This window comes from Nicotiana tomentosiformis, chromosome 12, assembly GCF_000390325.3.
Source record: "Nicotiana tomentosiformis chromosome 12, ASM39032v3, whole genome shotgun sequence".
NCBI classification, from domain to species: domain Eukaryota; kingdom Viridiplantae; phylum Streptophyta; class Magnoliopsida; order Solanales; family Solanaceae; genus Nicotiana; species Nicotiana tomentosiformis.
The window spans coordinates 28,840,544-28,912,632 of NC_090823.1; the positions used below are offsets into that span (position 1 = coordinate 28,840,544).

The 72,089-nt window shown below is 37.9% G+C and overlaps 1 protein-coding gene and 1 long non-coding RNA gene across 2 annotated transcripts; one reads left to right on the plus strand and one right to left on the minus strand.

Moving 5' to 3' along the window:
• Positions 1-11,006: 11,006 nt before the first annotated feature.
• On the minus strand, positions 11,007-19,139 carry LOC138903644 (uncharacterized). Its single transcript, XR_011412984.1, has 3 exons — positions 19,022-19,139; positions 11,233-11,331; positions 11,007-11,142 (listed from the first exon to the last, which is right to left on the minus strand). It is a non-coding gene; the product is annotated as an uncharacterized lncRNA (long non-coding RNA).
• Positions 19,140-45,047: 25,908 nt separating this feature from the next.
• LOC104120563 (nuclear localization sequence-binding protein-like) lies at positions 45,048-45,827 on the plus strand. Its single transcript, XM_009632357.2, has 2 exons — positions 45,048-45,452; positions 45,597-45,827. The coding sequence occupies exons 1-2, from the start codon at positions 45,048-45,050 to the stop codon at positions 45,825-45,827; spliced, it is 636 nt and encodes a 211-aa protein (XP_009630652.2).
• Positions 45,828-72,089: the final 26,262 nt, after the last annotated feature.

Sequence of the window (72,089 nt, forward strand, 5' to 3'; positions counted from 1 at the left end):
GATCGGTGGTTCACATTTGCGAACATCGCAATTACGAACAAGAGTTCGCAATTGCGATACCTGCACCTCACTAAAAGTTTGGAATTTCAGGACTTAACTCATTTTACACCATTTTTCAACCCTAAACTCTCTAGAGGTAATTTTTGAAGAGGATTTTCTTTGAAAATTCATTGGCAAGCATTTTAACTAGTTTTCAATTAATTTCAACTACTTTTTCATGAATTTTAACATCAAATCTATGAATTTCATAGTACAAATAAATCACATATCCGGGCTCTATGGCACAGTCTTCGTTGTTGGAGCGTATCAAGGCTCGCTAGTTTGATGATCCTCACTTATTGGTGTTGAAGGATACGGTGCAGCAGGGGTGGTGCCAAGGATGTTGTGATTGGAGATGTGTCACGACCCCAAATTCCCTCCGTAGGATGTCGTGATGGCACCTAGTCTCTAAGACTAGGTAAGCCTATCAATGCAGAATAATAATAAATATCTGAAATAAATAAACTACAATTCAAACGATTTCAACTCCCAAAACCCAGTAGAAATAAGTCACAAGCTTCTAAGAATTTATTCTCAATGTCTCTATATGTCAAGGTCTAAATAAAATATAAGGAAGCAACATAAAATGATAGAAGGGGACTCCGGAGTCTGCGGACGCTGGCAGATATACCTCGAAGTCTCCGTGCGCAGGTAACTCACTGACGTCTAGGCTGGTAAAAATGTACCTGGATCTGCACAAAAAGATGTACAGAAGCGTAGTATGAGTACACCACAGCGGTACCCAGTAAGTGCCAAGCCTAACCTCGGTAGAGTAGTGACGAGGTCAGGTGAGGCCCTACTGGAATATAATAATGGCATGGTAAAATGTTTATCAATGTAGTAAAATAAAATGACATTGAAAATGAATCAAATAGTATGTCACATTTAATGACACCAAATAATTGCAAATAATATCTCGTGGAATCAAAACAGAATTTCCTTCAACTTTATGAAAATCACAACAATTAATCGAAAGCAACTATGGCCATAAATCAATATCAACAAGGGCACTACCGAGGTACCGCCTCGTAGTCCCAAGTTATAAATAATTTCACAATATCTCATTTTCTTATATCACCGCGGGAGCCTTCATAATTTATTTAAAGAAAATATTTTTTTCCGAAATAGCATCCCGCATTTTAGCCACCCTTATTACACCGCATGACTTCTAGTAGTCATCCCTACTAGCCACGCGTATCAAGCCACCCTTATCTCACCGCATGTGTTTCAACACCCAGACCTTATACCACCGCATGCGTATCAATATCACAATATATCATAATTTGTACCTCAAGTGCTCAAATAATTTAACTTGCCAAAATAATTCAACCATAATATTTTTTCACAATAAAGAGCTCACGGCTCATTCCAAAATAAATCATCAATAATATTTTTCTACAATAAAGAGCTCACGGCTCATGTCAAAATAATTCAACAATAATATTTTTCCACAATAAAGAGCTCACGGCTCATGTCAAAATAATTCAACAATAATATTTTTCCACAATAAAGAGCTCACTGCTCCATCACAATGAGTACGAAAATCATACAAAAATATTCAGGAGTAAATAATTCAGGAAAATAATATTTCAAAATCTTTAATATGTTGCTTCAATATCAGGTTTAAAAAATGTCAAATACTTCATATTAATAATATTTAATTTAAAGAAAATCAACCTTCAAATAATGCACAGAATAAAAGAAACCAAGTTCCAACTAAACAAAAAAAACAATTAGCCGGAAAAGGTCAAACAAATTTAAAATATAAACATTAAATCAATAATGAAGAATATAATAAAATAAAATAATTTAATTAATGCATAACAGTGATCTACACAATTTAAAATATAATCATTCACATTTAGCACGTGTACACACTCATCACCTCGTATACACGACTTTCCACACATTACAATTATCAATCCTAGGGGGAATTTCCCTCACACAAGGTTAGACAAGTCACTTACCTCGACTTGCTCCAATTTAACCAAATATTATATTTTTTCCTCGATTTTCCGACTCCGATCGACTAGTATCTAGTCATAATTAATTTGATACAGTCAACGAAAAATATAGTAATCAATTTCATAAGAAAATATTACATTTTCTATAAAATCCGAAATTAGCTCAAAATTTGCCCGTGGGGCCCACATCTCGGAATCCGGCAAAACTTACAAAATCCGACAACTCATTCAATTACGAGTCCACCCATACCAATTTTACCAAATTCCGATAACAACTCGACCTCCAAATCTTAAATTTTCGTTTTTAGAAGATTTTGCAAAAATCTTGATTTTTCTTCCATAAATTCACGGATTCATGATGTAAATGAGTATGGAATCATGAAATATAATCAATATAGGATAAGGAACACTTACCCGAATGTTTTTTCGTGAAAATCACCCAAAAATCGCCCAAGAACCGTGCTTCAAAAATCCAAAATGAAATGAATGAAATGACCATTTTTGGTCCTTAAGTTTCTGTCAATCCGTCACTAAAAGTCCATTTTTCGTCACTAAAAGTCCACCAGAAATTGCTCTACTAGCCTTCCTTCAATCGATCATAACTTTATGTACAAATGTCCAAATGATGAATGGTGTAACTTTCTGGAAACTAGAATCCAAAAACTACAACTTTCATGTTTTGAACATTTTCTGATTCCTTATTAATTTCGAGATATAAGCTTCCAAAATTGACTCCACACATCAGAAATTTCTGGCGAAATTTCTGGCAAAACTGCTCTACCAGCCTTTATTCAATCCATCATAACGTTCTGTACAAATGTCCAAATGATGAATGGTTTAACTTTCTGGAAATTACAATCAAAGGGCTACAACTTTTATGTTTTGAAAATTTTCTGATTCCATATAGATTGCGCGATATAAGCTTCCACATTTGGCTCCACGCACCAGAAAGTTGCAACAGAAATTTCAGCAGCCTTCTTTGTCCGAAATCCATTCCGTTTACCTTCCGAAATCCACCCGAGACCCTCGGGACCTTAACCAATTATACCAACATGTCCCAAAATACAATACAAACTTAGTCGAGCCTTCAAACCACATCAAACAACATCAAAACGACGAATCGCACCTCAAATCAAATTCTATGAACTTTGAACTTTCAAATTCTATATCTTGTGCCGAAACACATCAAATCAATTCGGATTGACTTCAAATTTTGCACACAAGTCATAAATGATATAACAGACCTATTCCAATTTCCAGAATCGGATTCTGACCTCGATATCAAAAAGTCAACCCCCCCGGTCAAATTTTCCAAAAATTCAACTTTTGGCATTTCAAGCCTAATTCCACTACGGACTTCCAAATAAAATTCCGATCATGCTCCTAAGTCCAAAATCTCACAAGTTTCGTTGATCATATACAGAGTTAACATAACAATTTTAGGTGTCCTAAAACTTTAATCAACCTTTTAGAATGTCATCTATTGTGTTCTGCTTTAACCGGTATAAAATAGAATGCAACACATACCCCTGCATATATCGTATTTGAGATATTCAATAAATTGACATTAAAATTAAAATAAATTTTGATAGAATCATCTAACACTCTAAATTTGTATACGCACTAATAAATTTCGCTTTAACATATTATAAGAGATGTTTCAAAATGACAATGACAAATTAATAAGTATAAGAAATTAAAGAGAGAAAGCACCATGTTATTTCAGAATTACTGTCAGCTACAAACATAAAATGTTACTAGACTTGCTGAAAAAGCACTTTGGATATGTGAAAGCTGATTATTTCCTCACTAACGTGTGCACAGTAATAGAAAGTCTTAACAACTGCAAAAAATGTTTGCTTAATGTCTTGGTTGATGTTGCTTGAGGTGTTACCAAACACTAACTTTACAAGAGCTTGCATGTCGAGTTCAATGTTGGTGTTCTTTGAGCTGCCAGTCACCTAACATTTGTTTAGATTTAAATAGAGGAATTAGAAAGCTGAAATAAAAAGAATTGTTCAATTTAATCATAGAATTAATTTTTTAAATGGAGAAATAACTCCATCCTGCTTATATATCACAAATATTAGAAAAATACAAGAAAATACTAAATTTGGTCCCATAAAAAATAAGTAAGCTGCCACTTAGGCACACCTTAAAATATCAACGTTACACCATCTAATATTTTATAAAAACCATTTGCAAATCCAACTTAGGCCTCATTTATTTTTTTTAAGATTAAGACGTCTGAATCTGAATACACATCTGAATATCAAGATGTGTATTAAGATTAAGATATATGAATCTGAATACACATCTGAATATTAAAATGTGTATTAAGATCTGAATATTAAATGATTAAGACCGTTTGACTTTTAACATCTGAATATATGCAATTTATCTTTATTTGAAAATTAATAAACATAAAATTCAATTATAATACGAATCAATCTAATATTCTATGGTAGTTGCTGATAATGATGGCTAACAGTGATACTTGTGAATCCCGACTAGAGGCGGCGGTTGGTGGTAGTTTTGGTTGATAATGGTGGTTCAGGGTAGTAGCTAGTAGTAATTGGTAGTGGTGGCTATTATGATTGAGGATAGTGGTGGTGGGTGGTGATAGTTAGTAATGGCGGGTGATGGTGGTAGTTGTGATTGAGGAAGGTGGTGGTAGTTTATAGTGATAGGCAGTGCCGGTTATGATTGTTGATGGTGATGGGATGGTTAATTGTGGTAGTTGAGGTGGATGAGTGTTGGTTGTGGTTGAAAATGATGGTGGTGGGGATGGTGGGTGATGGTAGTCGATAACGGTGGCTATGATTGAAAATGATGGTGGTGGTAGTGGTGGTGGTGGTGGTAGTGGTGGTGGTGGTGGTGGTGGTTGAGTATGGTGGTGTTGGGTGACATGGTGGTAGTTGATAATGCTTGGCGGTGGCGGCAGTTAATAATGAATGTAGATGATAGCATCTTAATGAAATTAAGTCTCTGTTATAGATCTTAATCATATAGACCTATTCAGACTCATTAAGTGGTTGTGAAGTAAAAAAAAATAAACACACTTAATGATTAAGATCTGAATAATTAAGATTCCGACTTTAAAAACAAACGCACTTAATGTCTGAGATCTGAATAATTAAGATTCAGACCTCCATTAAGTGCAAACAAATGAGGCCTTAAAACCCATTGTTTTACACCATGAGACACATCACGACTTCTTTAGATGGGTAAAAAATATTTTAGTTTTGATTTTTAATTTTAAGCGGTGTATTGATAGATATTATGCTAGGTATGTTTTTGAAGTTGCAACCTACTTATGTTTTTGGGACCGAATTTGAAGTAATTTTTCTAACATTTTTTATTTTTGTGATACATTGACATTGGATGTGTTTGGTATGAATACAAATATTTTCCAGCAGAAAAATTTTCATGAAAATAAATCTCTCAAAAAATAAGTGGTCCTTCTTATTTTTTTTTTGATGTTTGGTAAATAAGCAGAAAATATCGCCCAAAAGTATTTGTCTACAATCTTGGCAAACAATAAAGAGGTAGGAGGTGATGGGCGGCGTGGTAGGATGTGTTGAATTTTTACAAGATTAATGTGAACTAGTGTGAACATTTGAAGCCTCCTTTTAGGAAGAAATTGGTAGATGCATTTTTCATGCATTTACATTGTATCTTCACATTTAATATGATGTCATGCATGACATTATTAAGGTCATTTCTCTTCTATAAATAGCAAGGGTTTTGTACATTTGTAAACATCTCTCACTTGCCTTCTTATCTCCTAAGGCATTTGAATCTTCTTTCTCTCTTGTAGTATTTCACTTGTATTTTTGGAGTGAAATAAATTTGAGTTGATTGTGTCCGAGGACTAGGCAAAAATTAAATTTTGCCGAACCTCGTTAATTTCTGGTGTTCATTTTATTATTGTCTCATTTACTATTTATTAGCTACCTTTAGATATAGTAGTTGTGATTTTATCACTCTCTATATATTTGGCTTCCGCAACAATTGGTATCAGAACCAAGGTTCTATCTTAGTATGCTCTGTGGTTGCAGCAAAGTCTGAACTTCCACATCAGAAAAGAAGTACTTTGATGTTCTGTACTGTTAGCAAATAAATAGTATCTATAGCAAAATGGGAGATAATAAAAATGAAGAGTCCACATCGGGTGTCAGTAATACGTCGTTGGCATCTTCGCTTATGACAAGAATTATGTCAAATGCGAAATTTGCAGTTGAAATTTTTGACGGGTCAGGACATTTCGGGATGTGGCAAGCTGAGGTTCTTGATGTCCTTTTTCAACAAGGGCTAGATATTGCCATAGAAGAAAATAAACCAGACAATATCGGAGAAGGAGATTGGAAGATTATCAACCGTGTTGCTTGTGGTACCATTCGATCTTACCTCGCAAGAGAACAGAAGTATCCATACATAAAAGAAACTTCTGCAAGTAAATTGTGGAATGCGTTGGAGGATAAATTCTTGAAAAAAAACAGTCAAAATAAACTTTACATAAAAAAAAGACTGTTACGCTTCACATATGTTCCTGGTACTACAATGAATGATCATGCCACCAGCTTTAATAAGTTGGCGACAGATTTGCAGAATATGGACGTGACTTTTAGTGATGGAGATATGGCCTTAATGTTGTTAAGTTCACTTCCCGATGAGTACGAGCACCTAGAAACTACTCTACTTCATGGGAATGATGAAGTGTCTCTCAAAAAAGTTTGTTCTGCCTTGTACAGCTATGAACAAATAAAGAGAGAAAAACAAAATAGTGGAGAAGGAGAAGCACTGGTCGTGATAGGTCGTTCTCAAAATCATATGAGAACGAAGAAAGGAAGATCCAAGATCTAGACCCAGCAAAGATGAATGTGCCTTTTGCCGAGAAAAAAGGCATTGGAAGAAAGACTGTCCAAAGTTGAAAAACAAGGCCAAACCTAACAATGGAAAGGCTGTCATGGATTCAAATGTAGCTGATTATGACGACTCTGATTTTTTCGCTAGTTACAACTGAGCCATTCAAACCATCTGACATATGACTGATGGATTCAGCTTGTAGCTATCATATGTGTCCCAACAAGGACTGGTTCATTGATTTTCAAGAAGGAGAATGTGGAGTTATTCACACAGCAAATAACAATCCTCTTACTGCATATGGTATTGGTTCAATCCTATTAAGGAACCATGATGGATTGATCAGAACATTAACAGATGTTCGATACGTACCGGAATTGAAGAAAAATCTCATTTCTGTAGGAGCCCTAGAGTCAAAGGGGCTAAAAGTCGTTGCAAAAAATGGGGTAATGAGAATATGCTCTGTTGTACTAGTGGTAATGAAGGGAATCCGGCGAAATAATAACATGTACCACTATCGCACTAGTACAGTTATTGGGACAGCAACGGTAACATCCAGTGATAACAAGGAGGCAGAAGCAACCAAGCTATGGCACATGTGCTTGGGACATGCTGGAGGAAAATCCTTAAAGATTTTATCAGATCAAGGATTATTAAAAGGAGTAAAGACTTGCAATTTGGAGTTTTGTGAGGATTGTGTCAAGGGGAAACAAACAAGGGTTAAATTTGGAACAGCAATCCGTAATACTAAAAGTATTTTGGATTATGTTCACTCTGATATTTGGGGTGCTTCCAAAACACCTGCATTAGGTGGGAAACACTATTTTGTAACCTTTATTGATGACTTTTCTCGGAGAGTGTGGTTGTATACTATGAAAATCAAAGATGAGGTGCTGAGAATTTTTCTCAAATAGAAGGCGATGATAGAGACTCAAACAGGCAGAAAGATAAAGTGTCTTCGCACAGATAATGGTGGAGAATACAAAAATAATCTTTACAATAAGATTTGTGAAGATGATGGAATTTTGAGATATTTCACCATCAGAAATACACCATAACAGAATGGAGTAGCAGAACGCATGAACCGGACTTTGCTGGAGAAGGTTCGATGTATGTTGTCCAATGCTGTCTTGGGCAAAGAATTTTGGGCTGGGGCAATAACATATGTATGCCACCTTATTAATCGTCTACCATATACCGCTATTGGAGGCAAGACACCATTCGAAAAATGGTACGAAAAACCTGCTGAAGATTACAATTTTTTACATTTGTTTGGCTCAATTGCATATTATCATGTGAAAGAGTCAAAATTGGATCCAAGGGAAAAGAAGGCTATATTTATAGGGATTACTTCTGGCTTCAAAGGATACCGATTATGGTGTCCAGAGACAAGAAAAGCTATATTCAGCAGAGATGTTACCTTTGATGAATCTGCCATAATAGATTAGGTGACATTTGAAGATGCCAAACAAACTGATGGTGCTTCAAAGCAGGTGGAGTTTGAGGGAAAATTAATTTTTCCAACACAGGGAGAAAACGAGGAAACAATAGAAGATTTTTCCCTGGAAGAAGAGTCAGTAGAAGGGGAGATTCCAACTCAGGAACCCCAACAACAACTTGAATCAATAGCAACCAGCAAGCCAAAAAGAACAATAAAGAAATTTGTTCACCTCATAGAGACAGTGGCTTGTGCAGCCTCAATTGTAGCTGATGGTGTTCCTACCACTTATAAAAACACAGTCCAAAGTTCAGAAGAAGATAAGTGAAGGATTTCCATGAATAAAGAAATGCAGTCCCTTCATCAGAATTGCACATGGAAATTGGCCAATCTCCCGAAGGGCAAGAAAGCAATTGGGTGCAAATGGGTATTTGCAAAGAAAGAAAGATTTCCTAACCAAGAAGATGTTCGCTACAAAGCAAGATTGGTGGCCAAAGGGTACGCTCAAAAGGAGGGAATTGATTACAATGAGGTGTTTTCTCTAGTTGTGAAACACTCCTCCATTAGAGTTTTGTTGGCTTTGGTAGCACAGTTGAATTTGGAACTAGTTCAGTTAGATGTAAAAACTGCATTTTTACATGGAGACTTGGAAGAGGAAATCTATATGACTCAGCCAGAAGGATTCAAAGTTGCTGAAAAGGAAAATATGGTGTGCAAACTTGAAAAATCGTTGTACGGATTGAAACAATCTTTTAGACAATGGTACAAACGATTTGATAAGTTTATGTTGCGACAGGAGTACAAAAGAAGCAAATATGATCATTGTGTGTATTTGCACAAGCTTGAAGATGGATCCTTCATATATCTTCTCCTATACGTTGATGATATGTTGATAGCTTCCAAAAGTCAAGAGGAAATTGAGAAGTTGAAGATTCAACTAAGAAAAGAGTTTGATATGAAGGATTTAGGTGAGGCGAAGAAAATTCTTGGCATGGAGATAAAAAGGGATAGACATTCAAAGAAACTCTATCTATCTCAGAAAGAATACTTGAAGAAAGTAATAGATCGATTTGGCATAAATGAGAACACGAAGTTGGTTAGCACTCTTCTTGCTCCTCACTTTAAGCTTATTGCTGCTATGTCGCCAAAGAATGAAGGAGAACAAGAGTATATGTCAAGAGTTGCCATATGCGAATGCCGTTGGTAGCTTGATGTATGCAATGGTTTGCACAAGACCTGATATTTCACATGCTATCGGAGTTGTAAGCAGGTATATGCATGATCCAGGAAAGGAGCATTGGCAAGCTGTGAAATAGATTCTACGGTATATTTGTAATACTGTAGATGTTGGATTGATTTTTGAGCAGGAAGATAGTCAATATCTGGTTGGATATTGTGATTCGGATTATGCGGGTGATTTGGACAAGCGTAGATCAACTACTGGTTATGTTTTCACTATTGCAAATGCACCAGTTAGTTGGAAGTCTACTTTGCAGTCAACGGTTGCTTTGTCTACTACTGAGGCAGAGTACATGGCAATTACGGAGGCTGTAAAGGAGGCAATTTGGCTTCAAGGGTTGCTTAGAGATCTTGGTATTGGTCAAGAAAATATCACACTATTTTGTGATAGTCAGAGTGCTATTCAATTAGCAAAGAATCAAGTTTATCATGCAAGGACGAAGCACATTGATATTTTGTACGAGATATTATAGAAGAAGGTGGAGTCATGGTGCAGAAAATTCGGACTGCAGACAACCCTGCCGATATGCTAACAAAAGTAGTGAATGCGATCAAGTTTCAACATTGTTTGAACTTGATCAACATTGTTGAACTTTGAGGATTGGAGTTGAAGACACAATCAAAATTTATCAGTAAGAGAAAATTACAAAAGTGGAATCTTGCCAAGGTGGAGATTTGTTGAATTTTGACAAGATTAATGTGAACTAGTGTGAACATTTAAAGCCTCCTTTTAGGAAGAAATTGGTAGATGCATTTTTCATGCATTTACATTGCATGTTCACACTTAATATGATGTCATGCATGACATTATTAAGGCCATTTCTCTTCTATAAATAGCAAGGGTTTTGTTCATTTGTAAACATCTCTCACTTGCCTTCTTATCTCCTAAGGCATTTGAATCTTCTTTCTCTCTTGTAGTATTTCACTTGTATTTTTGGAGTAAAATAAATTTGAGTTGATTGTGTCCAAGGACTAGGCAAAAATTAAATTTTGCCTAACCTCGTTAATTTCTGGTGTTCATTTTATTATTGTCTCATTTACTATTTATTAGCTACCTTTAGATATAGTAGTTGTGATTTAATCACTCTCTATATATTTGGCTTCCGCAACATGATGGAGAGTTCTTGGGGGTAGGGGAGAGGGCATCCCAAGCTTAGGGGGAGGGGTCAAGGGTGGGGGCAAAGGGAGGTGAGGCAGGGGATAGGGTTCGGGGATAGAGTTCGGGGAGGGGTGGGGGGAGGCAATCAACATAGAGTGCCACTTATCTAACTTGTTTTCCCTACTCGCATCAAGGAAATCATTTTCTTTATTTTTAAGAAATTGTTTTTCCTAGACAAAATATTTTTCAAAATATTTTGAACAACAAAACATGTCCATACCAAACACACCCATAATTGGTTTATATTTCAATTAAAAAAAATTATGACTTTGGTACAATAAGATGTAATCATCTTACGTATTATACGAGATTTAGCCCATGCAAGTCGTTCTCTGGACTTTTCGACTTCAAATATACTTGCAGAAGCTAAGAAATAAGAAACTAGGAGGTACTTTTTGCTTATTCCAAATTGTTGAAAGTTGCACTTCTCAAACCACCTATTCATGTTATGAACGCAAATTAATAAAGAAGATAAAAAGCTTGACGCTTTATTGTTTATAAACATTAAAAAAAAATCAAGTACATACTCTTGCATAATCAGCCATTCAAATCGATGTTGACTTTGGCATCTATTGTAATCCAACTTTGCAGCTTGTAAATAAACATTGTTGTTGATATCGGGCATTCTGCATGGGCAAAAGATTAACAAATTTCCAATTAGGCAACCATATACTTTGGGCTTTTTGAACTTAATTATGTGTAACCTAGGATTGCTCCTAAAACCTTAAATTCTAGCTAGGAATGTCAAATTTGGCCCAAGCCTAAATGACCCGCTCAAGGTTACTGGGCGGATTATTGACCCATCCATTTATTGAACTCAGTTCATCTTGACTTAACTCATCTCAACCCATTTTAAAGTTGGGTTGAATTTTAGTTCAAATTGATTCATGAGTAACTTTGTCAAAGTATCTTAGAAATAATTCTTTTTTGTTTGATATGTTATAATATGACTATATATAACAAAAGAAAAAAAAGTTTTATTTAGTAATTATACAATTCATAAGAAAACACTGCATATTAATTAAAGCTTGGTAAAAGTTGGGCGGGTTGGGCTATGACCCAGATTTTAGCCAATCTTGACCTAACTCATCTCAGCTCAATTAACTTTTCGACGGGTCAATGACCCGTCCATTTATTGACTCAGCTCATTTTGATCCACCCAAAATTGGCCCAACCCACCCATTTAACACCCGTAAATGCTAGCAGATCTTTGGATGTAAAATATAAATTTTGTGTAAGAATTTACTAAAATTGCTACAAATAGTAAATATGATCCTATAATCTGCAATATAAAATTAGTTCAATGCTCTTGTTGTGTGTAAATAGGTGACTGCCGTGTGTAGTAGTTATATAGAATATGGTCTCTAAGAGATAACAGCTGCATAAGTTGTATATACAGTATGCACAGTGACCTTGAGATAGAGATAAGATAGCCAAGAGTGAGTAGGGGTATCGGTTATCGGGTGGATAATTACGCTTAACGATTCAACTTATCAGTTATCGAATTATAAATGTAGTAATCCGTTTGCCATCCAATAAGAAAACGGACGGATTGGTATTAGATTAACGATTATCGGGTGATTTTCGAGCGTATCAAATAGAAATGTTTACCAAACGGCCAAATGCAAAGTTCAAACTGTTTAGATTTTGAACAATCAACATTAGCATTGTTATCCCACAAAACAATTAGAAAACCCCACTTACAGACAAACTTCAAACTCTAATTGTAAGTGAAGTAATGAAGCAAACGCCACTTAAGTAAAATTGGCCAGAGAGGAATTCAATTCATGTTCAGTCATAATTTATGAGAAGCTAGAGACGACTGCCATTAGCTATAGACAATTCTATCATTCTAAGTACAACTACTTATGCAATAATGTAGTAACAAATTTATATACCTAGGGGTAAAAGTATAAATATAAAAATTCTTAACGGGTTAACGGTTTACCCGATAAGAAAATTGAGTAAATCGCCTCCAAACTTTTAAGTCGTTAATTATAAAATCTCAATCCGCCCGATAATCCGATACTAATAAGTCAATATAAGCCATCGGTTCGATTCGATTAACGGTTTCGGTTCGTTTTTGAACAGTCGTAAGAGTGAGCTTGGAGGGACTCTTTACACAGAGTATTAATACACATTGTACCGTAGGAATTCAAGGAAACACTTTATATTTAAAAACAGAAAATCTTCATTTATTCTTAAATATCTTCATTTACCATAGAGCTTTGTCATAAATATATATTGGCACTGAAGGCATGATTAAATAAATATGAGTTTGTTATGTCTGTTCACTTGAATTTTTAGATGGTCATACAATTAAACATAGCATCATAACATGTAAAGATCCTAAATTCGAATCTCACTATTAAAAATCTGCTAAAAACCGACCAACTATTTCCGATCAACGTTGATCGGTAAAAAAAACGACCAAAAACTGTCCAGGTTGGACGGAAACTGGGGAAAAAAAAATTTACATTTTTTTTAAACTATATACCGACCACGTTGGTCGGTAAATTGGTCAATGAATTGACCCAGCTGGTCAGACAAGAAAATTTTGGATTACCGACCAACGTTGGTCGGTAATCTGGATCCAATTTTTTAAATTTTAATAATTATTTTATTATTTAAAATATTTTATAATATTTAAGAATTTATATTTAAAATTACCGACCAACGTTGGTCGGTTAATGTAGGGGAAGTATTTACCGACCAACTTTGGTCGGTAATTGTTATTTTCTGCAAAATAACCGACCAAAGTTGGTCGGTTATTACGTCAACATTGATCAAACTTTCGAATTACTTTTATATTTACTATCTAAATAATATAAATGTAATTCGTTAACACTTTTGTAATACAAATAATGAATACACTAACATATACTATATATAACATGCTATTTGTAAATTGATTCATCGACTTATAACTTACTTAGATGCATCGATGAATATTAAAAACAAAACGTTTGACCTATATCGACTAATAGTAAAAACAAAACGTCTCGACTTATATCTATTAATCTAGCTATGCCATGCATTATTAGTGATGAATGAATGAAAAATAAAAGAATTAATACTAAACATCTTTGACATATATATATATATATATATATATATATATATATATATATATATATATATATATATATATATATATGGATCACAAATTAAATAAACGAAAGAAACTATTAGTATTAAGTATACGAGTTAAATTAATAGGTCAAACATGGTCAAACTTTAACAAGCTATATATATACACACTAACATATACTATAACAAGCTATATATATAGTTAAAGTATTACAGTGAAGTGTGTTTGTGTGTGTGTGTATATATATATATATATATATATATATATAAGAACACGAAGCGCTAGGACCACAGGGTCGGGTTCTTTTAGGGATAGACTTGGGAAGATACTAATTAGTATATATACTTTATCATCAAATATATCTATTTGTAAATTGATTCATCGATTTATAACTTACTTAGATGTATCGATGAATATTAATCGATGATTCATCAAAACGTCTCGACCTATATATCGATTAATCTATGTCATGCATTATTAGTGATGAACGAATGAAAAAAGAAGTTATTAGCATCAATTACAATATAGTGTATGTGTGTGTGTGAGAAATTACTCACATACTTAATTATAACTTAGAAAATTTACTTAGATAGATGCTATTATAATTTATTAAAATTAAATAGTTAATATAATTATTTATAAAGATTATGCTTATAGTTTATAATTATTTATAATAATTGCATAGTTAAATAAAATAAATGCTTGTAGTTTATAATATTTTTTTGTAGTTTATAATATTTTAAGAAAAAAAACACAAAAAAAAAAAAAATTTAATTTTTTTTTTAAAAAACCGACCAAAGTTGGTCGGTTTTTGGTCAAACGGTCAACACTTAATGTACCGACCAAAATTACCGACCAACTTTGGTCGGTAATTCTGAAATCAGAGAATTGAAAAACGGGGGAAACCCCCATTTCTCTGAAATTTCCCCCTCTCTTCACTCAAAACCTTCCCCTCTCCTTCTCCCAGCCCTCGCCCTCGCCGTCCAACCCTCGCCCTCGCCCTCGCCGCGCCGTTGCCGTCGTCGTCGCCGCTGCCACTGCCACTGCCGCCCCTCTCCTTCTCCATCTCCTAAAAATTCTAGGTTTGAATTACAACCCATTTATTTATTATTTCTAGGTTTTGTTAATTAGTTATGAATTAGTTTCAATTGATTAGTGTTTCAATTATTTAAACATTATATTTTATTGAGGATTAGGGTTTAGGTCTTGTTTTAATTAGTTTTGTTAATTAGATTTATTAACTAATTAGTTTTATTAATTAGTCAATTAGTTATGAATTAGTTTAGTTTAGGGTATGGGTTCAAGGTGGTGATGGCAACCAAGTTGGAGATATTGATTATTATGGTGTGGTCAAAGAAATATTACAACTAGAATATATAGGTTGGCCATATAAGAAATTGATACTCTTTAGATGCAAGTGGTTTGACCCAAATCCAACAAGAGGTACAAGAGTACACAACCAATACAACATAATTGAGGTTAATCATACGAGGGAGTATGATCGCTATGATCCTTTCATAATTGCACATAACGTTAGGCAAGTGTATTATGCTCCTTATCCATTGCGGCGGAATAAGTCCGATTGGTGGGTTGTAATAAAAACTAAGCCTGTAGGTAGGGTGGAAGTCGAGAATGTGTTAGATGTTGCATATCAAAACGATATCTCCAATGTTCACCAAATAGTGGACGATCAGTTAGAAAATGATTTGGAACATCCTGAACGCATATTGGAAGAAGTTGATATAAATGAAGTAACAATTATAGAAAATGAGGACGAAGAATCAACTGATGAAGCTCAAACAAGTGAGGACGAAGAATTCTCGGACGAGGAACAATACGTCGATGAGGATTAAAAAGTTGGTTTTTTAAAGCACTCTCGTTTTATAGCTAGTTTCTTATATGTTTCAATCTAAATGTGTATTATATTATGCAGATGGCAGGCAAGGGTCAAGGTAACAATGACCCTACTAGTTCTCGGGGTCGAGAAAAGGGTAGGAAGGGAAAGAGGAGGGTAGAAAATAATACTCCCTCTTGTCCACCCTTTTCAGAGATGCCTATGTCTTATCCTCCACCACACGGCTATACTGAGCTGCCACAGCATCACGAGCCGTACACCTTCATTCAGACACCCAGTCTTCCATCACAGGGCCACAGGACTATACGTCCGACATACAGTCCAGCTGCCTCACAGCCATCTGCATCACATCCACATGGATCACATCCCTACATATCACAGCCACATGGATCGCATCCACCCATGTCACAGCCACTCGGGTCACAGCCACTCGGGTCACAGCCATCGGTATCACATCCACTTGGGTCGCATCCAGCTATGTCGCAGTCACAGGGATCACAACCATCTTCATCATCGACTCCATCTATTGCAGGCCTTCGCCTGCGAGGCATTAGCTCTGACCCACTTACACCGTCTTCACATGCCTCTCATACACATGCTTCGGATGGTGATGATGAGGTAGTGCATTATGATCGATATGGCAGGATCATCATAGTCCCTGAGGGTGATGGGTAAGTGTTATTCATTATTTTTGCGTTTATTGATTTGTAACATTTTTACTAAGATATTAATGTATTTTTATTGTTAAATTGCAGGTTCAGGCCGGGTAATAAGACTACGAGGATAATCACCAATGCCATCAGAAAGCTTTATGATAGCCCTTATGCGACTTGGACTGATTGCCCATTCTCACTGAAGGAGCAAATTTTCAATCAATTTAAGGTATAAATATTATTTTAAACAGTTTAACAATTTATATTTATGATATTTTCATCTAATATTTAACTTTTGAAATACAGAGCTAGTGTGTATGGGAAGACCGCTATAGCGCGGAAGTGGCTACAAATTTTCATCATAAAGCTCGCAAGAGATTGGCGGATGCTTTCTCGGATGCTAGAAAGAAGAACAAGAGGCCTGGCTGGTTACTTGAGAATTTGTGGAATGATTTGCAAAGGCAATGGCTTACCGCAGAGTTCTTAGAGAGGAGCGAAAAAGGAAAGAAAGCTCGCGCATCCGAGAAGGGAGGCTCCTTGCACACTGGAGGTGCGATCAGCCTAGGGACAATAAAAAGAAGATTGGTACGTAATTGCTTAAATTATTTTACTTTTCTAAGTATATCTATTCTGTTTATTAACTAAATTAATTTATTTTCAGGAAAAGAAGTATGGGCGTCCAATGAGTCATGATGAGCTATTCAAGGAAGACACATATTGTGAAGAAGAAGAAAGAGGGGGATCAAGATAGGTGGGTCGAGGACCGGGCCTCGACTGCATATGTAAGCTTTCAATTTTCTTTAAGTATTATAATTTACTTTTATAAAAATTTTGAAATACTGATTTAATTTAAAATAATATAGGGTCGCTACCAAAGTAACGTGGAGGAATTCATCCGTAGTCATCCAGCTGGTGAATCGGGTGAGCCAACCCAACCTTTGGACGAGGATGCTGAAAGAATATGGTTGGAGTCTGTTGGCGGTCCAAAATGGGGAAAGGTATACGGGCTTCCTACTAAAAACTTTCATCGCTATAAGTGTGTAATGCGAGGAATAGGGACTTCCTCGCAAGGCAAGCAACTTAATAGGGAGAGCCTCTCCGCTATGCGGGAGACAGTGACAAAGCTCACATCAGAGCTAGAAGCGGCCAAGGAAAGAGAAAGGCTTAGAGATGCTCAATTCCTTGGCATGCAAGCTCAGATCAGAACTCTCCTATCTAGTGGAGCTTTTCCGTTGCCCCGATCTCGTGAGTCATCTCCAGAGGGTCGACCTCCACGTGATCGTTCCTCCCGTCCTGCTCGTGATCGTTCCTCCCGTCCTCCCCGTGATCGTGCTTCCCGTCCTCCACAAGACTGTTCTCTATATCGTCTTGTAAATGAAAGTTCATCAGACGGTGATGATGATGTTGTAGAAAATACCCCTTGACTTTTATATACTTTGAACTAGACAAATAGAATCAGTTTTGAACTAGTTGTAATTAGTTTTAACTTGGTTTTGAATTTTTATGTTCAATTGAACTTTAATTTGTTAGTTTTAAAGTATTTATTGAATGTTTTGGTTGTTATTGTTGTGTTGTTGTTGTTGTGTTGTTGTTGTTGTTGTTGTTGTTGTTGTTGTTGTGTTGTTGTTGTTGTTGTTGTTGTTGTTGTTGTGTTGTTATTGTTGTTGTTGTTGTTGTGTTGTTGTTGTTGTGTTGCTGTATTGGTATGCTGGCAGGTGGTGTAGCTGCCAAAACAGGCATTTTATGCCAAAATTAAACCCAGAAAAACCGACCAAAGTTGGTCGGTTTTTAATAAAAAATATAAATTATTCCAAAATACCGACCAAAGTTGGTCGGTTAATGAACATTGAATTCCCAGAATTCAACATTTATCGACCAACTTTGGTCGGTATTTTGCTTGCACTGTTGAGATTACCGACCATAGTTGGTCGGTAATGTTTAATTTTAATTATTTTTAAAAAATATATATTTTCAATTACCGACCAAAGTTGGTCGGTTTTTTTTAATTTTAATAATTAATAAAAAAACATAATTTAGTTAAACCGACCAACTTTGGTCGGTAAAATTAAATTAATAAAATATATTTCCGATCAAAGTTGGTCGGTAAGTAATTAATCTTGTCAGATGGTCGTTTTAATCTACCGACCAAAGTTGGTCGGTAATTTCCGACCAACTTTGGTCAGTAAGCCATTCCGACCATCAAAACACCGTCCACACTGTAATGGTCACATTTTGATCGGTAATTTGCCATAACCGACCAACGTTGGTCGATTTTTTTGGTCGATTTTTAGCGAATTTCTAGTAGTGTCTCATCGTCACCCGTTATTGAAGAAAACTTTCTATGTACTTGGCCATAAAAAATAATCATGTCCGCTAGTGAGGTGACCATGAGTGTTGAATTAAGGCAAATTAAGTAAATAAAATTGTGATCTCTAGCAAACTAAAATATTAGATGAGATAATCACCCTCTAATTTAAGTCTTCCTAAGGCAGTTATGATAATATTTATTTGTTTGAAGTACCAAGAGACAAGAGTTGGTTAGACTATAATTCTATAGTTTTACCAAGTTAAATGCTCTCTTAATTTTAACTTTTGTGTAACTACTTATGTACGCTAAACCTAAATGAAAACTAACATAGAACTGTTTATTGACAAGAAAATAAAAATGTTATTAACACCAGAGAAAATAAAATTCCAGAACATATTTAAAGAGCTACCTGAATAACGTCTTGCCAATCCAAATATCATCTGCTCCACCATACTGTTCTATGTAAAGCCTAGCTTCCACCGGAGGTAAGCTGGCATCCCATGGGAATTCTAGTGCATACCTTATCTATAAATAAATGTTTTACAACATATTTAGCAAATTATGCAAAGTAAAACATAAAGAGTATTATATGTTACAGCTGTGGAACCCATTTAAATAAAAGAAAAAAGAAACAAAAAGGTGACAACAAGTTGCAAATGCAATAAGTTGTAATAACAGCAATAAAAAAAAAAAAAACAAATAGCAAAACTAATTTGCAAATTGGTTTTGGACGGTGCAACAAGTTCAGGAATCTGCAATGCAAATTGTAAATCCAATCCTTTGATTGGTTGGAGGAACGATTCCTCACTGCTATAAAAGGAGGCTTCAGCTCTTCCGATCAAACACACAGAATCGAGACAAGCAACAGAGAGTTAGAGTTTGTAATTCACGTATTGTAGTCCGTGAGATAAATAGTGACTGTGAATAATATCGTAGTGAGGTATTTAAAATAAAGAGTGTTATTTCTTTCGAAGTTGTAGTACTCTTGATACTACCAAGTTGTAATATTTTAGTGGTATTATATTGCGCCGCTCGGGTATTGTATTTTACCCGTTAAAAGATTTGGTATTGTTTTTACTCTCTTGTGTTATTGTTATTTATCGTGGATATTATTCCTAGGCGGGATATTATTTTTCCCCAACAACAACATCTATAGTTTTTCAAAATGAGTATTCTCTCCGTTCATTTATAGTTGTCCACTTTTGACATTGCACTGCCCTAATAAAAAAATATAAATGAAGTATATATTTTATAATTTTACTCATAATAGTGAGAGCATTTTAAAAACTCTTGGAAAACGATTTGGAGAATAAGTAGTTAATGATAAGGGTAAAATAGGAAAAAAGATTCTTTTTCTCTAGATTTAATATAGTGGACAAGTAAAAATAAAAATATATTTTTAGTATAGTGAACAAGTAAAAGTGAATGGAGAGAATGATTTATTTATCATGGATATATCTTATATATACTATGTAAAGAATTTTACTATTAATGTGTTTTAAGCTATTGTAACATGTAATTATTTTTCCATATTTTCCAAGTTGCTAATTGCATTTTCTATGGACGATTACATGTATATAACTTATAAATTTTCTTTTACACGGCAGTGTGTAAATACTAAAATCTTTGGTCATTCTTTACCTCCCCGAGGATGTCCTTAGCTATGACCCATTTGTCTAAGCATTGTTTGTTTGCAAGACATTGCTGTAAGAGGTTAAAAGTAAAATTCTTTGCTTCTTCAAGAATCCTTTCTCCTGGGAATAAAACTTGGGAACATCTATAGAGATTAAACATATGTGTTGGTGACCCGTCCACTTCACCTCTTTGGCAAAAGAATTGATCACCATCTTTGAAATTGTTTAGCGCATCTGTGACAGATAATAAAAAATTAGATCATTTATTGTATGTGGCGAAATTCGAATTTCGTGAGTCAAACGAGTTTTTCTTTGACCATGATTTTTTCATATGCTTTTTAGATATTTTGAATTGTTAATTATTATAACTTATAGTATTTTTTACATAGTTTTCAAATATATAAATTTTGTTTCAAAAAACTAAATTATTCTATGTCCTAATTCACGGTTAAAATCTAAATTCGAGCTCCCCCAAATAAATTGGGACATGGAGTAAGTAAATTTTGCGAAATCAGTGAGGAACTCATTTTCCATTGACTTGCCTGGACTAACATCATACCCATGTAACCTTAGCAACCTAATAGCCATACATGTATCATCAACGTCACAAACGTTTGAATTTCTTCCACTGAAAATTCCATTCTCCTCGCCCCAATATCTGTAGTTCAACAATAAATTAGACTAGTCACATAAATTGCTCAAAATTGCTCTTTGTTTACCTGAACACATGATTCAAAAGTTCCTTGAACTCTTCCGCAAAATAATAAGAGATTCCAAGGCGTTGTAATCGATCAATTGCCCAAAGTCGTGTTACCAAGTCGAGTGGGTATTGTCGCGCTAAACATATTGCATGTATCATCATTTGAAACTTGTGATTTTAATCATGTTATAATATTTATGTTGCTACAAAACTTGTCATTAAGTGTGAATGAAACGGAAGTAAGGAGTACAATATTTTGGAATTGTTCATGGTATGTAACTAGAGGTAGCAATTTGAGCCCAAACCCATTTGACCCACCCAAGGTTGGGCTGGTCATTGACCCACCAATTTGTTAAACTCAACCCATCTTAACCCAGCATATCTCAGTCCATCTAGAATTGGGCTGATTTTTAGTCCAAATTGATCAACGAGTAACTTTGTTAAAATATCTTTAAAATAATTCTTTTAAATTTGATATGTTATATATGGCCATAAAAGGAAAAAAAGTTTTATTTGAAAATTAAACAATTCATAAGAAAATAACACATATTAGTTAAAGCTTGATAAGAGTTGGGTGGGTTGGGCTATGACTCAAATTTTAGCCCATTTTGACTCATCACGTCTCAGTTCAAGTAACTTTTGAATTACCCGTCCATTTATTGACTAATCCCATTTGACCAGTTCAAAATAAGCCCGACCCGCCCATTTGGCACCCGTATATATAACATCATTGGACAAAGGAAGATTCTAGGTACCTCCTCCATTACACTTTTCAACAACGTTCGGAAGATATGCCAAACACTTTTCATCATTAGTTTCCATGAATGCAAAGGCAGGGGATGTTAATAATGATGAAAAGTGTTTGGCATATCTTCCGAACGTTGGATGTTAAGAATGAACCATCAGGCATTTGAAGCTTCAAAAGCCTTTGCCAGTCCAAGTTGTCCCTTAATCCTTCTAATGAATACAATACTGTTGTCGGAATCGTATGGATAACATCTTTAGGAATTCTGCAAAATAGAAATATATGAATAAATCACAGGAGGAAAGAACCGTTGACGTTAGAGACGACCCTGCTTAAGAAACTTGTAAAATTTTATAAGTACTCAAGACATTTATAACATAATAGATCATTTGATTTGGTGTAAATACTGAGTGCAAATTAGTATTTAAGAAGTTATTTTAGATATTCAATCGGCCTTTACCATTTTTATACAGTTGCCGGCAAATTAATGCTTATCATGAAAATTTCCTTATAAAAACCTAAGCGATCTGATAGTATTTATAAATATGTTGGACAAATTGTATACATATAACTTAAACTCGAAGATAATAACATAAAAATCATGTTTAATACTGAGTAATATATAGCAACACATTCCACACCTTTGTTTCTCTTAGGAAGGCATGTGTTCCATAGTGTTAATGAGACAACACATGCTAGTGTGTTCAAGAGTCGATCATATATGCAGAATACAATCTCCTCTCCCCATGAACCATCAGAAAGTTGATTGTCTATAATCCATTCAAGACAAGATGGAAACATAGGTCTTTGATTATTTCCATTATTAGTAATATTTTGAATAAAGGAAACCCAAGCTGTTTCATAGGCTAAGACACTTGAGCTTCCATCCTCCATCGAATTCAACATATGTTTAATCTCTTCTGTCAAACTTTTAATCTGTATTGTTCTGCTTACCTATTGAGACAAACAATTCAGCTATGATTTCATTTAACAAAAAAGAAATGTACTAGCTTGTTTTAATTTATGTGGTATAGTTTGAGTAGGTATGAAATATAAGAAAAAAATAACACTTTTCAAATATGTGATTAAGGGTAAATGAGAAGTTTAAAGTTATTTTCAAATATAAAATGGTATCATTCTTTTTATTCAAATATATTTTTTTAAAATAATATTTTCACTCACCAATCAAAACACCAGAAAACATTTTCTGTAAATAATAATATTTTTCAAAAATATATTTTTCATGTAAAATAACAATTTTATCACAAATTTGCGAGAAGTCAAGCTAAGGGAAATAATTTTCTTATCACCTGAATATCCTTTTCTCCGGAGTTGTTTGAGTGATCAGATTCTAAGTACTCATTCACGTTACCTGCAAAAAGTGTAGCTCATTTATCAAAACTTGCTTTGTGGTTGTAAACAATTCCTTAGGCAATATAATTGTTTAATGTATCATCTATCTAGCACAGTCGAAATGATCATACCAAGATAACATGCCTCACTAGGTGCACAATTGAGACGAACTGGTTTATATAGAAGTGAGCCATCAGTTTGGAACAACCAATTTCCTGTGAATATATTAAATAAAAATGAAACGGCACAGTAATTAGTTATACTACTATTCGGTCCTAATTCTTATGATTTTATATGTGCTACTGAGAGTGCAAGTGAGGCGAATAGATAACTTGTTTTTGGTCCATTCCAAAAAGAATGACCCCCTATTAATTCTAAATGAGAAACTTTTATAGCCACACAAATATTCTGACATGTTTAACACCACAAGTTTTAAAAGATTGTTGCCTTTGTTTAGGATCACAAGTTTTAAAAGTCTTCATTTTTTTTTCTTAAAGACGATGCCCAATTAAATAGGTTCAAATAAATTGGAACGGATGAAGTAATAATTTTCCTTTAAGCTCTACGAATTATGTAAACATTTCTTTGCACTGTTAGTAGATATAAGTTAAATCCCGTATGAAAAAAGTAACTTACCGGGTCCATGTTTTTTAAACTCAGCTTGCTGTGGAGACAATGATGTATGGCTCTTGAGTTGATGAAGATGGCAGAAAAGTCTGTGACTGGACGTAATTATAACTTGCATTTTCTAATTTAATTTTTAATCTTTTATTCTTCTTATGAGAATTGGGGGAAGGGCGATAAAGATAATGAACATTTGAAAGAGGAAAGGCACTACTGACTTGTGAGGCAATATTGGAAATGGTTTGAGTTGTTGCAATGGCGCAGGCTTATTTATATATTGCCTCTTGATGAAGGGCAAATATTAAATTCTCTTCGACTCTTCGGCCTAATTCTGTGTTGATTGTTCTCGAATCTTTGCATGAAATAAATTGTCAAACGCCCACTAAAACTTTTGTTAGGTTTTGTGAAAGTAGTAACCTTTAGAACGGCCGATTCTTGTATTTTTACCGGAAACGAGTTGCGCTCTTGTTTCAGCAGCAATTGCATTATATTTTCTTGTTGACTTCACTTAACTTGCACACGTAAGGCAACGTTTTGTTAATGATCCAGTTATTAATACAACTGTTACATAACAGTTAATATTATTTTTATAAGTAATATAAGTATTTGAAAAAGAATCAAGTCTTTTTATCTGATATAGTATATTACAATAATCTTCTAATAACCTAGTGATACAATTTTTTTGCCACCAAAAAGAAAACTAAAAATATTTTTCACGTTTCGATTCAAATCCATTTGAAATTTTCTTTTTCCTTTTATAAAGAATATTATGTTCAAATTTGTAAAGACAAATTAAATCATAAATGTCCACTATTATCGACAAGAGGGGTCCTCAAAAGTTTTGGGCCTAAGGGTGGCTAGGGTCCGAAGGGGTTCGTGAAGGTTTTGGAGCGCTACCTGGCCATCTGGAAGGTTTAAAGACTAAAATGACAACCTAACCCCTCGATTCTAATAATAACGCTTTGGTTCAAATTTCGAAGCTTCAAACATGTTTATATGATGTGTTAGAACTTGTAAAAATATTCGGATTAAGAGGGGCTCGGGAGCACTTTGATATTATTGCATGAAAGTTGGAAGTTTAAGGATTCTTAAGTTGATTTGATTTATAACATTTTGCTTCGTGTTTCAAGATTTTACATAAGTTCATATAGCGTATTTGAAATAGTCTGAATCGTTGGATGGGTTCCGTGGGGTTCGAGATGTTTTGGAGGGGGAGGGAGGGTTGGAATGAAAAGTTTAGCAGCATATACCAGACAGTATAGGCCACAACGTACTTACCATCGCACCCAAGCCAGGTGTGATGCCAGGCATGACGTACTAGCCATCACGCCTAGTCTAGGTGCGTTGCAAGGTGAGGCGCGCCCGTCCCCGACGGGTGTGCAATTTTTTTTCTTTGTATAAATAGTCCCAGTTTGTGATTTTGGTTCATTCTCACACATTTTGGAGACTTTGGAAGCTCGGATTGAAGGGTTTTCAGCTAGATCTACATCTATAACATTGAGGTAAGTGATTCTAACTTGAATCAACAAAATATATCATAAATCTATCATCTAGTATACCTTAGAAATAATGATTAAAGGTGAAATCAAGAGATATTTTTGGAGAAAATCTAGAATCGATAAAAAAGATGATTTGAGTGCCTAAATGATCTTAGATTGAAAATCTGAGCACAGATTTAGACTCGTAAGGTGTACAGACGTCTCTGTACCGATCCTTCAGACTCTACTAGGCTTGCTCGTGACTCGTGAGACCTATGCAACCAAGTGCTCTGATACCAACTGTCATGACCCGAAATTTCCACCAACGGGACCGTGATGGCGCCTAACATTTCACTTGCTAGGCAAGCCAACGTTAGAGAATCATCAAACCAATTCCTTATTTTCATTCAGTAAATAACATTAATTAACTAAGATTAAATATAATAAGTGCGAAATATTATGAAACTGTATTAATCACTACCACCCGGATCTAGAGTGACAATTCACGAGCATTCTAGAATTTACTACAAGTAATAGTCTGAAAGAAACACAATTGTCTGAATGAAAGAAAACAGTAGGAGATAAAAGATAGACGGGGACTTCAAGGTCTGTGAATGCTGACAGATCTACCTTGAGTTTCCGGACAGCGGATCAATAGCAAAATTCTCGATCAACCTAAGCTGGTATCAAAATCTGTACAGAAACTGCAGAGTGCAGTATTAATACAACCGACCCCATGTACTGGTAAGTGTCGAGCCTAACCTCGACGAAGTAGTGACGAGGCTAAGGCAAGGCACCTACAAATTAACCTGTATAATTTAACAGTGTATATACGAATAACAGAAATGAAGAACTAAACAGGAAAAGTCGGGAGGGAAACATACTGAGGGGAATACAAGATAAAGAACTACAATAGAATGATCACCGGAGCAGTCAATATACCATGAATCAACAAGAATAGTGAATACAGTAAGGAAAATGCACGGCATCACCCTTCGTGCTTTTACTCTCAATCTCACCATAAAATTAATAGAAACGGCACGGCATCACCCTTCGTGCATTAACTCTTATATCATGGCACGACATCACCCTTCGTGCTTTTACACTCATAATATGGCACGACATCACCCTTTGTGCTTTTACACTCACAATATGGCATGGCATCACCCTTCGTGCATTAACACTCACAATATGGCACGGTATCACCCTTTGTGCATTAACACTCACAATATGGTACGACATCACCCTTCGTGCATTAACACTCTCACTTATCATTATGCAATGCATAAATGAAAACAAGAAGATAGAATAACAAGTACAAACCTTAATTCAACATTTGGTTCCATAATATCAATCTCAACTTTGAAATAAAAACTCAATTATCACCAGAAAATCCGTAAATATGATAAGGACGACAAATTAAACAACACTAGTATAACACGTAGCAATTTGGCATAGGAAAGGGACAATATAAGAAAAATAGAGAAAACATGAAAAACAGGCAAATTGGTGGCGCATAAGTACTCGTCACCTCACATATACGCCGCTCACATGGATTTCACTTAGCACAATACTTACCTCGCTCCGAAGGCCACTTAATTCTCAATCACAGCTTTTCCTTTTGAATTCACCTCCAAACCACTAGTATCTATTCAAAAATGACTCAATAATATCAAATATTGCTAAAGGAATCAATTATATTGCATAGATTAAGTTTTCCAAATTTTCTCCAAAAAGTCGAAAAAACGACCCCGGGCCCGCTTGGTCAAAATCTGAGGTTCGGACCAAAATCCTTTTACCCATTCACCCCCGAGCCCGAATATGTAATTAGTTTTGGAATCCGACCTCAAGTTGAGGTCTAAATCCGCAAATTCCCGAAATCCCTAGTTTCTAACCTAACCCCTAATTCTATCATGAAAACTCTAGATTTTAGGTTGAAAATTCAAGAAATATAATGGGCAATTGAAAGAAAATGGTTTAGAATCACTTACCAATAATTTGGGGAAGAAATGACTCTTGAAAAATCGTCTCTCACCGTTTGGTATATAAAAAATTTGAAGAAGGTAGTATGTGAATTGGACTAGTTTGAAGTTTGTAGTTGAAATTGAGTTGAAAATTTTCTTTGCAACATATGTATCTCACACACAGTTGTACATGGATATATATGGGATACATATGAAATATATAAGAGACATACAGAAGATACACAATTATACCTGCAGAAATTTTATCTTCTTCCTTCGAACCGTAACTCAAAATTCAACTCAAATTTTCACAAAATCACCAAAAATTGAGATTCAAATTCTTTAAGATACATACAGTTTACTCCAACAATACCCACTTGAAATGAGTTTTGTAAAAGAAATTATTACCATGAAACACGACCTTTCATCCTCTTAATTAGATCATGCAATCATTTGTAATTGTTCGTTGGCGTTCCTGACCTATTTTCCAATTGAGTTAAGGTTATCGTCAAGCTACATTTTTAACTATCATAAATTATATACGAGTACAGGCCTGACCCTTTAAAGTAAGAAGCTTTGTTTTGCTATAATCACAAAAATGACTATTGCTGTTGGTGACAATTTGGGTGTTGCAAAGTCAATTACTTCCATTATTTGCGGGAACATTATTGAGCTAATATTCTGGTTTAAATGCTGTTGTATTAATGTTAATTGACTTCAATTAGTGTTCTATATTTGTATCTATAGACAGATCTATTTATAGAAATTGTGACAATTAAATTGTTTAGATTAGTGTAGCTGGTTCACTGTAAATGTGAGTCATAATGAAAAGTAAGGACCAGAAGCCACGAAATAAAGAGAAAGAAGCTTTAGCCACTTGTAATAAAAAGAGGATTTACGGCTAATAATAACAACATTTTATGAGTTAGGTTAATGTTGATAGTGTTTTGCTTTGAGCTGTCAAACTAGATAGGTTTTTCATGCAATAATATGCTATGTCTGCGTTAGACCATTCAAATTAATGCGAACCTCTCTTACAATATTTATTTCGTCAAAAAGGATATGAGAAGCACATTAACTACTCTATTAAAGTAGAGTTAACCATTCCTCTCTCTCTTTTTTTTTTAAAAAAAAAACCATTCCTATCTTGTATATGAGTTCTTTAAATTTTTTCTTATCATTTGTCAACAGAGAATGCCAGTAAGTGGCAGCTGTTGCAAGCATGCCAATTGTTCTTGAATCAATCTTCTTAGATATAATTAAAAATTTCAAAAGTAGTACTAGTATTTACACTAATTTGTTATCATCGTTACTTATAGACGATGTTTTAAAATATTTTTTTGGATTTGCTCGAGGCTCGCCCAACGTTCAATGTTCAGGACTCGCCCAGTTATTCCTAAACAGATCATGGTCAAATTTTCTAGCTAACATTGTTGACCCTTAAATTTTTTAACCAATGAATAATGAATTCATCTATAAAAATATGAAGACTGAACGCAACTCAAATAACAGACCATAATATTATACATTTATCAGTAAATGAGAACATCGTAAGGGTGAATATCATTTGAATATTTCTTCTTCAAATAGATATGTTAAAGTTTTATCTTCACTAGTTATTAGTCTTGATGTCCTAGGTCTATAAGATTATCATACTTTTATTCTTATGCTATTTGAAAGCAACTTTATATTTGAGGTCAAAGAACATTGCTTCAGTAAATATTCAATGGAGGGGTCAACCAGTCAAGGAGGCGACTTGGGAGATCGAGCATGATATGCGTAGCCATTATCCTCACCTTTTTAGCACTTCAAGTATGTCTCTATACGCCTTCGAGGATGAATGCTAGTTTTAAGAGGGGGAGAATGTAACGATCTGGCAATTTGTTATGATTATTTGAGCCATGTTCCCCTTTTATTGCCTCCTCTATGTTCAATTGTAGTTATGTATTTCCGGGGTGGTTGGTTTGGTTTTGAGTGAGTTTCGGAGTGAATTGGGACACTTAGTCTCAAGGTTAAAAGTATAAGTTGAAAGAGTTGACCGGAGTTTGACTTTTGTGTAGACTACTTTGGAATGGTGTTTTGATGGATCTGATAGCTTCGTATGGTGATTTTGGACGTAGGCGTATGTCCGGATGTTGATTTGGAGGTCCGTAAGTTGATTTGGTGCCTTTTGGCAAAAATTGAAATATTGAAGGTTTGGAAGGTTGAGAGGTTTATCGAGAGTTGACTTTATTGATATCGGGCTTGGATTGTGATTCCGCGTCCGTTGTTTCATTTGTGACTTGCATGCAATATTTCATCTCATTCGGAGTTGGTTTGATATGATTCAGTATTAGTTTAAGAAGTTGAATATTCATTGATTCAATAGGCTTGAATTGGTATGCAATTCGTAGATTTTAAGTTGTTTGATGTGATTTAAGACCTAGAGTAGGTTCGTGTTGTATTTTGGGACTTGATAGTATGTTCGAACGGGGTCACGGGGGCCTTGGGTGTGATTCGGGTTGAGTTCGGACTCATTTGGAGACGAGAAGGATTTTTGGATGCCTGCTGAGTTCTGATGCAATCACACCTGCGAGGGTATGGCCGTAGGTGAGGCACTGCAGTAGTGGCCCCTTGGCCGCAGATGCAAGATGAGGCTGGGCGAGCTGAGTCCGTAGGTGCATAGGTCCTTGCGTAGGTGCGCAACCGCAGATGCGGATTCCTTCCGCGAAAGTAGAGTCTTGTCTATTGACTTGGTACCGCATGTGCGGTCTCTCTCTGCAAAAGCGGACGTACAGGACTAACTTTGGGTTGAAAGCAATGACAAGCTCAGAAAGATACAGTCAGAATCAAATAATGACAACAAAAATATAACAAGATAATGACAGTAATAACTCATAGAACTTCAATATTCAGCTCGTACATAGTACATAAATTTTGGCATGCTTTCAAATACAACAATTTAAGCTCAACACTGATAAAATATGCCAAGTACTGCTAGCACAAGGAATGTTACATCTTTATGCCTACATGTCAAACATGCATGTCAAATGTAATGCATCACAATGATAATCCCAGGTACTCACACTCTCAGAGTACTCAATATGTCTATCTCAATGTACCACTCATCACACACAATCACTCAGCATTGTACGGATGCCTGCGCTCACTGCTGGTATGTCAGACTCTGGAGGGGCGGATCCTGCCCAAGCGCTAATATAAAACCAATATGGCTTGTTGCAGCATGCAGCCCGATCCCATAATAATAAATAATCCAATAAGGCATGCTGCGGCGTGCACCCCCATCGCCAATATCACTCACAATTCGGCTCCTAGGCCCCAACTCAGTCATCAATCTCTCTAGTCTCACATGCTCTCAAATGTCATACCACTCAGCCCAAACAATAATAAAATGATGTAACAGTAAATGATAACAGAGTCCGATATATGATATGCAAATGAATAAATATGTCTGAGTACATAATTGCAACTTAAGCAAATAACTCAACAACAAAAATGACCTCAGTGGGTTCTAATAGAATAAGCACATAGCCTAAACATGATTTCTAACATGGATCACAGCTCATTATTCTAACACGTAGGAATTACACGGATAGAAACAAGACTAGATAACTACACAGTACTATAGAATCAACCAAGTCATAATTACCATGGTGCACGCCCATACACCTGTTACCTAGCATGTCCGTCACCCCAACACCAACAATATTACACGTATTCCAGGGATTCATACCCTCAGTACCAATTTTAGAAGTGTTACTTACCTCAAAGTGCTCAACTCAATACACCAACAAGCCCTTGCCTCGTGAATCGACCTCCGAACTACTCGAATCTAGTCACAAACAACTTAATATGATCAGTACAAGCTATAGGAATCGATTACATACGATAAAGCAAAGTTCTTTAACAAAATTCAAAAAGTCAATCCGGGCCCACAACTTCGAACCCGACAAAATTTACAAAATCCAAACACCCATTCAATAAGGATTCCAACCATACCAAAATCATCCAATTCTGACCATAAATCGACCCTTAAATCTCCAAATCTTACTCTCCAATCCCTAGTCCAAAATGCCCCAAATTTCACCTCAAAACACATAATCTAGGTGGGAAAATCAATGGGTATTCAATATTAATGGATAAAATTGATCAAAAGTAGCTTACCTCTTCATTTGTAGTGAAATCCCTCACAAATATTGCCCCTAGCCGAGCTCCCCAAGTCAAAATATGAAATAATTATCTAACCCACGATTTGGAGTTTTCAAATCTTCCCAAGTATGCCTTCTTCGCGAACGCGGAAAATGCCTCGCATTCGCGAAGCACAAAACTTCTCAGCTGAAAATTCCTCTTACCCGAACGCGACATCCCAGTCGCGAACGCGATGACCTCTGACCCCAAGCCTAAGCAAACACGACCCCATTCTCGCGAACGTGAAGGCTAAATATCTGATGCCCAAGCCGACCTAACCCTTATACGCGAATGCAGAATCCCTCTCGCGATCGTGTTGAACAGAACCACTAAACCTTCGTGAACGCGAAGAAAAAAATCCTCCTGCCCCTGAACAACTCTACGCGAATGCGATCTCTTCATCCCGAACACAATGAAGACTGTACCCAACACCAGATCAGCAGTTCTATAAGGCCAAAACACAATCTGAATCAATCTGAATCTCACCCGAGTCCCCAAGGACCCCATCCAAATATACCAACACATCCTAAAATATCATACAAACTTAGTCGAAGCCTCAAATCACGTCAAACAAACTCAAAAACATGAATCGCACCCCAATTCAAGCCTATTGAAACTATTGGATTACCAACTTCTACAATCGAGGCCGAAACCTATCAAGGCAACTCCGATTTACCTCAAATTTTGCACACAAGTTATAAATCATACAACAGACCTATTCCAACTTCCAAAACAAAAATCCAAGCCCAGTATCAACAAAGTCAACTCGCGGTCAAACTTCTCAACTTTCTAACTTTCGTCAATTCAAGACAAAATGACCTACGGATCTCCAAATCAATATCCGGACATACGCCTATGTCCAAAATCACCATACGAACCTAAAAGAACCATCAAAACTCCATTCCGGAGTCATTTACTCATAAGTCAATATTCGGGTAACTCTTTCAACTTAAGCTTCCAACCTTGGGACTAAGTGTCCTAATTCATTCCGAAATATCCTCGGAATCAAACCAACTACCCCGAAAAATCACATGACCACAAATGAATTTAGAATAAGCAATAAATAGGGGAACGAGGCTAAAATACTCAAAGTGACCGGTCTGGTCATTGCATTCTCCATCGCTTAAACAAATGTTCTTTCTCGAACGGGTCTAGAATCATACGTGGAGTCTCAAATAGGTGTCTCCGCATCTCCCCCTCGTCTCCCAAGAAGACTCCTCGACTGGCTGACCTCTCCTCTGTACTTTCACTAAAGCTATATCCTTTAATCTCAACTTTCAAACCCGCCGATCCAAAATAGCTACCGGCTCTACATCATAAGTCAAATATCCATCTAATTGAACCATGCTGAAGTCCAAAACATGAGACGCATCACCGTTATACTTTCGGAGCACGGAAACATGAAACACTGGGTGAACACTCGATATACTAGGTGGTAATGCAATCTTATAGGCCACATCTCTAATTCTCTCAAGCACCTCAAAAGGGCCAATATACCGAAGGCTCAACACACCCTTCTTCCCGAACCTCATCATACCCTTCATGGGTGAAACTCTAAGCAATACCTTCTCTCCCGCCATATATGAAACATCACGAACCTTCCGATCGACGTAAATCTTCTGTCTAGACTATTCCATGCGAAGCCGATCCTGAATCAACTTGACCTTTTCCAAGGCATCTTGAACCAGATCCATTCCCAACAACCTAGCCTCCCCTAGCTCAAACCACCCAACTGGAGATCGACACCGCCTCCCTTATAAGGCCTCATAAGGAGCCATCTGAATACTCGATTGGTAGTTGTTGTTGTAGGCGAACTCTGCAAGTAATAGAAACTGGTCCTAAGAACCTCCGAAATCTATAACACAAGCGCGTAGCATATCTTCAAATATCTGAATGGTGTGCTCAGAGTGTCCGTCCTTTTGAGGGTAGAATTTTGTACTCAACTCAAATCGTGTGCCTAGCTCTCGCTGCACTGCTCTTCAAAACTGCGATGTGAACTGCGTGCCATGATAAGAAATAATGGACACCATCACACCATGAAGACGAAAAATCTCGTAGATATAAATCTCAGCCAACTGCTCCGAAGAATAGGTTGTCACCACCGGAATAAAATGTGCGGACTTAGTCAACTGGTCCACAATCACCCAAATAGCATCGAATTTCTTCAAGGTCCGTGGTAGCCCAACACTGATGTCCATGGTAATACACTCCCATTTCCCTTTAGGAATCTCAAGCCTCTGAAGCAAACCGCCCAGCCTCTGATGCTCGTACTTCACCTACTGGTAGTTCAAGAACCGAGCTACACTCTCCACTATATCATTCTTCATTCTTCTCTACCAATAGTGCTGCCACAAGTCATGATACATCTTCATAGCACCAGGATGAATGGAATACCACAAACTATGGGCCTCCTCAAGAATCAACTCACGTAACCCATCCACATTGGGCGAACAAAAATCCGACCATGCATCCACAACACCCCATCATCTCCAATAGAAACCTCCTTGGCATCACAGTCTGAACCATGTCTTTAAGGACAAGCAAATAGGGGTCGTCATACTGACATTCTCTGATGCGATCATATAAAGAAGACCGCGAAACAACGTAATCTAGAACTCGTCTACGCTCCAAAACTTCTAACCTCACGAACTGACTGGCCAAGGCCTGAACATATGATGCAAGCGGTCTCTCACCAACAAGAATATATGCAAGGCTACCCATACTCACCGCCTTTCTACTCAAGGCATCAGCCACCATATTGGCCTTCCCGGGATGATACAAAATGGTAATATCATAGTCGTTTAATAGCTCCAATCATCTCCGCTGTCTCAAATTTAGATTCTTGTGCTTGAACAAGTGCTGTAGGCTCCGATAATATGTAAATACCTCACAAGACACACCGTAGAGATAATGCCTCTGAATCTTCAATGCATGAATAATGGTTGCCAACTCTAAATCATGAAGGGGTAGTTCTTATCATGTAGCTTGAACTGGTATGAAGCATATGGAATCACCCTACCCTCCTGCATCAAGACATACCCAATACCAATCTGAGAAGTATCACAATACACTATATATGAACCCGATGCTGAAGGCAAAACTAGGACTGTAGTTGTGGTCAAGGCAGTCTTGAGCTTCTGGAGGCTCTCCTCACACTCATCAGACCACCTGAATGGGGCACCCTTCTAGGTTAATCAAGTCAAAGGTTCTACAATGGACGAGAAACCCTCCATGAAGCAACGATAATATCCGGCCAAGCTAAGAAAACTCTGAATATCATTAGCTGAGGACGGTCTGGGCCAATTCTGAACTGCCTCATTCTTCTTCGAATCTACCTTGATACCCTCACCGGACACCACGTGTCCCAAGAATGCCACAGAATCAAGTTAGAACTCACACTTAGAGAATTTAGCATAAAGTTTCTTCTCCCTCAATGTCTATAATACAATCCTCAATTATTGCACATGCTCCTCCTGGCTACGTGAGTACATTAGGAAATCATCAATAAATACTGTGATAAACTAATCAATATATGGTTGGAATACACTTTTCATCAGATGCATGAATGCTGCTGGGGCATTGGTCAGCCCAAAAGACATCACAAAGAATTCGTAGTGACCATAGCGGGTCCTGAATTCCATCTTTAGAATATTAGAGTCCTTAATCTTCAACTGGTGATACCCAGACCTCAAATCAATCTTAGAGAACACTCTAGCTCCCTGAAGCTGATCAAATAAGTCATCAATGTGCGGTAAAGGATATTTGTTCTTTATTGTAACCTTGTTCAAGTGCCTATAATAATTGCACATCTGCATAGTACCATCCTTCTTCTTCACAAATAGAACCGTTGCACCCCAAGGTGACACACTAGGCCTAATGAACCCCTTATCAAGAAGCTCCTGAAGCTGCTCGTTCAATTCCTTCAACTCTGATGGTGCCATACGATATGGAGGAATAGAAATAGGCTGAGTGCCTGACACTAAGTCAATACCAAAATCAATGTCCCTGTCGGGTAGCATCCCCGATAGGTCTGCAAGAAACACATCTAGAAAGTCTCTCTCTATCGGAACAGACTCTATGGTAGGAGTATCAGTACCAACATCCCTCACAAAGGTCAAATATGCCAAACATCCCTTCCCAACCATTTGTTGGGCCTTCAAATATGAAATCAACCTACTGAGGACATAGTCCAAAGAATCTCTCCACTCAATCCTAGGCAATCCCTGCATCACCAACGCCACATTTTTAGTGTGACAATCCAGAATAGCATAACATGGGGCAACTAATCCATGCCTAGAATCACATCAAAATTAACCATACTAAGTAGTAAAAGATCAACTCTCATCTCCAATCCTCCCATGGTCACCACACATGACTGATACACACGGTCCACAATAATAGAATCGCCCACCAATGTAGATACTTGAACATGCGTAACTAAGGACTCACGAGGCATATCCAAATAACTATAAAAATATGATGATACATATGAATAAGTGGAACCAGGGTCAAATAATATGGAAGCATCTTTGTGGCACACTAAACCAATACCTATGATCACTGCATCTAAAGCAACGGCCTATGGCCTGGCGGGAAAAGCATAACATCGAGCCTGACCACCACGTGATAGGCCTCCCCCTCTAGGGCGACCTCTAGCTGCCTGAGCCACACCTCAAGCTGGCTGAGCGGGCAGTGAAGTAACTAGTGCGGAAGTCATAGCCTGACCCCTTTGCTGAACTGGACCTCCCTAAAGATGAGGATAATACCTCCACATATGTACAAACTCTCCACACTCAAAGCAAATCTGATTCATCAATGGAAGCGGGGACTGAATCAGACCGCAAGAAGTAGAAAAACAACTAGAAGGACCTGGTACAGACGAACCCTAAACTGATAGAGCACGGGATAAACTCTGAGCTGGGAGGGCACTAAGAGATTATTGACTCGGATAATCATTGTATGAACCATGGCTAGCGGATGCACCGCGATGAACCGGATAAGACATCTGAGCGGGCCTATAAGAATGACCTCTGTTGTGGTGGGTTGCGAGAGGCCGGGGCTGAAGTAGGGGCCGAGGTAGGGCTCGCGCTACAGCTAGGGAAGTACCTGTGGAGCCACCAGTTGATCTAGTGGAGGAGCAGGTTCTGGATATTGTTGAACCCTTGGGACAAGCTCAGACACCAGCAGTACCTATTGCTATACCTGGTCTTTAGGATACTATGGCCCAGATCTTGAGTGTGTATACGAACTTGGCTCAGGCAGATATGATAATAGTTGCACTGACTACCTCACATGATGGGGGAAGAGCTCTCACCACCCGTACTCAAAAGAAGGTAGCTCAGGTTTATCAGATATCGGGGGATTTTCCAGTGCAACTAGTTTTTGCGGTACAGGCCAGAGTTGGACAATTTTTGACTGACGAAGAGCAGAAGGGGTTAGAGCGATTTCAGAGGCTTCGTCCTCCCTAATTCAGTGGAGGAGAGTTAGAGGATGCCCGGGGTTTTCTTGATTAGTGTCATCGGATTCTTTACACAATGGGTCTTATGGGCTCCAATAAGGTTGACTTTACTACTTTTCAGCTAATGGGCCCAGCTATCAGGTGGTGGCAGACCTATGAGTCAGGCAGACTAGTTGGCACTGCACCACTCACAAGGCATTAGTTCTCAGTTCTCTTCTTAGAGAAGTCTATTCCATAGACTCGCAGAGAGGAGTTGTGTAGGGAGTTTGAGTATCTACGCCAGGAGGGCATGATTGTGACCCAGTACAAGATGAGATTTACGGAGTTGGCACGTCATGCAGTATTTTTGGTTCCTACTTAGAGTGAGAAGATCAAGAGCTTTATTGATAGCCTTAACTACGGTCTACGATATGGTTTAGCCTAAGAGGTCGATATAGATGATAGGTTTGACCAGGTGGTTGAGATTGCCAGGCATTTTGAGAATTTTCGTAGGCTTGAACGAGAGGAGCGGGAGGCCAAAATGCCCCGTGGTTTAGGTGGTATTGGTGGTGCCTTGTCGGGAGGCCAGTCACAACACAACTGAGGATGACCTTATAGGGCCACTCAGGCATCTTGTCAGATTCCTCGTGGTTCTTTAGTTAGTCACAGTTCATATAGTGCTTTCCCAGTTCAATAATCATCCAGACCTCTGACTAAAGTCCCACAGTAGAGCACACAACCTATGGTTTTAGCACCAGTAGCTACACCGACCACACAACTATCTAGGGGTGGGGCTCAGCCAGTTTGAGGCCACTCTAGAGGGACAGATTAGTCAGGTGGAAGATAGGACCATTGCTATGCATTTCCAACTAGGCTAGAGGTAGTTGCTTCTGACACTGTGATCGTAAGTATTGTTTGAGTGTTCCACAAGGATGCTTCAGCATTATTTGACCCTGATTCCACTTATTCTTATATGTCATCATATTTTGCTTGTTATTGGGATATTCCTCGTGATTCTTTTGATGTTCATGTTCATGTATCTACACCGGTGGGTGATTATATGATGGTGGATTGTGTATATCGATCATGTATGGTTACTATTCGGGGGTTATGAGACTAGAGTTGATCTTTTATTGCTTAGTATGGTTGATTTTGAGGTGAATTTGGGTATGGATTGGTTATCTCTGTACCACACTATTCTTGATTGTCACTCTAAGATTTTGATGTAGGCTATGCTAGGGTTTCTAGGTTAGAGTAGAGAGGTTCACTTGGTCACAATCCTAGTAGAGTGAATTCATTTTTAAAGGCTCAACGGATGGTTGAGAAGGGCTATTTGGCGTATTTGGACTTTGTGAGAGATGTTAGTGTTGATACTCCTACTGTTGAGTCAGTTCCATTAGTAAGGGGTTCTCAGATGTGTTTCCTACAGACCTGCAGGGTATGCCACCCGGCAGGGATATTGATTTTAGTATTGATCTGGTGCAAGGCACTCAGCCCATCTCTATTCCACCATATTGCATGTCACTTGTAGATTTGAAAGAATTGAATGAACATTTACAAGAATTGTTTGATAAGGGTTTAATCAAGACTAGTATGTCAGCTTAGGGTGCATCAGTACTATTTGTGAAGAAGAAAGATGGTTATTTGAGGATGTGCATTGACTACATACAGTTGAAAAATGTTACCATTAAGAAAAGGTATCCACTACTGCGTATTGATGATTCATTTGATGAGCTTCAGGGTAATAGGGTATTCTCGAAGATTGACTTAAGATCGAGTTACCATCAGTTGAACGTCAGGTCTTCAGATATTCCTAAGACAACTTTCAAGACCCGTTATAGGCATTATGAGTTCTTAGTGATGTCGTGTTGAGAATTGGGGTTTCGATGATTAACAAAGTGTGTCTAGTGAACATGTGCTAAGAACCAAGTCCTCAAGGTGGCTGCTAATGTGTGCTAAGAACCAGGTCCGCAAGGTAGTTGTTGAATGTTCTTACATGGCAGTAACATTTATACAAAGTTACTATAGTCCGAGATTGCTGGACATGACTATTTGATGCGATAAAGACTGTTGTCCAAGAATATCTGTTCGTGTAAGTGATAGACAGGAGTCACAAAATTCATGGAGTCCTTGGAGCTTTAGGATTGCTATCAAACAAGAAGTTGACTGTGTGTAGGACTCCCAAAGATCTCGTAGTACTAGTTAGTTTAATACTTTCCCTGTGAATTGAGAAGATTATCCTTTTTCACATCAACTAAGGAACAACATAGTGTATCTCGAGTTCAACACTCAAGTCATTCATCAATGTCAGTGTTCTTCGTGAGTCTGTTAGTTCATGTGTATTAGGAAATCGAGTTGTAATCAAGATGTCATTCATAACCTATTAGTTGGACTAATTGTTTGAGTGTTCAAGTTAGAGTAACTTGTAATTTATTCAAATAGTTGAAGTAGGAGAATTGTGTGGATATTGGTTTATAGGTCTTGTAATCAGTACATTTGGATCATTTGTTCTATTGAAGTTGAAGTTAAAATCCTATGTGGTAGGCTATGGTTTTTGCACCTTTGATCAGGGTGATTTTCCAAATAAAAAATTGATGTCTTTGTTATTTATTATTTCTTTCATTTATGCGTAAGGAGTAAGGCTAAGAACCACGTTCTTTAGTAATTTAGGAAGGCACTCAAATTAATAATTGGTATCAGAGTGATTCTTTCAATCGTGGTTAAAACCTAGAGAGAACTTGGAAGCAAAATGAGTGCTCCACCAGGAATTAATGAAGGACAGGCAACTACTAGACCACCTATGTTCAACGAAAAATACTACAGTTGGTGGAAGGCAAGAATTGAGGATTTCCTAATGGTTGAGGACTATGAACTATGGATAATAGTGAATTGAGGACCACTAGCTCCCACAAAACAAAATGGGCAAAATGAAATTGTTCCAAAAGACCCTTATGAATTTGTAGCAGCAGATTTCAGGATGATGGAAAAGAATGCAAAGGCCAAGAAGATCCTCATCTGTAGACTTGGTCCTGATGAGTACAATAGAATATTTGCATGCTCCAATTCAAAGGAGATCTAGGATGCATGATAAACTGCTCATGAAGGAACAAATCAAGTGAAGAGATCAAGGATAGAGTTGCTCATGAGGAATTATGAGCTTTTCTCTATGAAGGAGTCTGAACCTATTCGAGAAATGATGACTAGGTTTACTATAATAACAAATGAACTGAAGTCACTTGGAAAGGTATTCACTTCTGAAGAATTAGTTAGCAATGTTCTAAGGATTCTCCCTGCTTCATGGGAATCAAAAGTCACGGCCATCCAGGAAGCAAAAGAGTTGGATAAAATTTCACTAGATGAGTTGATTGTAAACTTAAAGACCCATATGATGAGAAAGTTGGAATTGCGCAAGGAGTAACCAAAGAGGGATAAGGCCTTGGTTCTTTAGGCATCCAAAGAAGATGAGTCTAACAATGACGAATTGGACCTAGAAATGTTTGCTAAGTTCAAAAAGTTCATGAAGAACTCCAAGAATGCATCTAAGAGAGAAAACACTAGCAAACGTAAGCAGATTGACAAGTCTTCATATGATGGGTGTTACAAGTGCAACAAGATAGACCACATGGTCAAAAATGTCCAATGTGTGAAATTGAATGGAAGAAAGAAATAGCTGAAAAAGAGAAAAGGGAAAAAGTTGAAAGAGCGGGGCCTAAACAAAGGCAAAATCCTAGGCAAAGGATTCACTAAGGCCAAGAAACAAGCCTTTCTAGCAGCATATAAAGATAGTGGAATTGATAAAGAGGAGGAGAAGGAGGAAGAGGCTATAAGTCTTTATGTTGTGATAGATTCACACAAGGCAGTTGAAACTGAACCCCCTGTAGAGACTAGGAATGCACATCGGAAGACCCCCTCCATCTGATGGACATCACTATGATGAATGGAAGATGCGTATGGAAGTGTTCCTTAGGTATACTGATTTTGATCTATTGATAATCGTTAATCATAAATCAATTACACCTACCAAAGTGGATAGTGATGGAAACAAGAGTATCAAGAGAGAGGAGGAATATGATGCTGAGGATCGTCAGATGATCCAGTAAAATTCAAAGGCAAAGGATCTACTCTATAAAAGTCTACCAAGGAGTGTTCTCTATAAAGTGTCCTCTTGCATCTCTGCTCATGATATATGGAGGACGTTGGAGTCTAATTTTTGAAATGAAAACATTGAAGTTGCGCTAATGTCAATTGAAGAAAGCCATTAATGAACATAAAACTCAGAGGCTAAAGATGAAGCAAATCAGGTAAGTATCTCTAACTTGAAAGAAAATATTCATGCTCTGTTTAAAAAGCAGTTAATGACCATAATAGTTACCATGATGAGTGAGATGGATAGGTTGAGTGCTATAAATGATCGGTTAATAAGCAACATTTCATGTGTTAAGCTTGATCTTAAAAAGCTTGAATCTGACAAAGATGATTTTGAAGGATATGTCAAAAATCTTAAGAACCAAGTTCTTGAGCTCTCTTCTAATAACGAGCAGCAATCTGCAGCATATGGCAAGGGAGTGATGAGTGATCAGCAAAAAAATCTTGAAAAAGAACTGAAAGAGTTCAAAAATAGTTTTTATGATGCTAACTACAGGAATAAAGTACTGCAAGAGAACCTTAAAAAAGCAAAGTATGAGCTATCTAGGCTAAGCAAGTGGCATAGATCCTCGGATGCACTAAATTGGCTAAATGAAAGTTGCAGCACTAATAAATCAGGAATGTGATTATACGAAACCTGTACCTAGGTATGATTCCATGTATGTCGGAATTTCTGATAATAAGATGTGCACTCAGTGTGGGAAGGTAGGACACTTCAGAGATACTTGTCGTGCCTTAATTCATGCTAAGTTCAAAAAGATCTTTGGGTTACTTAAAGATGTGGAGAGGGAAGAAAAACCCACAATCAATTCTCTTGTTCGAACTAAGTGGATTAAGGTCAATAAGAAAAGGACTGTTAACACTCTCCCCTTCTGAGCAAGAAGAGATTTGATTCATCCTTTTTCCTATAATAAGGGACCCAAGATTGTCTAGGTTCCCAAGACTAACTTGTGATTTTTGTTTCAAGATAAGGTGAGAGGAAATAATCAAGATTTGTATCTAGACAATAGATGCTTAAGACATATGACTGGTGAAAAGAAAAACTTTCTCTCACTAACAGCCTTCCAAGGAGGGAGTGTCCTTTGGAAATAAGAAAAAAAGGACAAATAATAGGTATTGGTAAGGTTGGTAAGTCACTCTTGCATACTATAGAAGATGTGTACTATGTAGTGGCACTTAATCATAATCTTCTCGGCATTTCTCAAATGTGTGATAAAGGCAATGAGGTAAAATTTAATTCTAAAATTTGTATTGTCACTTAGATGGATACCGATGAAATTGTTCTGAAAGGCAAGAGACAAAACAATGTCTACAAGATATCTATTGTATCTCTTCCTCAGAGTAAGCATACATGTTTAAGTGTAGTGGAAGATGACTTATTATTTTGGCATAGAAGACTGGGACATGCCAGTCTATCTCAACTCAATAGCTGGCAGCAAAGAACCTGGTCCTTGGGCTACCAAAGGTTTAGTTCACATCAGACAAGGTATGTGATGCTTGTGTCAGATATTTACATGTAAGGTCATCTAAATCTAAGAAAGTTGTTAGTACCTCCGAACCCCTGGAAATTCTTCATATGGACCTATATGGACCAATGAGAGTTAAGAGTAAGGGAGGAAAAAAGAATATATTTGTGATTGTTGATCATAAATGGACCTTGTTTCTAGCATCTAAGGATGAAAGTTATGATGTTTTTTGTGTGTTTGTCAGAATAATTCAACAGAAACTAGGGAGTGTTGTATCAAGTAAAAGAGTAGACCATGAGACTGAGTTTGAAAACGCTAAATTTCTTGAATTTTATAGCACTCATGACATTGATCATAACTTCTCTGCACCTAGAACTCCACAACAAAATGATGTTGTGGAAAGAAAAAATATATCTCTAGAAGATATGGGCAACACTATGCTAATTGCTAGTGGACTGCCTAAGAGCTTTTGGGATGAGGCAGTCAATACTGCTTGTTACTTGTTAAGCAGGTGCATGGTCATACTCCTTATCACTCACCTAAGAGCCTTTGGGCGTAAATATTTTGTGCACAACAATGGCAAAGAAGCTCTAGGTAAGTTTGATGAAAAAGGTGATGAGGGAGTTTTTACTGGGTTATTCACCACATAGTAAAGCTTATAAAGTATTTAATAAAGAACTATGTATTTAGAAGAAAGTGTTCATGGCTGAGAAAGGCTTGTAGGTGGAAGACTATGATATAGGGCTCACTGATGAAGGAACTTCTGGAGAATCTGAACAACAACCTGAAGGGGGGTCAAGGAATCCTGAGGGAGATGAGAGGCTAGGAAGAGCAAGAAGAAGAGGGAGCTACACTGACTAGCACTCAAACAAGTGAAGCTGCACCCATTGGCCCTATTCCTTTGGGTCACTCATTTCATGAACCATCTCCGAGTATGCAAGTTAGGCCATGAAAATATCAAATATCACACCCCCTTGAGAGTATCATTTCTGATTCAAATGTAAGAGTGAAAATCAGGTCAACTTTGAGAAATCTATGTGCACTCACTGTATTTCTCTCAAAGATTGAGCCTAAAAATATAAAGGAAGCCTTAAAGAACCCAGATTGGATAATAACCATACAATAGGAGCTAAATCAATTTGAGAGAAGTAAGGTCTGGCATCTGGTGCAAAGACCCAAAAACAGAACTATTATAGGTACCAGATGTTGCATGAGCAAGAAAATATCACAAAGAACAAGGCCAGACTGGTGGAATCTAAAAGAATGCGAATTGCTTTTGCTGAACACATGGAGTTCACTCTATATCATATGGATGTGAAGAGTGCATTACTGAATGGTTACCTGAAGGAGGAGGTATTTATTAAACAACCCCTGGTTTTGAAAGTGAAGAGTTCCCTAACTATGTTTTCAAGTTAGACAAGGCATTGTATGGACAGAAGCAGGTTCCAAGAGCCTGGTATGAGAGGCTCTCAAAATTCCTCTTAAACAATAACTTTGTAAGAGGTAAAGTGGACAACACATTATTTCTGAAGAACAAAGGAAAGAATTTTCTGATTGTGCAGGTATATGTGGATGATATTATCTTTGGGTCTACTAATAAAGCAATGTGCAAGAAATTTACTGAAATAATGGGCAGTGAGTTTGAATGAGCATGATTGGTGAATTGAATTTCTTCTTAGGGCTGCAGATCAAACAGACACCTATTGGAACCATGATCCATCAGCAAAAATACATCAAAGAACTTTTGAAGAAATTCAATGTGGACTCTTCTAAAGTCAATTGACACTCCAATTGTCGTTGCAACAAAGCTAGATCTAGATGAAGAAGGGAAAATTGTGGAATAAAAGTTGTACAGAGGAATGATTGGATCACTATTTTATCTCACTGCAAGAAGGCCTGATATTCTGTTCAGTGTAGGACTATGTGCAATGTTTCAGGAAAATCCCAAGGAGTCTCACCTAAAGGAAGTCAAGAGAACCAAGCACATTGATATCAAACATTAATTTCTGAGAGATAATGTTGAAAAGGGTAATATCTCAATAAATTTCTCTAAAATTGAAAATGAAATTGCTGACATTTTCACTAAGCACTAAATAGGGACCATTTTGAAAGAAACAAACTAGAACTGGGATTAAAAAATAACTCCAACTCGGTTGAAACCCAATGATTGGCTAGAAAAGAAGTCAATAGATGTAGATAGTTGAGTATCAATTGCTTGATTCAGTCTCATACTTGTTTTAAGTATACACACTTGCCTAGAAAGTCTAGTTGATGACTATGCTTTATGATACCAACTTATTGTGCTGGAAGCTTATTGCAGAAATGACTAAGGAGTTGCAAAGGAGTTGGTTTTTGGACTAAAGTACATGCCATCTTGTCCTAAATCATTGGAACTTAATAACTAAAATTACTATTACACTCAGACTCCCTAATCCAGTTAACATCACTCATAATTATTGTCAAAGTCAAGGATCAAGGGGGAATCCTAATGTAATTAGAGTCCAATTAATTCTAAAAGTCAAGTGGTCAAAAGTAACCGTTATTAGAGTCCCATTACAACTCAAATCCTGTTACTTTCTCTCTTCTAGTCAAATTAGGACTACCTTCTTTGAAAGACCTCTTGTGGTACATCTCTCAGACCTCAGTGTTTCTTCAAACCCGAAACAAGAACCAAAGAAAATTCTTCATCCTCTCACCATCATGACTAAGTCCAGCCAAACCCCCTCGAAAGCAAAACCATCATCTAAGCCTGGAGCTAAACCCAAAATTATAAAGTCCAAGCCAAAGAAAAGTGTAAAACTAGCTAGTGATTCTGAACCTACACTTGTTGCGTCTCCACCCATGCCCTCTACTGTACCTGCACTATCATCCTCTGTTGTAGTTATGCCTATAATTTCTACGTCCACTGTACCCCTATCTCCAAAACCAACTTCCCATGCACATGTATTTATCTCACAAATCACCTCCAAACCTACTAAAGTCAAGGCTACTTCAAGAAAATCAGTAAAGAGTGGCAAGGTATTGGATCCTGCTACTGCTAAAGAGGAACCAAAAGTTAAGGCGGCTCCTGCTATGTGGGAATCTGCACTCGTCAAGGATGATCAGGTAAAACCTCATCCATCTAAGCTAGATGTTCTAATCTCTGCAATTGAAGTTTCCCTGTTAGAAGTTGTTGCACCACCGAGTGACACACCACATATAGAGAGTATTGTTGTAGAGAACGAAGTAGTAACTCAGGACAAAAACTAGGAAACAATTGATGACCTACCTGTTGTTGAGGGGGAAAGTGAGAAAGAAATAGGGGATAAAGAGAGTTCTAATGGCAGTTCCTACAGTTGGACTGATGATGAGGATAATGAGAAAGTTCTTGAGGAGGGAAAAGAAGAAGAAAATAAGGAGGAACAACTGTTGCAGGAGAAAAGTCAAAGTAGTGATGAAAAGAAAAGTGAGAATAAGGGAGAATCAGGTGAAGAAAAATAAGGTGATGTAGAAGAACAATAGATGAGCAACTGGCTGATTCTGAAGAAGAAGAAGAAGAAGAAGAAGAAGAAGAAGAAAGTGAGGGAGAAGATGACTCTGAGGGTGAGGGTGATGAAGATGAAAAAGAAAGTGAAAATAAAGGTATTGAATCTGAAAGTTAAAGGAAAATGCCAGTGAGCAATCTAAAGGCTCTATGGCTATTGGGAATACTGTCATGGCCCCTTTAGAATAAGTTCATAAAGAGGAAGGATCAAAAGAACCCAGTCCATCTTTAACTTCTTTTGTTGGAGATGAGGAGGTTTATAGTAATGAGGATTATTTGCCTTTATCTTAGGTAGGAAAAAATGACAGGAAGACCTCTATAAAACCTACAAGATCAGTTCCACAGACAAGAAAGTAAGTGGCTCCTCCTACTAGTACTCCTCTCACCAAGAGCAAAAGAAAAGATGTTCATGAACAAATGATCAAGGAGTGTAGGAGTGCGAATAAATCAAGAAAGAAAATTCATGTTGCTGAAACTGTAGTTGAGTTGGATGAGGAGGATAAACCTGGTCCTTCTCTAAAGGCGAAAAAACCACCAGTGAAGAACACTATTGCTAAACCCACCAAGGCAACTGCCACCTCTCAGAAGACAAGCAAAGGAAAGAAGAAAAGGGTTGTGTCTGATATAGCTGACATGTTGACTGAGTTCAAGAATAGAAAAGTGTTGAATGGGAAGATACTTGCCAATATTTATGAAAAAGACATGGCCTAGTTAGTGGAAAAGATTGAGTTGCAGGGATGGACACATATGTTTGTTAGATTCCACTTATATGTGTGCCTGCAGTGCTTGAGTTTTATGCAAATTTTTAATTTGATGGCAAGGTAGTAAAGATTTCTGTGGGAGAATTTGAGATGGAGTTTGATGCTGAAGAGCTTGGGTTACTACCGAACATTCCTTCCCTAGGATTTGACAACTATCTGAAGAAGTGGCTTACTATTGACAATGATGTGGACACAGTTATTGTAGTTACCAGAAATTTCTCCTAAAAGTTTGAGCTGGATGCTCCCCAGAAGGTGTACAATATAGACACATAAACTGCTATTTCACTTTGTGAACTCTTGCATTCTGCAAAGATATGGGAGAAAGCATGAGTCAACCCTGCTTGATAAGGCTGTAATGTTATTGTTGGATACAGGTAGAGATATAAACCTTCCCAGCATATGACTAGGGATGCAGACACCTCCAAGCCTAAGCATGTTATGCCTTATGGCTTTATGCTAACTAAGTTGTTTGACAAGCTCAATATAGCCTTGCCCGAGCTGAAGTTTGGGAATCATAATGATGTTATGGATGCTGTCACACTCAACCAGTGTGGTTATGCTGAGATCAAGGCTAGAGGGCCAGCTGGTTCTACCATCTTGCCTGGGAGCAGCAGGCCAGTTGAACTTTCTAAAAGATTGGAATTGGATTTGGAGGAGAATGCAAAGCTTAGGGAGGAAAATGATGAGCTATGAAAGGAAACCATGCAGCTTAGAGTGGAGCTCGGAAAAGACGGAGAGGCTCATGCTCAATAGATTTCCAACCTTGTGAAATCCTTGACCCCCTCATCTTCTTAAACTTGATCATGGTCCTTTACCCCTTGTCTCCACTCTGTCTTATTAACCTAGTGGTGCTTCATTTTTAGTTTTTCTAGTTTTGAGTAATTTGTAGGATGTTTTAGTTTATTTTATTTTAATGTTTTAGTTCAAGGCCCTAGGCTTATGGTTCTATACATGCTTCTCACATAGTTTATATCATCAGCATAGTTCATTTGTCTTGATATTTATTGTGCTTGTGTTGTAGCCTCAATGGCATGAATCTTTCATTAACTGTTCTTAGACTATCTAACAACTTTTTATTTTTTTGATGATCTCAAAAGGGGGAAGATAAAGTTAGGGGGTGATTTACATGCTCTGAATTAGGTCCCAATGTGTTTGTGTTTGTGTTGTGTTGTTCACATGTTGTTGTTGTTGGGATGTGAGTGTTTACGAATGCCATTACCTAGTTCATGCGAACAAAGTTTGTCATTATCAAAAAGGGGAATTTGTTAAGAATTGGGGTTTTGATAATTAACAAAATGTGTCAAGTGAACGTGTGCTATGAATCAGTTCCTCAAGGTAGATGTTGAAAGTTCTTACAAGGCACTAACGTTTACACAAAGTTACTACAGTCCGAGGTTGCTGGAAAGGGAATTTTGATGCGATAAGGACTATTGTCCAAGAATATTTGTTTGCATAAGTGATAGACAACAGTCATAAAATTTGCGGAGTCCTTGGAGGTTTAGGATTTCTATCAAACAAGAAGTTGACTGTGTGTAGGACTCCCAAAGATCTCGGAGTACTGGGAAGTTAAATACTTTCCCTGTGGCCTGAGAAGATTATCCTTTTGCACATCAACTAAGGAACAACATAGTGTATCTCGAGTTCAACACGCAAGTCGATCATCACTGTCAGTGTTCTTCTTGAGTCTATTAGTTCATGTATATTTGAAAATTGAGTTGTAATCAAGATGTCTTTCATAAACTGTTAATTGGAGTAATTGTTTAAGTGTGTAGGTTAGAATAACTTGTAATTTATTCAAATAGTTGAAGTATGAGAACATCATGTTTTATCCTTTTCTGGATACCTTCGTTATTATGTTCATTAATGATATATTGGTGTATTCAAGCAGTCGGGAGGAGCATGAGCAGCACCCGAGGATTGTGCTCCAAACTTCTAGGGAGAAGAAGCTATATGCTATGTTCTCCAAGTGCGAGTTCTGGTTAGACTAGGTGGCATTCTTGGGCCACGTGGTGTCTTGTGAGGGGATTAAGGTGGATTCGAAAAAGATCGAGGCAGTTCATAGTTGGCCCAGACCTTCCACCGCTATAGAGATCCGGAGTTTCCTAGGGTTGGTTGGGTATTATTGTTGTTTTATGGAAGGGTTTTCATCTATACCATCCCCATTGACTAGGTTGACTTAGAAAGGTGCCCCATTCAGGTGGTCAGACGAGTGTGAGGAGAGCATTCAGATGCTCAAGGCTGCCTTGACTGCAAGCTCCAGTTATGGTTTTGCCTTCGAGGTCGGGTTCATATACAGCCTATTGTGATGCTTCACGGGTTGGCATTGGGTGTGTGTTGATACAGGATGGTAGAGGGATTTCTTATGATTCACGTCAATTGAAGCCCCATGAGAAGAACTACCAAGTGCACGATATGGAGTTAGAATACATTGTTCACGCCCTTAAGATTTGGAGGAATTATCTTTACAACATGTCTTACAAGGTGTTCACGGATCACAGGAGTCTCCAGCATCTACTCGGGCAGAAGGATTTGAACTTGAGGTAACCGAGGTGGTTAAATCTATTGAAAGACTATGACATCATCATTCGTTATCATCCAGGAAAGGCTAATATGGTGGCCGACGCCTTGAATAGGAAGGCGAAGAGCATGGGGAGTCTTGCTTTTATTCAAACTAGGGAGAGACTATTAGTTTTGGATGTTTAGGCCTTGGACAACATGCTTGTGAGGTTGCATATTTTGGAGCCTAGCAGGGTTCTTACTTGTGTTGTATCACAATCGTCCTTGTTTGAGCGCATCAAGGCGAATCAGCATGATAATCCCACTTACTTGTCCTTAGGGAAACGGTGCAGCACAGTGATACTAAGGAGGTGAATATTGGTGATAATGGGGTACTGAGGCTTTAGTGTTGGATTGGTGTTCCTAATGTGGATAGTTTGAGAGAGTTGATTCTTAAGGAGGCCCAAAGTTCACGGTATGCCATTCATCCGAATGTCGCGAAGATGGAACCGTGATTTGAGGTAGCATTATTAGTGACAGAGGATGACGAAGGATATTGTTGAGTTTGTTGCTTGATGTTTGAAGTCTCAACATGTTAAGTATGGGCATCAGAGACATGGTGGTTTGCTTTAGAGGCTAGATATACCGGAGTGAAAGTGGTAGCATATCGCTAAGGATATGGTTGGGCTGCCACGGACCTTGAGGAGATTTGATTTGGTGTGGGTCATTGTGTACAGACTGACCAAGTATGCACACTTCATTCTAGTCATGAATATACTTCAAAGGAGTTGGCTCAGATTTATCTTAGAGAGATTCTTTGCCTGCACGGTGTTCCTGTGTCAATTATCTCATATCGAGGCACTCAATTTACATCGTATTGTTGGAGAGCAGTGCCGCGTATGTTAGGCACACAGATCAAGCTGAGTACGGCATTTCATCCCCAAATGGATGGGCAGCCCAAGCGTACTATTTAGATTTTAGAAGACATGTGGTGAGCATGTGTCATTGATTTTTTGGGCCATTGGGATGAGTTTCTACCATTAGCAATGTTCGCCTACAACAATAGCTATCAGTCAAGTATCCATATAGCTCCGTATGAGGCCTTATATGGGAGACAATGTCGTTCTCCGATTGGTTAGTTTGATCCCATGGAGGATAGGCTATTGGGAAATGATCTGGTTCAGGATGCTTTCGAGAAGGTTCTACTTAGAGTTTTCCCCATGAAGGGTGTGATGAGATTTGGGAAGAAGGGAAAATTGAGCCATCGGTATATTAGTCGTTTTGAGGTGTTAGAGAGAGTTGGAGAGGTGGCCTACAAACTTGCCTTGCCACCTAGTTTATCAGGAGTTCATATAGTATTTCATGTTTCCATGCTCCGGAAGTATTATGGGGATCCATCACATGTATTAGACTTCAGCACAGTGCAGTTGGACAAGGATTATACTAATGATTTGTAGCCGGTAGCCATTTTGGAATGGCAGGTTCGAAAGTTGAGGTCCAAGACTATCGCATAAATGAAGGTGCATTGGAAAGGTCAGCCGGTCAAGGAGGATACTTGGTAGACTGAGCGAGAGATGCAGAGCAGATATCCTCACCGTTTTGATACCCCAGGTATGATTCTAGAGTTGTTCGAGAATAAATATTTGTTTAAGAGAGGGAGAATATAATGGCCCGCCTGTAATGACCCAACTGGTCATTTTTCTTTCTAGATCCTCGTTCCCCTATCTCAGACTTCCAGCATATTCTTTTACTATTTTATGACTTGCGGGGATGATTGGTTTGGTTTTGGAAGGGTTCGTGTTGAATTCGGAACACTTAGTTCCTTAATAGTGGCTTAAGGTTGCCAAGTTTGAATTGAGTAAACGACCATAGAACCAGGATTTGATGGTTCCAATAGGTTCGTATGATAATTTTGGACTTGGGCATGTGTTCGGATTGATATTAGGGTGATCCAGGAGCATTTCGCTGCTTAATGTTGAAAGTTGGCACCTTGAGGGTTTTAGAGTTTCTTAAATTTGGTTTGAAGTAAACTTTGGTATTATCGATGTCTGTTTGGGATTTCGAGCCTAGGAATAGGTTCGTATGATGATTTATGACTTGTGCGCAAAATTGTGCATCGTTCCGAGTTGTCTAAGTATGATTCGTCGCGTTCGGAGCTAGTTGAAGAAGTTTGATGTTCATAAGTTGATTAATATGGTTTTAGGGTGCGATTCTTAGTTTTGATGTTTTATGTGTTCTAAGGCTTCGCGAAGGTTCGTGTTATATTTGTGGACTTATTGGTGTATTTGGATGGGGTCATGGGTGGCTCATGTATGTTTCAAACCACCCAAAGTTATGTCTAAAATAGCAGCTTCTCTGCTACTGGTTTATTTCTTCGCGAATGTAGAGGGAGTCTCGCATTCGCGATGAAGGTTTTGTTGAAGGGGTGTTTTGTTCTTCGTGTTCACGATCACTAGGCCGCGTTCGCAATGGTTTAGGACCTGTGACCTTCGCGTTCGCGATGAGTGTCACGCGTTCGCGTAGAAGAGGCCTGGGCCTGGGCTTAGTTGGTCATTGCTCTTCGCGCTCGCGAAGGGTAAACCGCGTTCGCGAAGCTTTAGCTCGGCAAGCCTTCGCTATTACGAGTCTCCTGTTGCGTTCGCGAAGGACATATTTGGGCCTGGGAAAATTTGCCTTCGCGATCGCGAGGGCATTGTTGCGATTGCGAAGAAGGATCACTGGGTAGAAGCAATTTTAAAACGTGGGACTTAGGCTCATTTTCTTCATTTCTCTCAACTCTTGGCCGATTTTAAAGCTCCTTGGAGAGGGATTTTCACCTAGCATCTCAAGGTAAGTTATTCCTACATAATGTGGGTTAAATACATAGATTATGGGTATACTGTAACATAGAAATTGTAGAAATTATAGGATTATGATGAAAAACCAAGGTTTTGGTAAAAATGGGGTTAGACCACGAAATTGATTATGAAATTGAGTATAAATTATATATTTGAGTTCGTAAGGTTATGAGTAACATTTATCTACAAAAATATCCAGAATCCAGACACGTGGGCCCGAGGTGACTTTTATAAATTTTCCAAATTGGATTGGATAATTACTCTAATAGTTAAATTATGAATTCTTGAGCTTATATTGATCAGTTTGTATGACCTTTGACTAGTTTCGGATTGCTCGGCATCGATTTGAGGAAATTAGTGTGGTTGAAGAGCGGGGTAGTGATTTTGGAAGCAAGTAAGTCTATTGTCTAACCTTGTAAGAGGTAATTAACCCCATCTCTGACAGTAGCTATAAGAGTTTTGTATATTCTACAAGATTGCTCGTGCACTTGTGACACCGGGTTTTGGGAGTTACTAGTAGATGATTATTGATTTTTCCCTATTAATATCACCATTTCACTCTTATGTTTTATTTATGCTTTATATCACCATAGCCTTCTATACTTAGTTTTTTTGTTGAATAAAATTTTTGATTTTAAAAGTGATAAAATGAATAATTAAATGGATTAGATCACCGTTGGCTTGACTAATGGCGACGTTGGGCACCATCACATCCTATGGTGGGAATTGGGTCGTGACAACTTGGAATTAGAGCACTAGGTTCACATAGGTCTCACTAGTTATGAGCAGGCCTAATAGAGTCTTGCAGTTCGGTGTGGAGATATTTTTACTTCTCTTCGAGAGGCTATAAGTTGTTAGGAAACTTCTCTTTACTCATCTCCTATTTCCCAGTTGATGTTGTGCTAAATATCTTTCTCGTATTCCCTCACTGATGGTGAGAACGCGTGCTATGGCTGTACCTGGTGGTAGAGGGGCTGCCCCTGTTGTTAGAGGAAAATGTAGAGGTCGAAGGAGGGACGAAGCTCCTGCTAGAGGACGAGGGCGTCCTAGAGTAGCTTCTATTGTACCACAAATGGATCCAGTGGAGGATCCCGTTATTAAGGAGATGGATGAGGCGCCTGTAGCTGAGCCAACCCCGACAGATGTTTTGATAGTATCAGGATTTCAGGAGGTCAAGGGTCGTATGCTACGGTTCATGGATTCTATGACTCTGACCGGGCTATTTTCGGAAGATCCGGTCATATTTAAGGCGGGAGGGGGAGCACAGACCCTTACTACTCATGCTCCAGGGCATGTTGATCCTGTTTATCATACCCCAGGTGCAATACCTACGGGCGGGGCCCAGCCAGTTATGGCGGTTATACCAGAGCCCAGACCAGCCACGACCATTGAGCATCAAAAGCAGCTGGACAAATGTACTAGGCTACATTCTCCTATCTTTGGCGGTGAGCGGCATGAGGACTCACAGGACTTTATTGATTGTTGCAGGGACAAGCTGCATAACATGGGAGTATTGGAGTCTAACGAGGTGGACTTCAGCATATTTCAGTTGGAGGGCAGGGCCCGTAGATGGTGGCAGTCCTATCTTTGTAGCAAGCCAGCATGTTTACCTCCCTTGACATGGTACCAGTTCACATGTCTCTTTTTGGGGAGAGATATTCCACCCTTTGAAAGGGAAGAGTTACGGGGTCAGTTCGAGCGGCTCCAGCATGGTCAGATGTCTGTGACCGATTATGAGGCAAAGTTCTCTAAGTTATCTCACCACGCACTTATGGTACTCCCTGTTGCACCCTATTTTGCACTAGTCAAAAGAAGATTCAACTTGTGGTTTTTCTGTTCTTGATAAAAGAGAGTCACCACCTAATATTTGAAGGTATACTAGGGTACATATTTAATTACCAAGTCATGTTCCTTATAGGTTTGCAAACCGGTGAGATTATAGTTAAGGGTTCTTGTTCTTCTAAGGGGAAGGTGTTAGGCTCCCCTTAAAATCTACCTGAGGTAGCTCCATAGGACTTAGAGTAATTTTAAGGAATTATTTATTTGTACTATGCTTAATTACTATTAAAGAGCATGACTTACTATATATCTAAGGGAAAGCATGATACTAATGAAAGTAATGTTAGACCTTTAAAAGGATGTGAATATATGAAGGAGTCTATGTTGGTGGATATAGTTGAAAGAGTTTTGAAATATGTATGTAAATGGTCTATATTTTATAAAGCTTGTGAAAAGAGGTTAAGTTATGAAAACAGTTGATTTAAGAAATAGGTGTTCATGTAATTCAAAAAGGTGTTTGTAAAAGTGAGCCTAAGATATACCCTCGCTTTTAAAACTTTGGAGAAAAGTAGTCTTTTGAATATCCTTTTAGGGCGACAGTACTTCACCTTTTAGGAAAGTTCTGATTTGCCTCGTGATACTAAAGCTTGCGATTTAATACCGATTTCCTTTAGAAAATGGGCCGTTGTTTTTACTAAGTTATGGGCTTCAAAATCATTAAAGAAAAGGGAAGGTGAGTGAAAAGATAGTGATGATATGAGCAAACTAGAGTTAGCGAAAATGAGGATTAATTACTAACTAATGTTTTTAAATCCTATATTATTTAAGGCTTTCCTATGTTTATATGATATTAAAGCATGAAAATAAAGTATGTAATCTAATATATGAGTGTTGTATACATGACAACAAATATGTGATAAAGCAACAAGGCAGTAGATAAAAGGTAACGAAGCAGTAAAGTAGACTAAGGAAGCAATAGATAATAACAAAGGAATTGAGGGAAAGAGGACTAGACTCTGGTAATTGGGCCTCAAAAAGGCAGGCCCAGCAGTAGAGAGATGCGGCTACAGCTGATTTTGGTCTTTTCATGAAATGTAACAAGGCTGGGATTGGGCCTGAGTCCCTTAGGAACTAAGTAGACCCAAATGGATGTACATGTCCAAAATAGAAACAAAGCCATTAGATACATGCTACATATATTCAACATATTCAACAACGTACGAAATATATAGACAAACGACTGGAATAGAACACATTAAAACATCGATATTCTAACACTATGAGAAATTATACTAATGTGGTGGCTATACATGACAAATAATTTACATTGAAAACCTTTCATTGTCATTAAACACTAAACCCCCCAAAAGTGTCAATGAATTAAGGGCTAAGGAGGGAATTCTACTCAAGGTCGATGCCACCTTTGAATCTCCTGATACTTCAAAGTTCCTAAGGGACTCAAGGCCCAGGGAAATGCTTGTGTCGGGGAGAGTAGCCCAACCTAGAGTTAAACTCCAATCCCAAATATTCCTAACCACTAACAACATATTTTTCTTATGGGTTTTAATGCCAATGAGGCCCTTTCAATGCAAAGTAAATGCTATAGTATTACTTACCAAAAACGTATACTCTCCCTTCTAACAGAATAACATAAGGGCACACAGACTATATTTGATACCAAATGAACAATACACATATCAGGTAAATCTAGAGGTCAGACTTCGAGCACATATAGGAAAGAAATAAAAATATTATGGCATATTTCTAAAGGTCTAAGCATTAGGGAAAACACATTCAGAGTTCATGTATGTAGCAACATAAGAAATACAGGTACTCCTGCCCTGGCAAACTAATTGTGAGTTGATTAGCTAGCTACTAGTACATGCATGGATTAGTAATACTACTTGAAACTTTTAAAAGACATCAATGAGGGTTCAGACAAACAGTTATAACTAACCACTTTTACAGAAGTTATTAGAGATATTAGAAACATAATCAAACTCTCAACATGACTTTAGGTTCACATATTTGAACATAGAATCCCTAAGGGGCTCAAGAAGATCATATTCCTAACAGATTTAACCTTAAACCATCATGTTCAGACAGTATCAACATAGAACTTTCCATAAGATTTGGAGATCGGGTTCAGTTCAAATTTGCAATGAGGAAAGGACTGAGTACTGTTTAAGACAAGAACATGGAATCATAGAGTCAAATAGGGATACATGCAATATTCAGTCAGCTATACATAGACACTTCAGGTGAGGTTGTCATCTTATATAGACAAGGAGCTTTACATGTTATAGAATCAAGTTAAACATGTCATAAAGGGAGAGGGGTGGCAGATAAGGGAATTGTTATAGCAAGACAAGTTTAAGTCAGGTGTATAGTCTAAATTAGTATCTAAATGTGAAGCAATCATACTCAGCTAAAAATTATTATTTTGGCTATAACAAGAATGATTGGGTTCTACTTTATGGAAGATACCTTATTAACAACTAAATGTAAGCTTTACAAAGTCAGCAGTAGCATCAAAGAAATTTTAAACAGAAAAGCACTATACCAAATAGGTTTTGACTTGCACATGTAACTGAAGGCTTTATCTAAACATGAGACAACTAAGTTGAGCTTAATAGCAATTACCTAGTTAACTATAACAAACATGATCATAATTTATTTAATAAAAAAAGGGATAAATAGAATACATACAGTAGAACTATTTGTATTCATGAAAAGAAGAAAGTTCAACTTAAACAAGTCTATTTCATACACAGGCAATAAATAGTTAGGTATAATTATGATAATGCCATAGTGACAACCTAGAAGTTGAACTTAGAGTTGACAGATACAGGTATAGAGACGGAAAGTATCTGAACACTTAGATTTTCATGCTACCACTAAATGGAAGAAGATATGAACTTATGAGCTTTCAAGTTTATCTCAGTTAGGATAAACAACAAACTCGATCACAACATAAACAGAATGCAAGGGAAAATAATTTGTAGAGGTAAAAATCACAGCAGAATCATCACCGAAAAAACTATGAAGTTTAGATAAACATGAGCAGTCATTTAAAGCACGGTAAGGGAAACGAATCATGTAGACTACTAGGATTAAGATATAAGTGTTGTTACGGTCATACAATATGCTAGTCGACATCAATTTGAGGATACTCGGAAACATGACAAAAGATTACACACCAATAGCACCTTATCATGAACAAGGAGATAACACATTTTTATATCAATGATAGCATCACAACAACTACAATTAATAGAAGACAATGAGCATGTTTGTAGCATTCTAATAAGATGATCAAAAGAGAGAAGTTAGGAATATACTGAACTTTTTGAGGGTAGCAGACCAAACACGGATCTCTCTTAGTTTCTTAAGACCCCAAAGTTTCAAGCTCGAAGCAGCCAAGGTACTCAGAAATGATAAAAAAGAAAATCAGTAAGAAACCCTAGGCTTGGGATATCAGAATTGCTCTTAGATATTGTTAGGTTGCTTTTTTAGTGTTAGGTCGTGTGTTGGTGAGAACATTAAAGGCTCTATTTATAGTGCCATTTAAGGCTCTTATGGCTTCACAGGTTCAAAATAATAGTGGAAAGTGACGCATGATCGATGATGATAGCAAGGTTGAGTAAAATCAGAAAGAAAACATATGGGAAAACAGGGTCGAGTTTACCTGAGCACGAGGGTCGACCGTTGAAGGCTTTGAACCAGTGGTTAAAACCCTAATGTCTAGAGGTCACTGAGTTTGACCTCTGAACATCGAATCCTTATGATGAACTTCTGAGAAGATTCATGCATGCTCCGATTTGACGGAACACGAAGGAAAATCGGAGGTTTGATGTTGCATTCTTAAGTCTGGGGTTTTAGGATTTGGGTGTTTTGAATTTGAATGATGAAATAGGCAATAGACGGCTAGATTCGCGGATTTTAGAAGGAAAAAAGTGGTTTGAGGCTTGATCTTTAACTTATGAGATCAAATCAGATGGTTTTCCTTTCAAGCTTAGGGTTTCGAATTTAGGGGTCTTGAGTTTGCGATTGAAAAAGGAAATTTGCAGCAGGATTCGTGGTGTAGAAGAGACAGAAGAGATGATTTAGGGTTTATTAAAGAGACCTTGCACTGATTTGTACAAGGTTTTGGGAGATTGATAGTTGATGGAGATGAGAGAAAAGAGAAAGGAAAAGTAAAAGAAGGGCGGCTGGTCTCTTAGGAATGATTAGGGGTTTTGGGGGGAATAGGGTTGGTCTCCGAATTAAGGTTGGGATATAGAACCTGGGTCGTTGATCTTTGAGATCAACGGTCCTGATAATTCAATCTATTAGGATTTTTAGTTGGAATTTTGGTTGCCGTTGGATTAAAAGATTTTGGACTGTGGGGATGAGATCTTTAAAGGCGGGTGTTTAAAATCTAGATAAAATTAGAGATCAAATGTGAACCGTTGATCAGATGATCCAATGGCTCAGATATGGGTGTGTTTGTTTTGTGAGTGGAGAGAGAGGGTGACGTGGTGCGTCGTGATTGGTGCAAAGAGTGGCTTGGATCGCCAACAGGGAAGAGATGAGGATGTTTGGACTGGGTATATTTCATTTGGGCCTTAGTAATTGGGCTACAACTCATATGAAGAATAGCCATTTTACACTTGATTGAGAATTGCAATTGTAGCCCTTTTGTCTTTTAATACCTTTTTAAATTTATTTTAAATAAACTTAACAATCTTCAATAAATGTGGTAAAAATTATAATTACTATATATACTACTGATTGTTTTAATTAATTATCTATAAAAATACTTTATTTTTCTAAATTGCAACGCTAATTTCGAATTTCACATAATATTCCAATTTACTATAAACTAAAGAGTAATTTATCAAATTAATTATAGAACCTATGTAATGTATATATAATAATTATTTCAATAATCTTAGAAATAGTAATATGTTTATAATTACATAGTATTAATACTACGCAATTAATTTTAAAAACTAATACTTAATTAATTTATAAAAAATAAGTACTTGTTACTAGAAAATACTTTAAAAATATTTATTATAAATTATTAAGTATAAATAAATTAATTTAAAAAGGGAGGGTCAAAATTGGCCGTCAACACTCCCCACATATGCAAAGAGAGTGCGAAAGTTTATTTAAAAAGGGAGGGTCAAAATTGGCCGTCAACACTCCCCACAGATGCAAAGAGAGTGCGAAAGTTTATTGTGGGCTTGCATTATGGTATCCAGGTTACTATGGCCCGAGAGGTTGAGATGGGGACTTCTGTTGTGGATATAGCTCGGAGGATCGAGGGTATCCACAGCCAGGGCCAAATGTATACCATGGGGAAGAAGCGGTCTCGCCATTCTGGAGAATTCAGTGGCGCCCCGTCTGGGGGCAAAGGTGTAAAGTCCTGTAAAATTTTACCTAAAATCCGGAGTTTCATGGTGCTGAGGTAGGCTAATGTATTTGGATACGGACTTTTTGGGTTGAACAGAGCATTGGGAGTTGAGGAAAAATTGTTGTAGGTCAGAGCGTTTCTGAGGTCCATTATGCAAACGCAGATCCGCCGTAGAATGAAGCAGAGATATGTGACAATTTGGGAGGTTGTTTTGCAGTCAACTATGCGACCGCATAATCATTTTGCGGGCCGCACATCCGTCGCAGAACTAGCTTGGAAAATTTGGGAAGGATGTTCTGCGATCCATTATGTGACTGCAGAATTGATCTACGGACCACAGACCTATCGTATACCTGCACAGAAGTGCCCAGTTCTGTAGAACCATTATGCGGTCCATTTTACGGACCGCATAAGTGTTATGCGATCGCATATGCGACCATAGATCCGCATTAGGGGTTCATTTTTCTAATTTCATAACCCAACCATGTTATTTTAGAGAGAGAAGAGAGCTATTCTAGAGAGAGAAAGGGGAGGAATCAAGGATTTCACTACTCAACTCAGATCAAGCCTTGGAATTTCATCAAGAGGAACTTGCTAGGGTTTCTAAAAGATAAGAATTTCTTCTCCCAATTCTCCAATATTGGATTTTGGGTTGGTTATGCGTGATAAGAGTAGACATATCACATACATGAGCTAATAGGGCTTCTGGAAAGTTGTTGGACAATATTGGGTAGTTTTGTTGTTGAATTGGTTGAGGAAAGGTTGGGTTGTCATTATAGAAGCTCTTGTCATACGAATTCCTCTAATCATGCTTGTAATTCTTCCCTCTTCTATTGATTGGCATCGTTAGGAGTGTTGGGACGTTATTGTTACACTACGGAAATCTCTTTTGAGATATGAAGGCTGAACTCTTCTTCTAGTATCGGATCTCCCGTATTCTTACAAAACTACATCGTGTGTAGTTCGAACTTAAAACACCATTGAGGTGGGATATTCGAGCTAGTAAATTGATTCCCAAATTGCATAACGTGTCAAAACCCTCGTGTGTTAGTGATTCTCTATTTTGATTTAATTATGTTATACCCCTTTTAGGAAGAAAGTTTTGTACGAAATCAATATGATCAAATTCTTCTATCTCATATGATGAAATCTTATGAACTTATATTTGTTAAGCCCAAAGGTGCCAAAGGGTTTGATTTGAATGGAAATCTTTTGTACAACTATTATCTTTTTGATAATCCAAAATGTGGAATTGTGATTATACCTCCACCTGCACATATTGGGGTGAGGCGGCAGGGTCGCTTTGTGTAGAAATTGTGGCATTGTGATTACACCTCCATCCACACATATTGGGGTGAGGCGGCAGTGCTGCTTAGTGTAGAGATTGCGGTATCGTGATTACACCTCCACCCTCACATATTGAGGTGACGCGGTAGGGCCACTTTGTATAAAGATTGTGGCATTGTGATTACACCTCCACCCACACACATTGGGGTGAGGCGGAAGGGCCGCTTTGTGTAGAGATTGTGGTATTGTGGTGGAGGTTGTTATACAGGATCCCCAAATTGAAATTTATAAATATTATTGAAAGCTTTAAATGAATTTTCTATGGTTTTAACTGCTATTTAAGCTCTTTATTTGCTTCCATATTTCGTTACATTCATGTTGTACTTCTAATCCTTGAAGGGGGTGTTTGGTTTTCATGCTAGTACTATTCGACATGTGCTAATGTCCCTTTTGTCGGGGGCGCTGCATCTTTAATGCATGCAGGTGGTTCCAAAGCAGGCAGCTTTGATCAGTGATAGCAGTATACCCTCCTCCCAGATGACTTGGTGAGCCCCATTTCATTCCAGAGTCTTGTATCTCTTGTCCTCTATGTATATTATTTTGAGGTATAACCGGAGCTGCTCCGGCACCATCATGCTACTCTTTTGTACCTATTAGAGGCTCCGTACACATAGTGTGGGTTGTATCGTTGTTTTGGGAAAGTCAAACTAAAGATGTTGTCACATGTTCCACTTCAAACTAAGAAAGTGTATGTAGTTTGAAACTTGTTATTGACGTAACTAATGGTAATGAACTGGCATTGTTCACATGACCCCTCATTGTCTAATTAATGAAAATATATCTTATTTTTATTCATGGGTGAGTTTGGGTAGAAGGCATAGTACATACTTGCTTGGCTGGGTCATCCCGTTTGAGCGTCGGTCGTGCTCCCCGAGGTTGGGGAGTGACAAGAGGTCAGTTTGTGAGGGTCCAGTCTAGAAAGCCTATATATTCAGCACCACCTCCTACTCGGGGTGCTTCGGTGCAGCCTTACTTCAGCGCTATTCTAGAGAGTACCTACCGTCCACCGGCTATTCAGGATTCTTCCAGTGGGTATTCAGGTCACCAGGGTTAGACCAGGGTCAGCAGTCTTCCGCACCGAGAGTTATACTACGAGTGCGGGGATCTTGGTCACATGAGGAGGTTTTGTCCCAGGCTTCGAGCCAAGGCAGTACAGCAGGTCCATCGGGCCATGATCACTACTACAGCTGTCGCACGGACAAAGAAGGAGGGCATGGGTCGTTCTAGAGGTAGAGTCCAGTCAGGTAGCGCTCCGACTAGGTTCTATACCTTTCCAGCCAGACCAGATGTAATAGCATTAGACGTCGTGATCAAAGGTATTATTTCTATCCGCAGTAGGGATGCTTCGATACTATTCAATCCAAGGTCTACTTATTCGTATGTGTCTTCTCTATTTTCTCCTTATCTGGATGTCCCTCGTGAGTCCTTGGGTGATTTTGTATATGTGTCCATGCCGGTGGATGATTCTGTTGTTATGGATCGTGTTTATCGGTCATATGTTGTGACTTTTTGTGGTTATGAGACCAGACCAGATCTTTTGTCCCTTGATATGACTGACTTTGAGGTCATCCTGGGCATGGACTAGTTGTTTCTCTACCATGCCATCCATGATTCCATTCCAAGATGGTTACCTTGGCGATGCCAGAGTTGCCTAGATTGGAGCGGAGAAGTTCATCTATCAGTACATCTAGTCAGGTTATCTCTTTCTTGAAGGTTCGACATATGGTCGAGAGGGTTTGTTTGGCCTATCTGCTTATATTCGAGATACTGCCATGGAGACTCCTACGATTGATTGAGTACCCCTGGTGCGGGAGTTCTACGATGTATTTCTATCTGATCTACCAAGCATGCCACTAGATCGTGACACCGTACCGCATGGCTCCGAAAGAGTTAAAGGAGTTGAAGGAACAGGTAGAGGAGTTACTCGAGAAGGGGCTCATCAGGACGGGTGTGTCGTATAGGGCGCGCCTATCTTATTTGTGAAGAAAAAGGATAGGAGTATGCGGATGTGCATTGATTACTGCCAGTTGAAAAAAGTCACTATCAAGAATAAGTACTCATTGTCGTGCATTGATGATCTTTTTGATCAGTTATATGGTTCTAGAGTGTTCTCTAAGATCGACTTGATGTTCGGGTATCATCAGCTGAGGATTCGTTCTTTGGACGTTCCGAAGATGACTTTCCAGACTAAATATGGGCACTATGAGTTTCTAGTGATGTCCTTTGCCTTGACTCACGCCCCGACGGCATTTATGGATTTGATGAATCAGGTGTTCAGGACTTATCTTTACCTATTTTTCATTGTCTTCATTGATGACATATTGATCTATTCGCGTAGTATGGAGGAGCACGAGCAACATGTGAGGATTGTGCTTCAAACCTTCCGGGAACAAAAATTATATGCTAAATTCTCCAAGTGCGAGTTCTGGTTAGATTCTGTGGAGTTATTGGGGCATGTTGTATCAGGTGAGTGTATTAAGGTGGATCCCATGAAGATCGAGGCAGTTCAGAGTTGGCCTCGTCCTATCACAGCGACCGAGATTAGGAGTTTCTTGGGGTTAGCAGGTTATTCTCATCAATTTGTGGAGGGCTTCTCATTTATTACAGCTCCTTTGACTAGATTGACCTAGAAGGGTATTCCATTCAGATGGTCAGATGATTGCAAGGCAAGCTTTCAAAAGCTCAAGACCGCATTGACTACAGCACTGGTGTTAGTGTTGCCCTCCGATTCTGGAATGTATACTATGTATTGCGATGTTTCACACATTGGCTTGGGTTGTGTATTGATGCAGGAGGGGAAAGTTATTGCATATGCTTCACATAAGCTGAATCCCCATGAGAATAATTACCCTGTATATGATTTGGGTTGGCAGCGATAGTTCATGCCCTCAAGATCTACATTATCTTTATAGGGTGTCGTGTAAGGTTTACACCGATCACCGCAGTTTGCAGCATTGTTTTAAGAAAAAGGATCTTAATCTGAGGCAACACAGGTGGCTTGAGTTACTGAAGGATTATGATTATGATATTACTATCCTCTATCATCCGGGCAAGGTGAATGTGGTAGCGGATGCCTTGAGCAGAAAGGCTGAGAGTATGTGTAGTTTGGCATTCATTCCGACAGAGAATAGGCCATTGGTTTTGGACATTTAGTCCTTAGCTAAAAAACTTGTGAGGTTGGATATTTCAGAGCCTAGTCGAGTTCTTGCATGTGTTGTGGCTCAGTCTTCTTTATTTGAGCGGAATAAGGCTCGACAATACGATTATCTGCACTTGCTGGTTATTAGAGAGATAATGCTACAGGGTGGTGCCAAGGAGGTTACTATCGGTGATGATGGTGTTCTACGACTGTAGGGTCGCCTATGTGTTCTGAATGTTGATGGCCTGAGGGAGACGATTCTAGAGGAGACGCACAGTTCACGATATTCTATTCATCCAAGTGCTACGAAGATGTATCGTGACCTGAGGTAGCATTTCTGCTGACGGCGGATGAAGAAGGACATAGTTGAGTATGTGGCGAGATGTCTAAATTGCCAGCAGGTTAAGTGTGAGCCCCAGAGGTCGGGTGGCTCACTTTAGCAGATGGCTATAACGGAGTGAAAGTGCGAGCACATCACTATGGACATGTTGTTGGGTTGTCGCTGACGTGGAGGAAATTTGATGTCATTTGGATCATTGTCGACAGACTGACCAAGTTGGCGCACTTCATTCCAGTAGTGACTACGTACTCTTCAGAGAGGTTGGCCCAGATTTATATCCAGGAGATTATCTGATTGCATGGTGTGCCTATTTCCATCATTTCAGATAGAGTCCCTCAGTTCACCTCATATTTCTGGAGAGCGGTACAAAGTGATTTGGGTACCCGGGTAGATCTTAGCATCGCTTTTCATTCGCAAACTGACGGGCAGTCAGAGAGGACCATTTAGATTCTAGAGGATATGCTCAAAGCATGTGTGATTGACTTCAGAGGGCAGTGGGATCGATTCTTACCTTTGGCCAAGTTTTCTTATAACAACATTTATCAGTCCAGCATCAAGATGGCTTCATTTGAGGCTTTATATGGTCGGCGATGTCGTTCCCACATCAGTTGGTTTGAGTCCGGCGAGGCCAGGTTTTATGGTACTAATTTGGTAAAGGATACCTTAAATAAGGTAAAGTTGATTCAGGAGCAACTTCACACAGCTCACTCCAAAAAGAAGAGTTACGTAGATAAGAAGGCGTGTGATTTATCATTTATGGTGTGCGAGAAGGTTCTCTCGAAATTCCAGCTGATGAAGGGTATCATGAGGTTCGGAAAGAAGGGCAAGCTGAGTTCGAGGTTCATTGGTCCATTTGAGGTGTTAGAGCAAGTTAGAGAGGTTTCTTACAAGCTTGCTTTGCCTCCCAGTCTATCGGGAGTTCATTCGGTTTTCCACATGTCTATGCTCCGGAAGTACCATGCCGAGCCAAATACCAGGTAGATGAGAGCTTGGCTTATGAGGACAAGCCAAATACCATTGTTTCCAGGAAGGTCTGCCAGTTGAAGTCTAAGAAGATTTCATCAGTAAAGGTCTAGTGGAGGGGTCAACCAGTCGATGAGGCAAATTAGGAGACCGAGGAGGACATGTGGAGCAGATATTCACACTTATTCATCACTCTAGGTATGATTAAAGACTCATTCGAGGACGAACATTTGTTTAAGAGGCGGAGGATATAATGACCTGACAAGTCGTTTCACATTCTAGATCCCCGTTCTCCTATTTAAGACTTCACATATCTGCTTTTACTATTTTATGACTTACGACGATGATTGATTTGGTTTTGGAAGGGTTCAGGTTGAATTCGGAACACTTAGTTCCTTAATAAGGGCCTAAGGTAGCCACATTTGACTTGAGTCAACATTTTGAGTAAACGACTTCGGAACTGGGATTTGATGGTTCTGATAAGTTTGTATGATAATTTTGGACTTGGGAGTGTTCGAATCGATTTTCAGGTGATCTGCAAGCATTTCGGCGCTTAATGTTGAAAGTTGGCGCCTTGAAGTTTTTAGAGTTTCTTAGATTTGGTTTAAAGCAGACTTTGGTTTTATCAATGTCTGTTTGGGATTTTGAGCCTAAGAATAGATTTGTATGGTGATTTATGACTTGTGCACAAAATTTGGCATCATTCCGAGTTGTCTAAGTATTATTCGCCGCTTTCGGAGCTAGTTGAAGAAGTTTGAAGTTCATAAGTTGATTAATTTGGTTTTAGGGTGCGATTAATAGTTTTGATGTTGTTTTATGTGTTCCGAGGATTTGAGCAGGCCCGTATTATGTTTGTGGACTTGTTGGTGTATTTGAACGGTGTCTCGGGTGGCATGGGTGTGCTTTGGACCACCCGGAGTTTAGTCCAAAATAGCATATTTTCTGCTACTGGTTTCCTTTTTCGCGAACATAGAGGGAGTCTCGCATTCGCGATGAAGGATTTGGGGTAGGGTTGTTTTGTTCTTCGCGTTCGCGATCACTTGGTCACGTTCGCGATGGTTTAGGACATGTGACCTTCGTGTTCGCAATGAGTGTCACGTGTTCACATAAAAGGGGGGTTGGGCCTAAGGTTAGCTAGCCATTGCTCTTCTCACTCGTGAAGTGTGGACCACGTTCGCGAATTTTAGGTTGGACAAGCTTTCATGATCGCGAGTCTCCTGTCGCGTTCGCGAAGGACATTTTCTAGGCTTGGGCAATTTTGCCTTCGCGATCGCGAGGGCATTGTCGCGATCGCAAAGAAAGATCACTGGGCAGAAGCATTTTTAAAACACGGGACTTAGGCTCATTTTCTTCATTTCTCTCAACTCTTGTCCAATTTTAGAGCTCCTTGGAGAGGGATTTTCACCTAGCATCTCAAGATAAGTTATTCCTACATAATGTAAGTTTAATACATAGATTATGGGTAGATGTTAACATAGAAATTGGAGAAATTATGGGATTATGATGAAAAACCTAGGTTTTGGTAAAAATGGGATTAGACCACAAAAATAATTATGAAATTGAGTATAAATTATATATTTGAGTTCGTAAGGTTATGGGTAATATTTATCTATAAATATTTTAGGAATCCGGGCACGTGGGGCCGGGGGTGACTTTTATGAATTTTTCAAATTAGATTGGGTAATTACTTTAATAGTTAAATTATGAACTTTTGAGCTTATATTGATTAGTTTGTATGACCTTTGGGTAGTTTCGGATTGCTCGGCATCGATTTGAGGCGATTAGTGTGGTTGACGAGTCGGGTAGTGAACTTGGAAGTGAGGTAAGTCTCTTGCCTTATCTTGTAAGAGGGAATTAACCCCATAGGTTTTTAAATTGTTATTTGTTAATAATTGAGGGTGCTATGTACGCACGAACCGTACATAGCTAAAACCATGTTATGTCCGGGTAGACATAGGACTTTATCAAGTAATATTTGTATTATTTAAACCCAACTTGTTAGTTTACTTACTTGTATTAATAAGTGAAATTTGATTAGAGATTATGTTAGACCAACCTTCGTTACTTGAGTTTTGGCGGAATATTCGATTGTTGATAGAAAATGTATGCTCTTTTATGTGCCTATCTTGGTGTTGTAAACGTATGTCCCGTAGTTTGAAGAGTTTCTCAATTCCCGTGGATCGTGCCGAACGCCTCGACAATATTTATATATAATGAGATGCATATATTGATCGGACCGTACGACCTCCGTAGTGTATGTACACGATTATTATGGATCAGGACGTACGACCTCAGCATATTTCATGTGCGATGATACTAGAAGTCCGATTATACTTGATATTTCCTTCATGACTTGAGAATTTGTAACTACTTGATGTCCTATAATTGTTGAAATTGGCATGTGATATTCGGAGATTTTAGATTGGTACTTTGATAATGAATCACTTATTTATTACTTCTTATTCTATTGTTGCGGTTGTATTTCATGTCTATCTATAATTCTTGTATTTTATTTATTGACCTATAGTAAGTGTCGATGCCAACCCCTCGTCACTACTTCTTCGAGGTTAGACTAGATACTTACTGGGTACACATTGTTTAGGTACTCATGCTATACTTCTGCACTAATTGTGCAGGTTCTGAGGCAGGTACATCTGATGGCCATCCAGGCGCGCGTCCCCGTTACCCGGAGACCTAGTGGTGAGCTTCTTCCCATACGCCGTTCTGCAGCACCCGAAGTCTCCTCCTTGTTGTATTTATTATTTCTATCTATTTTATCTCAGACACTAGCTATAGGAGTTTTGTATATTCTACTAGATTACTCGTACACCTGTGACATCGGGTTTTGGGAGTTACTAGTAGATGGTTATGGATTTTTGCATATTAATATCATCATTTCACTCTTATGTTTTATTTATGCTTTATATCACCATAGCCTTATATACTTAGTTTTTTTGTTGAATAAAATTTATGATTTTAAAAGTGATAAAATGAATAATTAAATAGATTAGTTCACCGTTGGCTTGCCTACCAGCGATGTTGGGCACCATCACGGCCTATAGCGGGAATTGGGTCGTGACACTATCAGTCATTTTATGTATTTTAGTCTCGTTTCCCCTATTTGATGCCCGTCGTAGGTGTATTTGTTGCAATGTGATTTGCGGGTATGGTTGGTTTTGTTTCGTGGAGGTTTTGGATCGAATTGGAATACTTAGTTCCTAGTTTGGAAGCTTAAGTTGGAAGTGTTGACCAAATTTGACTTTTATATCTTTGATCTCGGATTGGAGTTTTGATAGTTCCATTAGGTCCGGATGGTAATTTTGGACTTAGGTGTATGTTCAAATTTTGATTTGGAGGTTCCTAGATAGATTTGGTTCCATTTGGCAAATGTTGGTAACTTGAAGGTTTGAAAGGTTCATAGGTTTGACCGGGAGTTGACTTTTATGATACCGAGTTCGTATTATTTTTTCGATAATTGGAATAGACCTGTTATGTCATTTGGGACTTGTATATAAATTTTGAGAATATTTGGAGTTTTTAGGAATGTTTGGCATAAGTTTTGAATTCGAAAATTTGAATTAGTTCATTAAGTTTGAATTGATGTGAGATTAATGATTTTGATGTTATTTTGTGTGATTTGAATCCTCGAGTAGGACCGTGTTATAATTTGGGATTGGTTTGTATGATGGATAGGGTTCCGGGTGCCCCGACTGTATTTTGGAGTGGTTTCGGATCATTTTCCTTTATTTTGGACTGCTGATTTCTGGTGCAGAGGTTCTTCATCGCGATCGTGAATAGAGGCTCGTAATTGCGGAGTGGAAATTTAGGCCGGCAAGGTTTTATCCTTCGCGGTCGCGTGGGACGCGTCGCGTTCACGAAGCTCTGGGATGTGATGTTTCGCGTTTGCGCTCAGGTGTCACGTTCGTGAAGGCGTGTAATAAGGCCAGAGATTTGACCACGCAATCGCACATGGTAGGTTGCATTCACGTAAGCATGTCTTGTGTAGGGGTCGTATTCGCATGAAGGCTTCGCGTTCGTGGAGGGAAGTTTTGTGCTGATGAGTTTTTGGCTTCCGCAATCGCGATATAGGTCTCGCGATCACGATGCATATGCCTGGGTAGACCATTAAGTACTCTATTTCGAGGGTTTGAGTTATTCTATCACACTTTGAGATAGGGAGCTTGGATTTAGGTGATATTTTAGGGGATTTTCACGATTTGGATTGGGGTCAGTATTGTTTACTCCAATTTGTTTATTAGTCATGATTCCAACATTAATTTTAGCGTTTGATTGGTAAATCAAAGTGAGAAACATTGCGGATTATGGAAAACCTTTTATAAAGTAAAAATTGATGATTTAAGGGTCGATTTAAGGGCTGGTTTGGATGAAACATATATATTTAGACTCGTATTGGTATGGGTGTTCGGGATATGTAAGTTTTGTTGGTTTCGGGGTGCGAGCCCGGGGTTGACTTTGTGTATTTATATCAAGATCATAGATTTATTATTTGGGATTGTTTCCTATGGCTTTTATTGATAATATTAAGTTATTTTGGCTAGATTCGAGCAGTCCAGAGGTTGATTCACGCGGAAAGAGATTTCTAGAGTATTGATTTGGCTTGCTTGAGGTAAGTATCTTACCTAAACTTGGTTGAGGCACTAGATATCTGAGTTGTTAGTGATGGCTACGTTCTATGGGTAGCGCACATGTAAGGAGTTAAGCCCATGTGTGTGTACTGGGATATTATTCATGCTCGGGGTAGTACTTAGGCTATGATATGCCTTGAATTGATTGCTAAGCTTCATGTTATTATGTTTCTTATGTTTATACCCCTTTGTAAGCTATTTGAACCATGTTTGAGGTTACATATGATTTAATATCTTGATTAAACATGATAAATACTATTTTAGTGATATAATTGCCTAATTGAGCTATGGTAGCACACTTTGCACATGAACACACCTTAGCACGTCACTTATACCTGTCCATGAATATGTAATTTGATATTCATTGTTCATGTACATGTAATGTTATATATCTACTTTCTATGTGATATAGACTGGATTGGTAGCACGTGAGTTGTCTGTGCGGTTGAGATATAATAGCATGTGAGTTGTCCCTGTTGTTGAGATATGATAGCACATGACCTCTCCGTGTAGATCCGAGATATGATAGCATGTAAGTTGTCCGTGTGGCTGAGCTATGATAGCACATGAATTATCCGTGCGATTGATATATATGGCACGTGAGTTGTCTGTGCAGTTGTTATATATAGCATGTAATTTGTCCGTTCGATTATTATTTATAGAACGTGAGTTGTTCGTGCAACTTGTGGATGAGGATTCACCCCCATAGGGTCAGCCTCTCATGTTTCTCTCTCGATGATGTACACACAGTATGGGAAAAATTGATCAATATTTGGTTCGGTTATTGCATTTTCTCTACTCGCTAATTTTCTTGGATGTATACTTGTTTTATGAGCATATCTCCTCTATATGCTGGATTTTTAACTAATATAGAGTTTAGCATATTATCTCTTGTGCACCAAGGTGACTTTATATGTGTTTTCCTGATTTGATGATATTATTATTGTGTACTTGTAGAAATTCATGAACTGAGTAGGTTATTAGCGAGTATCATTGATAATTCTTGCATCTATTACCTCGCTGAGGTTAGTTATAGTACTTGGTGATTACATGAGATCGGTTAAGTAGAGTAAGTATTAATCAAATTATCTTAATTCTAAGTTCCAAATAGTAATATAAGGCTCCAATTCATTTAGAACTTTCAAACATAGCCAACAAGTCAATATCTACCTAACAACTCATATTCATCAACGATACATAACGTTAACACCAACCAAGTCAACTAAGTGTTCAACACATATATCTTACTTTACAAGTCTAGTAAAAATTAATATTCCCACTATAAAAGTCAGTTCTTGAGTTTAAAACTCTAAATCTCTCATTCCATACTCAACAATACGATATTCGATAATTGAATTGCTCACAAAATTATAAAGAATATTATTTAGCTTATTTTTATCAAATAAACACTATTTATCATCTCTACCCACTAGTCAATTTTATTCATAATACCCATTTTTAGGGTTCATCTCTCAACTCAACCAAACTATGAGTTTACTCCAAATCACCTTCTATATACTTATTTACATATAATAGATGAACATTGAGTAGTGGGATTACCTCTTGAAGATAAATTTTAAATATTTTTATTTTTGTATTCTTGGAGTATTTGAAAGAATCTAACAAATTTCATGTTTGAATCTTCTTACTATTAGTGTTAATTAACCTGAATTAACACAAAACTTGAATAAAAACTCACCTTGTATGATCAAGTGAAGCCTTGATCTAAATCCTCTTCAAAGCCCCAATGAACTCCTAAAATTTAACCCCAAATTATTTTTCCCCAACCTAGGGGCATATATAACCTTTCTAGGTGCACTGCCACGCAGCAGGGCGCGCACTTGGGGCAGCCAACTTCTTCAGGTGCGCGGGCGCGTATGTTGGAGAATGCTAGTAAAGTTGTCATAACTTTTGTACAAAAGTTTAAATGGTGAACGATTTAAACCATTGGAAACTAGACTCAAAGAACTTTAATTTGATAGCTATCCACAACGTAACTTGTCATAGACATGGAAATATGATCATTTGAAAATAGGTCATGTGCGACTTCGGGCGTCTTTTTCTCTTCAACAATTCTAACTTGTTCCAATATACTTCTCCCCACTTATAAACATCATTATAACCTTTCAAATCATGTTCAATACATGTCCACGTACCCAAATAGATTTATCCATAAACATAGTTGTTGTTAGATTACAAATGATATGCTTAGTGCTAATGACCTCCTAATGAGGCCTTAAACATTTGAACAAATTTTCGGGTGCTACAGGAGTCGGTTATACTCATACTAAACTTATGCACGTTGTGTGCAAATTTTAGAGCTGAGCTATTGTGGAGTTCAAGAGCTAGTATTGAAGATATATTAGCATTTCAGTTATCAGCTGCCATTTGTTCATGGTATACTAGGATCTTGTGTGTGTGTGTATATATATATTCAAAGAGATAGTGTATTTTATCAAATTAGTGTTGAATTGCTATTCTTAGTTGCTCATGATTTATGCCACAAGTTC

Excerpts from the sequence above, each read along its gene's own strand:
- LOC104120563 (XM_009632357.2), top strand. The coding sequence starts at position 45,048 with ATGACTAAGTCCAGCCAAACCCCCTCGAAAGCAAAACCATCATCTAAG. Across the intron at positions 45,453-45,596 it reads CACTCGTCAAGGATGATCAG|GAAACAATTGATGACCTACC; the intron begins GTAAAACCTCAT and ends GACAAAAACTAG.